Source organism: Aegilops tauschii, chromosome 5 (assembly GCF_002575655.3).
Source record: "Aegilops tauschii subsp. strangulata cultivar AL8/78 chromosome 5, Aet v6.0, whole genome shotgun sequence".
NCBI classification, from domain to species: Eukaryota; Viridiplantae; Streptophyta; class Magnoliopsida; order Poales; family Poaceae; genus Aegilops; species Aegilops tauschii.
The window spans coordinates 287,508,435-287,580,523 of NC_053039.3; the positions used below are offsets into that span (position 1 = coordinate 287,508,435).

General features: G+C 44.5%; 2 protein-coding genes and 1 long non-coding RNA gene across 4 annotated transcripts; all 3 read right to left on the reverse strand.

The window, feature by feature from the left end:
- Positions 1-3,240: 3,240 nt before the first annotated feature.
- Positions 3,241-5,340, reverse strand: LOC109732203 (uncharacterized). Of its 2 annotated transcripts, XR_002225323.3 has the most exons (3): positions 4,907-5,340; positions 4,679-4,739; positions 3,241-3,804 (listed from the first exon to the last, which is right to left on the reverse strand). It is a non-coding gene; the product is annotated as an uncharacterized lncRNA (long non-coding RNA). The 2 variants fall into 2 exon arrangements; XR_012183662.1 differs by having other exon boundaries at positions 4,679-5,340.
- A 24,373-nt stretch (positions 5,341-29,713) lies between these two features.
- LOC109732205 (serine/threonine-protein kinase D6PK) lies at positions 29,714-35,116 on the reverse strand. The gene is made up of 3 exons (XM_020291402.3): positions 34,958-35,116; positions 33,803-34,764; positions 29,714-30,826 (listed from the first exon to the last, which is right to left on the reverse strand). The coding sequence occupies exons 2-3, from the start codon at positions 34,654-34,656 to the stop codon at positions 29,959-29,961; spliced, it is 1,722 nt and encodes a 573-aa protein (XP_020146991.1). The 5' UTR covers positions 34,657-34,764; positions 34,958-35,116; the 3' UTR covers positions 29,714-29,958.
- Positions 35,117-38,793: 3,677 nt separating this feature from the next.
- LOC109732206 (small ribosomal subunit protein eS19) lies at positions 38,794-40,595 on the reverse strand. Its single transcript, XM_020291403.3, has 4 exons — positions 40,348-40,595; positions 39,463-39,553; positions 39,171-39,354; positions 38,794-39,079 (listed from the first exon to the last, which is right to left on the reverse strand). The coding sequence occupies exons 1-4, from the start codon at positions 40,465-40,467 to the stop codon at positions 39,007-39,009; spliced, it is 468 nt and encodes a 155-aa protein (XP_020146992.1). The 5' UTR covers positions 40,468-40,595; the 3' UTR covers positions 38,794-39,006.
- Between the last annotated feature and the right edge of the window lie 31,494 nt (positions 40,596-72,089).

Here is a 72,089-nt window from a genome sequence, read left to right on the forward strand (position 1 = left end):
TTATTGTCTACAAAGCTCGACTTGTTGCGAAACGTTTTTGACAAGTTCAAGGAGCTGACTATGATAAGACCATCTCACCCGTAGCGATGCTTAAGTCCGTCCGAATCATGTTAGCAATTGCTGCATTTTATGATTATGAAATTTGGCAAATGGATGTAAAAACTGCATTCCTGAATGGATTTCTGGAAGAAGAGTTGTATATGATGCAACCAGAAGGTTTTATTGATCCAAAGGATGCTAACAAAGTGTGCAAGCTCCAGCGATCCATTTATGGACTGGTGCAAGCATCTCGGAGTTGGAATAAACGTTTTGATAGTGTGACCAAAGCATATGATTTTATACAGACTTTTGGAGAAGCCTCTATTTACAAGAAAGTGAGTGGGAGCTCTGTAGCATTTCTAATATTATATGTGGATGACATATTGTTGATTGGAAATTATATAGAATTTCTGGAGAGCATAAAAGGATACTTGAACAAGAGTTTTTCAATGAAAGACCTCGGTGAAGCTGCTTATATATTGGGCATCAAGATCTATAGAGATAGATCGAGACGCTTAATTGGACTTTCACAAAGTACATACCTTGCTAAAGTTTTGAAGAAGTTCAAAATGGATCAAGCAAAGAAAGGGTTCTTGCCTATGTTACAAGGTGTGAAGTTGAGTCAGAATCAATGCCCAACCACTGCAGAAGATAAAGAGAAAATGAAAGTCATTCCCTATGCTTCAGCCATAGGTTCTATCATGTATGCAATGTTGTGTACCAGACCTGATGTGTGCCTTGCTATCAGTTTAGCAGGAAGGTACCAAAGTAATCCAGGAGTGGATCACTGGACAGCGGTCAAGAACATCCTGAAATACCTGAAAAGGACTAAGGATATGTTTCTCGTTTATGGAGGCGACAAAGAGCTCGTCGTAAATGGTTACGTCGATGCAAGCTTTGACACTGATCCGGATGACTCTAAGTCACAAACCGGATACGTATTTATATTGAACGATGGAGCTGTCAGTTGGTGCAGTTATAAGCAAAGCTTTGTGGCGGGATCTACGTGTGAAGCGGAGTACATAGCTGCTTCGGAAGCAGCAAATGAAGGAGTCTGGATTAAGGAGTTCATATCCGATCTAGGTGTCATACCTAGTGCATCGGGTCCAATGAAAATCTTTTGTGACAATACTGGTGCAATTGCCTTGGCAAAGGAATCCAGATTTCACAAGAGAACCAAGCACATCAAGAGACGCTTCAATTCCATCCGCGATCAAGTCAAGGAGGGAGACATAGAGATTTGCAAGATACATACGGATCTGAATGTTGCAGACCCGTTGACTAAGCCTCTCTCACGAGCAAAACATGATCAGCACCAAGACTCCATGGGTGTTAGAATCATTACTGTGTAATCTAGATTATTGACTCTAGTGCAAGTGGGAGACTGAAGGAAATATACCCTAGAGGCAATAATAAAGTTGTTATTTATATTTCTTTATATCATGATAAATGTTTATTATTCATGCTAGAATTGTATTAATCGGAAACTTAGTACATGTGTGAATACATAGACAAACAGAGTGTCACTAGTATGCCTCTACTTGACTAGCTCGTTGATCAAAGATGGTTAAGTTTCCTAGCCATAGACATGAGTTGTCATTTGATTAACGGGATCACATCATTAGAGAATGATGTGATTGACAAGACCCATCCGTTAGCTTAGCACGATGATCATTTAGTTATTGACAAGACCCATCCGTTAGCTTAGCACGATGATCATTTAGTTTGTTGCTATTGCTTTCTTCATGACTTAAACATGTTCCTATGACTATGAGATTATGCAACTCCCGAATACCGAAGGAACACTTAGTGTGCTATCAAACGTCACAACGTAACTGGGTGATTATAAAGATGCTCTACAGGTGTCTCTGATGGTGTTTGTTGAGTTGGCATAGATCGAGATTAGGATTTGTCACTCCGATTGTCGGAGAGGTATCTCTGGGCCCTCTCGGTAATGCACATCACTATAAGCCTTGCAAGCAATGCGACTAATGAGTTAGTTATGGTATGATGCATTACGGAACGAGTAAAGAGACTTGCCGGTAACGAGATTGAACTAGGTATTGAGATACCGACGATCGAATCTCGGGCAAGTAACATACCGATGACAAAGGGAACAACGTATGTTGTTATGCGGTTTGACCGATAAAGATCTTCGCAGAATATGTGGGAGCCAATATGAACATCGAGGTTCCGCTATTGGTTATTGACCGGAGATGAGTCTCGGTCATGTCTACATAGTTCTCGAACCCATAGGGTCCGCACGCTTAATGTTCGATGATGATCGGTATTATGAGTTTATGTGTTTTGATGTACCAAAGGTTGTTCGGAGTTCCGGATGTGATCACGGACATGACGAGGAGTCTCGAAATGGTCGAGACATAAAGATCGATATATTGGAAGGCTCTGTTTGGACACCGGAATGGTTCCGAATGAGTTCGGGCATTTTCCGGAGTACCGGGAGGTTACCGGAACCCCCCGGGGAGCCAATGGGCCTTATTGGGCCTTAGTGCAAGAGAAGAGGAGGCGGCCAGGTGGAGGGCGCCCCCCCCCCCAAGCCCAATCCGAATTGGGGTGGGGGCCGGCCCCCCTTTCCTTCTCTCCCTCTCCCTCTTCCTTCTTCTCCTACTCCAACTAGGGAAGGGGGGAAACCTACTCCTACTAGGAGTAGGAATCCCCCTTGGGGCGCGCCATAGAGAGGGCCGGCCCTCCACTCCTTTATATACGGGGGAGGGGGCTCCCCATAGACACACAAGTTAACAGTTGTCTTAGCCTTGTGAAGTCCCCCCCCCCTCCACAGATATCCACCTCGGTCATGTCGTTGTAGTGCTTAGGCGAAGCCCTGCGTCGGTTACTTCATCATCACCGTCATCACGCCGTCGTGTTGACGAAACTCTCCCTCGGCCTCAGCTGGATGAAGAGTACGAGGGACGTCACCGAGCTGAACGTGTGCAGATCGCGGAGGTGCCGTGCGTTCGGTACTTGATCGGTTGGATCGCGAAGACGTTCGACTACATCAACCGCGTTACTTAACGCTTCCGCTTTCGGTCTACGAGGGTACGTAGACACACTCTCCCCACTCGTTGCTATGCTTCTCCTAGATAGATCTTGCATGATCGTAGGCAAAATTTTGAAATACTATGTTCCCCAACAACATCTACATCCAACACAAGTGAGGGCTATCTGAACTGCATCAGCATGGGCAGTTAACCAAAAGAAACCAGTCTGGAAAGCCTTGGCAACCAGTGCCTGAGAGGACGCATGATGCCCACATATACATGAATGAACCTCGTTGAGGATCTGCATGCGTTCCTCAAGAAAGATACAACGATGAGAAACGCCAGTGGGGTTGTGCTTCTACAGTTCACCATTGAGAACTGTGTACGCCTTTGATCAGCTCACTACTTGACATGCCTCCACCCCATCCTTGGGGAGCTCCTTCCTAAAAGATATGTCATGTACAACATTGTCCAGTCGGGGTTGACCACTAACACCTCTGCAGTTGAATTGGCAATTTTAGAGCCTTTGTCCTCTACCAGATCAACTATTGAATCTTCCTTCACCTCTCAAACGGTGACTAGCTCCCCTCCAAGAGAGTGAACATCGGGGTACATCTTCGTCTTCAGGGTCTTCGGTTATCCCAACCCTGGCTTATTTACTTATGGTTTTTATACTTTGATCCCTTGACCTTGGAAGCACCATACCTTTCTTTGTATTAACTGACGTCAGAGTTTATGTTCCCGAGATCAAATGCACCCTCGTGGCCTGTAAAAACAAATTAAAAATTTATTAAGAACTTTTGGTAACAAACTTTGCTGAATGTTCCATGTACGCGTAATTTTTCGTGAAGAAAAACATTTCTAATGCTTTAGGCAAAAAGATTGACACTATTTTTTCATTTTTTAAAGCATTTTGGTGCACCGGATTATTATATTTTTGTGCACAAGATTGGGAATGATTAATCTGCATGAAAATATGAACATTCAACAATGTTGTGTCTAAAAAATCATAACTTTTTAAATTTATTTGCTATTCTTTTATGTTACCGTTTATGGCATGTGCATTTGAGGTTGAGAGCAGACGAACATTTTTTATATATAAACGACAATTTAAAGTAGGAATTGTGGAGATACATATGTTGCCCCCCGGACAGCATATATAAAAGAATATAATAAATAAATAAAAGGAACATACATTTCAGACCTTCAACCAACCACTTGGAATCAGCGCTAGTAAAATCGTGACGTTCGTGTTGAGCGTTGGGGGGTGGGTGGGGGGGGTGGGGGGGGGGGGGGGGGGGGGGGGGCTGGCATCAGTCGATTTCTCGCCATGATGTCAAGGACATGTTTCTTTGGGGACCTATAGCGACATCCTAATACGGCATATCCTCCTCCCATGTGCCAAAAAACTTACTGTAGAAGAGATGCATGAATAGGAGAACCTAGAGAATCGGATGCCATGCCGTTTTAAATGCTAGAGAAATTTAAGACATAGACAACACAAGTTTCCTTTCTTTCGAGATTCCATGCAATTCATACTCTATAAATTTTCAATCGTCTCAGTCTCTTGATCAGGAACTAACCCAAAGTGCCACTGCACATGGAGATAATCTGTGAAACCAAGAACGAAGAGACCTTACCAGATTTTATGCGTGGATGGTCCACATCCCTCCGACGTTATTCCCAGCAATCGGCCTACCACTGTGAAGCGTCAACTCAAGATTCCAAAGGGCAAACCAAACCAAATCAAATGACTAGACAATGACGAATTGGAGAACACATAGGTACTAGGACGGGGAATAACGAGCACAAGCGCGACAGTTGTTGGCTTTTGCCGCGTCACCAGCAACGGTGAAGGTTTGACGCACCTGGATCGCGACAGCCCGGCCGTCGCCTTTCTCTCCGGCCCGTTGCCGTTGCCGTCCGGCGCGTCGGACTCCATGGATGTGGCATGGCATATATACTTGTCCTTCTTTATGTGTTTTCCCTGGATGGAGATCGAATCGATCCAATCATGTGCTTGTTGCTGTTTCATGAATCATGATAACTAATCTGAGGTGCTAAATGCCGCCGTATGCATGCATGCATGTGATAATGTAAGGTGGGAGATGATAGAGGAGACTTTTGGGTCCAGCATCTACGTTTTATCCTAATCGTAGTGGGGTTCCAAAGCTCAAATGCAATAGAACCAGCCAGTTGTTACACCTTGTGTGATAGTGGCCCTCCAGTGCTTGGGATTTTCCTGGTTTCACTTTTCTGTAGATCACATATATATGTTCGAAAATGTTTTCGCTACTTTAGAGGTCACTGTATTTGCTAGGGGTCCATTACTAAGGTTCTTCAGGCTAGCATTAATTAGGTTCTGGGCTCAAACCAGATTGGACTCTGGACCTCCAAAATATGACTAACTCGATGGTGCTCCGTACAATTGATGCAGGAATTTTTCATTTTTATTGTGAGTTCGATTGATGCAGGAATTTGTTGCAATATATTTCAAATGAGATCTTGATTGTATGGAACGTGAATATTTGGATTCATAATATGAGAACTAAAACTAAAAATACATATGATTTATTGTATTTAATTATCTTACGTTGTAAAATATTTATTCAATATAAATAGCACAGTAGAGTGGAAAGTCTTTTTTCATGCATAGTTGCAAGTAGAGGTGTGCCTTTTCTATGCATAGTTGTATGTTGAAGTGACATGTTTACATGTTGAGGGAAGTATATGTTGATCGATATCACCTATTAATTATAGAATTAGGTCTCGTTTAAAACGAGGAAAAAGTGGAGGAATTTTCAAGGGTTCCAATTGGTTGGTTCTATCGGATTTGAGCCTAGATTGCAGTTTGCTGGAAAATTGTTCATACATGTCACTAGTTAACTAACTGAGTGATCCAATTAATAAGCTGAGACAAACTTTACTGTAAAAAGGGTGACTAGAACCATTATATGGGACATCTGTGCGGGTGAGAGATGATAGAGGAGACTTTTGGGTCCAGCATCTACGTTTTATCCTAAATCGTAGTGGCGTTCCAAAGCTCAAATGCGATAGAACCAACCAGTTGTTACACCTTGTGTGATAGTGGCGTCCAGTGTTTGGAGTTTTTTCAGTTTTTTTGTAAATCACATATGTATGGTTCAAAAAGGTTTTGCTACTTTATAGGTCATTGTATTTGCAAGGGGTCCATTGCTGAGGTTCTTCAGGCTAGCATTAGGTTGTGAGCTCAACTCAGATTGGACTCTGGACCTCCCAAATACGACTAACTAGATGATACTGTTGGGAATCGTAGCAGAATTTTAAAATTTCCTACGCATCACCAAGATCCATCTATGGAGTATACTAGCAACGAGGGGAAAGGAGTGCATCTACATACCCTTGTAGATCGCGAGCGGAAGCGTTCCAATGAACGGGGTTGATGGAGTCGTACTCGCCGTGATCCAAATCACCGATGACCGAGTGCCGAACGGACGGCACCTCCGCGTTCAACACACGTACGGAGCAGCGACGTCTCCTCCTTCTTGATCCAGCAAGGGGAAAGGAGAGGTTGATGGAGATCCAGCAGCACGACGGCGTGGTGGTGGAAATAGCGGGATCTCGGCAGGGCTTCGCCAAGCTTCTGCGAGAGGGAGAGGTGTTGCAGGGGAAGAGGGAGGCGCCAGGGGCTGTGGTGCTGCTACCCTCCCTCCCCCCCACTATTTATAGGCCCCCTGGAGGGGGGGCGCCGGCCCTGGAACCCATCTACATGGGGGGGCGGCGGCCAAGGGGGAAGGGGGGTGGCTTCCCCCCCAAGCCAAGTGGGGCGCCCCCCACCCCTAGGGTTTCCAACACTAGGCGCAGGGGGAGGCCCAAGGGGGGCGCCCCAGCCCACTAAGGGCTGGTTCCCTTCCAGCCCATGGGGCCCTCCGGGACAGGTGGCCCCACCCGGTGGACCCCCGGGACCCTTCCGGTGGTCCCGGTACAATACCGATAACCCCCGAAACTTTCCCGATGGCCGAAACTGGACTTCCCATATATAATTCTTCACCTCCGGACCATTCCGGAACTCCTCGTGACGTCCGGGATCTCATCCGGGACTCCGAACAACTTTCGGGTTTCCGCATACTAATATCTCTACAACCCTAGCGTCACCGAACCTTAAGTGTGTAGACCCTACGGGTTCGGGAGACATGTAGACATGACCGAGACGCCTCTCCGGTCAATAACCAACAGCGGGATCTGGATACCCATGTTGGCTTCCACATGTTCCACGATGATCTCATCGGATGAACCACGATGTCGAGGATTCGATCAATCCCGTATACAATTCCCTTTGTCAATCGGTATGTTACTTGCCCGAGATTCGATCGTCGGTATCCCAATACCTTGTTCAATCTCGTTACCGACAAGTCTCTTTACTCGTACCGTAATGCATGATCCCGTGGCTAACTCCTTAGTCACATTGAGCTCATTATGATGATGCATTACCGAGTGGGCCCAGAGATACCTCTCCGTCATACGGAGTGACAAATCCCAGTCTCGATCCGTGCCAACTCAACAGACACTTTCGGAGATACCCGTAGTGTACCTTTATAGTCACCCAATTACGTTGTGACGTTTGGCACACCCAAAGCACTCCTACGGTATCCGGGAGTTGCACGATCTCATGGTCTAAGGAAAAGATACTTGACATTGGAAAAGCTCTAGCAAACGAACTACACGATCTTTGAGCTATGCTTAGGATTGGGTCTTGTCCATCACATCATTCTCCTAATGATGTGATCCCGTTATCAATGACATCCAATGTCCATAGTTAGGAAACCATGACTATCTGTTGATCAACGAGCTAGTCAACTAGAGGCTTACTAGGGACACATTGTGGTCTATGTATTCACACATGTATTACGATTTCCGGATAACACAATTATAGCATGAACAATAGACAATTATCATGAACAAAGAAATATAATAATAACCATTTATTATTGCCTCTAGGGCATATTTCCAACAGTCTCCCACTTGCACTAGAGTCAATAATCTAGTTACATTGTGATGAATCGAACACCCATAGCGTCCTGGTGTTGATCATGTTTTGCTCTAGGGAGAGGTTTAGTCAACGGATCTGCCACATTCAGATCTGTATGTACTTTACAAATATCTATGTCTCCATTCTGAACACTTTCACGAATGGAGTTGAAGCGACGCTTGATATGCCTGGTCTTCCTGTGAAACCTGGGCTCCTTGGCAAGGGCAATAGCTCCAGTGTTGTCACAGAAGAGAGTCATCGGGCCCGACGCATTGGGAATCACCCCTAGGTCGGTAATGAACTCCTTTATCCAGACTGCTTCCTGTGCTGCCTCTGAGGCCGCCATGTACTCCGCTTCACATGTAGATCCCGCCACGACGCTTTGCTTGCAACTGCACCAGCTTACTGCTCCTCCATTCAAAATATACACGTATCCGGTTTGTGACTTCGAGCCATCCAGATATGTGTCGAAGCTAGCGTCGACGTAACCCTTTATGACGAGCTCTTCGTCACCTCCATAAACGAGAAACATATCCTTAGTCCTTTTCAGGTACTTCAGGATATTCTTGACCGCTGTCCAGTGTTCCATGCCGGGATTACTTTGGTACCTTCCTACCAAACTTACGGCAAGGTTTACATCAGGTCTGGTACACAGCATGGCATACATAATAGACCCTATGGCCGAGGCATAGGGGATGACACTCATCTTTTCTCTATCTTCTGCCGTGGTCGGGCATTGAGTCGTGCTCAATTGCACACCTTGCAATACAGGCAAGAACCCCTTCTTGGACTGATCCATATTGAACTTCTTCAATATCTTGTCAAGGTACGTACTCTGTGAAAGACCAATGAGGCGTCTTGATCTATCTCTATAGATCTTGATGCCTAATATATAAGCAGCTTCTCCAAGGTCCTTCATTGAAAAACACTTATTCAAATAGGCCTTTATACTTTCCAAGAATTCTATATCATTTCCCATCAATAGTATGTCATCCACATATAATAAGAGAAATGCTACAGAGCTCCCACTCACTTTCTTGTAAACACAGGCTTCTCCATAAGTCTGTGTAAACCCAAACGCTTTGATCATCTCATCAAAACGAATGTTCCAACTCCGAGATGCTTGCACCAGTCCATAGATGGAGCGCTGGAGCTTGCATACTTTGTTAGCATTCTTAGGATCGACAAAACCTTCCGGCTGCATCATATACAATTCTTCCTTAAGAAAGCCGTTAAGGAATGCCGTTTTGACGTCCATTTGCCATATCTCATAATCATAGAATGCGGCAATTGCTAACATGATTCGGACGGACTTTAGCTTCGCTACGGGTGAGAAAGTCTCATCGTAGTCAACCCCTTGAACTTGTCGATAACCCTTAGCAACAAGTCGAGCCTTATAGATGGTCACATTACCATCCGCGTCTGTCTTCTTCTTAAAGATCCATTTATTTTCTATGGCTCGCCGATCATCGGGCAAGTCAGTCAAAGTCCATACTTCGTTTTCATACATGGATCCTATCTCGGATTTCATGGCTTCTAGCCATTTGTCGGAATCCGGGCCCGCCATCGCTTCTTCATAGTTCGAAGGTTCACTGTTGTCTAACAACATGATTTCCAGGACAGGGTTGCCGTACCACTCTGGTGCGGAACGTGTCCTTGTGGACCTACGAAGTTCAGTAGTAACTTGATCCGAAGCTTCATGATCATCATCATTAACTTCCTCCCCAGTCGGTGTAGGCACCACAGGAACATCTTCCCGCGCTGCGCTACTTTTCGGTTCGGAAGGGGTGACTATCACCTCATCAAGTTCCACTTTCCTCCCACTCAATTCTTTCGAGAGAAACTCTTTCTCCAGAAAGGACCCGTTCTTGGCAACAAAGATTTTGCCTTCGGATCTGAGGTAGAAGGTATACCCAATGGTTTCCTTAGGGTATCCTATGAAGATGCATTTTTCCGACTTGGGTTCGAGCTTTGCAGGTTGAAGTTTCTTGACATAAGCATCGCATCCCCAAACTTTTAGAAACGACAGCTTAGGTTTCTTCCCAAACCATAATTCATATGGTGTCGTCTCAACGGATTTCGACGGAGCCCTATTTAAAGTGAATGCGGCAGTCTCTAAAGCATAGCCCCAAAATGAGAGCAGTAGATCGGTAAGAGACATCATAGATCGCACCATATCCAATAGAGTGCGATTACGACGTTCGGACACACCATTTCGCTGAGGTGTTCCAGGCGGCGTGAGTTGTGAAACGATTCCACATTTCCTTAAGTGCGTACCAAATTCGTGACTTAAATATTCTCCACCACGATCTGATCGTAAGAACTTTATTTTCCTGTCACGTTGATTCTCAACCTCACTCTGAAATTCCTTGAACTTTTCAAAGGTTTCAGACTTGTGTTTCATTAGGTAGACATACCCATATCTACTTAAGTCATCAGTGAGAGTGAGAGCATAACGATATCCTCCGCGAGCCTCAACACTCATTGGACCGCACACATCGGTATGTATGATTTCCAATAAGTTGGTTGCTCGCTCCATTGTTCCGGAGAACGGAGTCTTGGTCATCTTACCCATGAGGCATGGTTCGCACGTGTCAAATGATTCATAATCAAGAGACTCCAAAAGTCCATCTGCATGGAGCTTCTTCATGCGTTTGACACCAATGTGACCAAGGCGGCAGTGCCACAAGTATGTGGGACTATCGTTATCAACTTTACATCTTTTGGTATTCACACTATGAACATGTGTAACATCACGTTCGAGATTCATCAAGAATAAACCATTGACCAGCGGGGCATGACCATAAAACATATCTCTCATATAAATAGAACAACCATTATTCTCGGATTTAAATGAGTAGCCATCTCGAATTAAACGAGATCCAGATACAATGTTCATGCTCAAAGCTGGCACTAAATAACAATTATTGAGGTTTAAAACCAATCCCGTAGGTAAATGTAGAGGCAGCGTGCCGACGGCGATCACATCGACCTTGGAACCATTCCCGACGCGCATCGTCACCTCGTCCTTCGCCAGTCTCCGCTTATTCCGCAGTTCCTGTTTTGAGTTACAAATGAGCAACCGCACCGGTATCAAATACCCAGGAGCTACTACGAGTACTGGTAAGGTACACATCAATTACATGTATATCACATATACCTTTGGTGTTGCCGGCCTTCTTGTCCGCTAAGTATTTGGGGCAGTTCCGCTTCCAGTGACCACTTCCCTTGCAATAAAAGCACTCAGTCTCAGGCTTGGGTCCATTCCTTGACTTCTTCCCAGTAACTGGCTTACCGGGCACGGCAACTCCCTTGCCGTCCTTCTTGAAGTTCTTCTTGTAGGGGAACGTAGCAGAAATTCAAAATTTTCTACGCATCACCAAGATCAATCTATGGAGTAATCTAGCAACGAGGGGAAGGGGAGTGCATCTACATACCATTGTAGATCGCGATGCAGAAGCGTTACAAGAACGCAGATGAAGGAGTCATACTCGTAGCGATTCAGATCACGGTTGATTCCGATCTAAGCACCGAAGGACGGTGCCTCCGCGTTCAACACACGTGCAGCCCGGTGACGTCTCCCACGCCTTGATCCAGCTAGGAGAGAGGGAGAGGTTGGGGAAGACTCCATCCAGCAGCAGCACGACGGCGTGGTTGTGGTGGAGGAGCGTGGCAATCCCGCAGGGCTTCGCCAAGCACCGCGGGAGAGGAGGAGGAGGGAGAGGGGTAGGGCTGCGCCGAAAGAGAGACGTTCTCGTGTCTATGGCAGCCCCAAAACCCCAATATATATAGGGGAGGGGGAGGGCTGCGCCCCCATCTAGGGTTCCCCTCCCAAGGGGTGCGGCCAGCCCTAGATGGGGCTTGGGGGGGCGGCCAAGGGGTGGAGAGAGGGGGGCGCCCCACTAGATGGGCCTTAGGCCCATCTGAGACTAGGGTTTCCCCTTTCCCCCCTTTCCTGCGCCCTGGGCCTCTTGTGGGGGGGCGCACCAGCCCACCTGGGGCTGGTCCCCTCCCACACTTGGCCCACGCAGCCCTCTGGGGCCGTGGCCCCACCTGGTGGACCCCCGGGACCCTCCCGGTGGTCCCGGTACATTACCGATATCACCCGAAACTTTTCCGGTGACCAAAACAGGACTTCCCATATATAAATCTTTACCTCCAGACCATTCCGGAACTCCTCGTGACATCCGGGATCTCATCCGGGACTCCGAACAACATTCGGTAACCACATACATGCTTTCCCTATAACCCTAGCGTCATCGAACCTTAAGCGTGTAGACCCTACGGGTTCGGGAACCATGCAGACATGACCGAGACGTTCTCCGGTCAATAACCAACAGCGGGATCTGGATACCCATGTTGACTCCCACATGTTCCACGATGATCTCATCGGATGAACCACGATGTCGGGGATTCAATCAATCCTGTATTCAATTCCCTTTGTCTATCGATATGTTACTTGCCCGAGATTCGATCGTCGGTATCCCTATACCTTGTTCAATCTCGTTACCGGCAAGTCTCTTTACTCATTACGTAACTCACATCATCCCGTGATCAACTCCTTGGTCACATTGTGCACATTATGATGATGTCCTACCGAGTGGGCCAAGAGATACCTCTCCGTTTACACGGAGTGACAAACCCCAGTCTCGATTCGTGCCAACCCAACAGACACTTTCGGAGATACCTGTAGTGCACCTTTATAGCCACCCAGTTACGTTGTGACGTTTGGTACACCCAAAGCATTCCTACGGTATCCGGGAGTTGCACAATCTCATGGTCTAAGGAACTGATACTTGACATTAGAAAAGCTCTAAGCAAACGAACTACACGATCTTGTGCTAGGCTTAGGATTGGGTCTTGTCCATCACATCATTCTCCTAATGATGTGATCCCGTTATCAACGACATCCAATATCCATGGTCAGGAAACCGTAACCATCTATTGATCAACGAGCTAGTCAACTAGAGGCTTACTAGGGACATGGTGTTGTCTATGTATCCACACATGTATCTGAGTTTCCTATCAATACAATTCTAGCATGGATAATAAACGATTATCATGAACAAGGAAATATAATAATAACCTATTTATTATTGCCTCTAGGGCATATTTCCAACAGTCTCCCACTTGCACTAGAGTCAATAATCTAGTCCACATCACCATGTGATTAACACTCATAGGTCACATCACCATGTGACCAACATCCAAAGAGTTTACTAGAGTCAACAATCTAGTTCACATCATTATGTGATTAACACTCAATGAGTTCGGTTTGATCATGTTATGCTTGTGAGAGAGGTTATTAGTCAACGGGTCTGAACCTTTCAGATCCGTGTGTGCTTTACGAATATCTATGTCATCTTGTGGATGCTACCACGCGCTATTTGGAGCCATTTCAAATAATTGCTCTACTATACGAATCCGGTTTACTACTCAGAGTCATCCGGATTAGTGTCAAAGTTCGCATCGACGTAACCCTTTACGACGAACTCCTTTTCACCTCCATAATCGAGAAAATTCCTTAGTCCACTAGATACTAAGGATAAGTTCGACCGCTGTCATGTGATCCATTCCCGGATCACTATTGTACCCCTTGACCAACTCATGGCAAGGCACACTTCATGTGCAGTACACAGCATAGCATACTGTAGAGCCTACGTCTAAAGCATAGGGGACGACCTTCGTCCTTTCTCTCTCTTCTGCTGTGGTCAGGTCTTGAGTCTTACTCAATACTCACACCTTGTAACACAGCCAAGAACTCCTTCTTTGCTGATCTATTTTTGAACTCCTTCAAAAACTTGTCACGGTATGTATTCATTTGAAAGTATCATTAGGCGTCTTGATCTATCTCTATAGATCTTGATGCCCAATATGTAAGCAGCTTTATCCAGGTCTTCCTTTGAAAAACTTCTTTCAAACAACCCTTTATGCTTTCCAGAAATTTTACATCATTTCGGATCAACAATATGTCATTCACATATACTTTCAGAAATGTTGTAGCGCTCCCACTCACTTTATTGTAAATACAAGTTTCTAACAAACTTTGTATAAACCCAAAAACTTTGATCACTCCATCAAAGTGTATATTCTGACTCCGAGATGCTTGCTCTAGTCCATGGAAGGATCGCTGGAGCTAGCATACCTTTTAGCATCCTTAGGATCGACAAAACCTTTCTGATTGTATCACATACAACCTTTCCTTACGAGAACTGGTAAGGAAACTTGTTTTGACATCCGTCTGCCAGATTTCATAAATGCAGCTAATGCTAACATGATTCCGACGGACTTTAAGCATCGCTACGGATGAGAAAAATCTCATCGTAGTCAACTCCTTGAACTTGTGGAAATACTCTTAGCCACAAGTCGAGCTTCATAGACGGTAACATTACGTCCACGTCCGTCTTCTTCTTTAAGTTCCATTTATCTCGGATTTCATGGCTTCTAACCATTTGTCAGAATATGGGCCCACCATCGCTTTTCCATAGCTCGTAGGTTCAGTATTGTCCAACAACATGATATCTCAGACAGGATCACGTACCACTCTGAAGTAGCACGCATCCTCATCGTCCTACGAGGTTTGGTAGTGACTTGATCCGAAGTTTCATGATCACTATCATAAGCTTCCACTTCAATTGGTGTAGGTGCCATAGGTACAACTTCCTGTGCCCTGCTATACACTAGTTGAAGTGTCGGTTCAATAACCTTATCAAGTCTCCACCATCCTCCCACTCAATTCTTTCGAGAGAAACTTTTCCTCGAGAAAGGACTCGTTTCTAGAAGCAATTACTTTTGCTTCAAGATCTGAAATAGGAGGTATACCCAACTGTTTTGGGTATTCTTATGAAGATGTATTTATCCGCTTTGGGTTCGAGCTTATCAGCCTGAAACTTTTTCACATAAGCTTCGCAGCCCCAAACTTTTAATAAACGACAACTTGGGTTTCTCTAAACGGTGTCATCTCAACGGAATTGCGTGGTGCCCCTTTTTAAAGTGAATGCGGTTATCTCTAATGCCTAACCCATAAACGATAGTGGTAATTCGATAAGAGACATCATGGTATGCACCATATCCAATAGGGTGCAGTTATGATGTTCGGACACACCATCACACTATGGTGTTCCAGGCGGTATTAATTGCGAAACACTTTCCACAATGTCTTAATTGTGTGCCAAACTCGTAACTCAGATACTCATCTCTATGATCATATCACAGACATTTTATCCTCTTGTCACAACGATCTTCAACTTCACTCTGAAATTACTTGAACCTTTCAATAATTCAGACTTGTGTTTCATCAAGTAAATACACTCAGCATCTACTCAAATCATCTGTGAAGTAAGAACATAACGATACCCACTGCATGCCTCAGCACTCATTGGACTGCATACATCAAAATGTGTGACTTCCAATAAGTTGCTCTCTTGTTCCATCTTACTGAAAACGAGGACTTTCAGTCATCTTGCCCATGTGGTATGATTTGCATGTCTCAAGTGATTCAAAATCAAGTGAGTCCAAACGATCCATCTGCATGGAGTTTCTTCATGCATATATACCAATAGACATGGTTCGCATGTCTCAATCTTTTCAAAAACGAGTGAGTCCAAAGATCCATCTACATGGAGCTTCTTCATGCGTTCTATACCAATATGACTCAAATGGTAGTGCCACAAGTATGTGGAACTATCATTACTATTTTATATCTTTTGGCACGAACATGTGTATCACTACGATCGAGATTCATTTTAGGTGCAAGACCATTGAAGGTATTATTCAAATAAACAGAGTAACCATTATTCTCCTTAAATGAATAACCGTATTGCGATAAACATAATCCAATCATGCTCAACGCAAACACCAAATCTCGATAGTAGAGGGAGCATGCGATGCTTTGATCACATCAACCTTGGAAACACTTCCAACACATATCGTCATCTCACCTTTAGCTAGTCTCCGTTTATTCCGCAGCTTTTATTTCGAGTTACTAACACTTAGCAACCGAACCGGTATCTAATACCCTAGTGCTGCTAGGAGTACTAGTAAAGTACACATTCATATAACGTATATCCAATATACTTCTGTCGACCTTGCCTGCCTTCTCATCTACCAAGTATCTAGGGTAGTACTGCTTCAGTGACCGTTCCCCTCATTACAGAAGCACTTAGTCTCGGGTTTGGGTTCAACCTTGGGATTCTTCACTAGAGCAGCAAACGACTTGCTGTTTCATGAAGTATCCCTTTTACCCTTGCCCTTCTTAAACTAGTGGTTTTACTAACCATCAACAATTGATGCTCCTTCTTGATTTCTACTTTCGCGGTGTCAAACATCGCGAATAGCTCAAGGATCATCATAACTATCCATGATATGTTATAGTTCATCACGAAGCTCTACTAGCTTGGTGGCAGTGACTATGGAGAACCATCACTATCTCATTTGGAAGATTAACTCCCACTCGATTCAAGCGATTGTGGTACTCAGACAATCTGAGCACATGCTCAACGATTGAGCTTTTCTCCCTTAGTTTGCAGGCTTAAGAAACTTGTCAGAGGTCTCATACCTCTTGACGTGGGCACTAGTCTGAAATCCCTATTTCAGTCTTCGGAACATCTCATATGTTCTGCGACGTAAAAACGTCATTGGTGCCACAATTCTAAACCGTTAGCATTACGCACTGAACTATCACGTAATCATCAAAACGTGTATGTCAGATGTTCCGCAACATCTACAGACGACGCTGAGGTTCAGCACACCGAGCGGTGCATTAAGGACATAAGCCTTCTGTGCAGCAATGAGGACAATCCTCAGTTTACGGACCCAGTCCGCATAATTGCTACTACTAACTTTCAACTAAATTTTCTCTAGGAACATATCTTAAACAGTAGAACTAAAGCGTATGACATAATTTGCAAAGACCTATTGACTATGTTCATGATAATGAAGTTCATCTGATTATTGAACTCCCACTCAGATAGACATCCCTCTAGTCATCTAAGTGATGCATGATCCGAGTCAAACTAGGCCGTGTCCGATCATCACATGAGACAGACTAGTCATCATCGGTGAACATCTCCATGTTGATCGTATCTACTATACGACTCATGTTCGACCTTTCGGTCTCTTGTGTTCCGAGGCCATGTCTGTACATGCTAGGCTCGTCAAGTCAACCTAAGTGTTTCGCATGTGTTCCGAGGCCATGTCTGTACATGCTAGGCTCGTCAACACCCGTTGTATTCGAACGTTAGAATCTATCACACCCGATCATCACGTGGTGCTTCGAAACAACGAACCTTAGCAACGGTGCACAGTTAGGGGGAACACGTCTCTTGAAATTTTAGTGAGGGGTCATCTTACTTACTACCGTCGTTCTAAGCAAATAAGATGCATAACATGATAAACATCACATGCAATCAAATAGTGACATGATATGGCCAATATCATTTTGCTCCTTTGATCTCCATCTTCGGGGCACCATGATCCTCTTTGTCACCGGCATGACACCATGATCTCCATCATCATGATCTCCATCATTGTGTCTTCATGAAGTTGTCACGCCAACGATTACTTCTACTTCTATGGCTAACGCGCTTAGCAATAAAGTAAAGTAATTTACATGGCGTTATTCAATGACACGCAGGTCATACAAAAAATAAAGACAACTCCTATGGCTCCTGCCGGTTGTCATATTCATCGACATGCAAGTCGTGATTCCTATTACAAGAATATGATCAATCTCATACATCACATATATCATTCATCACATCTTCTGGCCATATCACATCACATAGCACATGCTGCAAAAACAAGTTAGACGTCCTCTAATTGTTGTTGCAAGTTTTTACGTGGCTTGTATAGGTTTCTAGCAAGAACGTTTCTTACCTACGTAAGACCACAACGTGATATGCCAATTTCTATTTACCCTTCATAAGGACCCTTTTCATCGAATCCGTTCCGACTAAAGTGGGAGAGACAGACACCCGCTAGCCACCTTATGCAACTAGTGCATGTCAGTCGGTGGAACGTGTCTCACGTAAGCGTATGTGTAAGGTCGGTCCGGGCCGCTTCATCCCACAATGCCGCCGAAACAAGATAAGACTAGTAACGGCAAGAATAATTGGCAACATCTACGCCCACAACTACTTTGTGTTCTACTCGTGCATAGAAACTACGCATAGACCTAGCTCATGATGCCACTGTAGGGGAACGTAGCAGAAATTCAAAATTTTCTACGCATCACCAAGATCAATCTATGGAGTAATCTAGCAACGAGGGGAAGGGGAGTGCATCTACATACCATTGTAGTTCACGATGCGGAAGCATTACAAGAACGCGGATGAAGGAGTCGTACTCGTAGCGATTCAGATCGCGGTTGATTCCAATCTAAGCACCGAAGGACGGTGCCTCCGCGTTCAACACACGTGCAGCCCGGTGACGTCTCCCACGCTTTGATCCAGCAAGGAGAGAGGGAGAGGTTGGGGAAGACTCCTTCCAGCAGCAGCACGACGGCGTGGTTGTGGTGGAGGAGCGTGGCAATCCCGCAGGGCTTCGCCAAGCACCGCGGGAGAGGAGGAGGAGGGAGAGGGGTAGGGCTGCGCCGAAAGAGAGACGTTCTCGTGTCTATGGCAGCCCCAAAACCCCAATATATATAGGGGAGGGGGAGGGCTGCGCCCCCATCTAGGGTTCCCCTCCCAAGGGGTGCGGCCAGCCCTAGATGGGGCTTGGGGGGGCGGCCAAGGGGTGGAGAGAGGGGGGCGCCCCACTAGATGGGCCTTAGGCCCATCTGAGACTAGGGTTTCCCCTTTCCCCCTTTCCTGCGCCCTGGGCCTCTTGTGGGGGGGCGCACCAGCCCACCTGGGGCTGGTCCCCTCCCACACTTGGCCCACGCAGCCCTCTGGGGCCGGTGGCCCCACCTGGTGGACCCCCGGGACCCTCCCGGTGGTCCCGGTACATTACCGATATCACCCGAAACTTTTCCGGTGACCAAAACAGGACTTCCCATATATAAATCTTTACCTCCGGACCATTCCGGAACTCCTCGTGACGTTCGGGATCTCATCCGGGACTCCAAACAACATTCGGTAACCACGTACATGCTTTCCCTATAACCCTAGCGTCATCGAACCTTAAGCGTGTAGACCCTACGGGTTCGGGAACCATGCAGACATGACTGAGACATTCTCCGGTCAATAACCAACAGCGGGATCTGGATACCCATGTTGACTCCCACATGTTCCACGATGATCTCATCGGATGAACCACGATGTCGGGGATTCAATCAATCCCGTATTCAATTCCCTTTGTCTATCGATATGTTACTTGCCCGAGATTCGATCGTCGGTATCCCTATACCTTGTTCAATCTCGTTACCGGCAAGTCTCTTTACTCGTTCCGTAACTCACATCATCCCGTGATCAACTCCTTGGTCACATTGTGCACATTATGATGATGTCCTACCGAGTGGGCCCAGAGATACCTCTTCGTTTACACGGAGTGACAAATCCCAGTCTCGATTCGTGCCAACCCAACAGACACTTTCGGAGATACCTGTAGTGCACCTTTATAGCCACCCAGTTACGTTGTGACGTGTGGTACACCCAAAGCATTCCTACGGTATCCGGGAGTTGCACAATCTCATGGTCTAAGGAACTGATACTTGACATTAGAAAAGCTCTAAGCAAACGAACTACACGATCTTGTGCTAGGCTTAGGATTGGGTCTTGTCCATCACATCATTCTCCTAATGATGTGATCCCGTTATCAACGACATCCAATGTCCATGGTCAGGAAAACGTAACCATCTATTGATCAACGAGCTAGTCAACTAGAGGCTTACTAGGGACATGGTGTTGTCTATGTATCCACACATGTATCTGAGTTTCCTATCAATACAATTCTAGCATGGATAATAAACGATTATCATGAACAAGGAAATATAATAATAACCTATTTATTATTGCCTCTAGGGCATATTTCCAACAGTCTCCCACTTGCACTAGAGTCAATAATCTAGTCCACATCACCATGTGATTAACACTCATAGGTCACATCACCATGTGACCAACATCCAAAGAGTTTACTAGAGTCAACAATCTAGTTCACATCATTATGTGATTAACACTCAATGAGTTCTGGTTTGATCATGTTATGCTTGTGAGAGAGGTTATTAGTCAACGGGTCTGAACCTTTCAGATCCGTGTGTGCTTTACGAATATCTATGTCATCTTGTGGATGCTACCACGCGCTATTTGGAGCCATTTCAAATAATTGCTCTACTATACGAATCCGGTTTACTACTCAGAGTCATCCGGATTAGTGTCAAAGTTTGCATCGACGTAACCCTTTACGAAGAACTCCTTTTCACCTCCATAATCGAGAAAATTCCTTAGTCCACTAGATACTAAGGATAAGTTCGACCGCTGTCATGTGATCCATTCCCGGATCACTATTGTACCCCTTGACCAACTCATGGCAAGGCACACTTCATGTGCAGTACACAGCATAGCATACTGTAGAGCCTACGTCTAAAGCATAGGGGACGACCTTCGTCCTTTCTCTCTCTTCTGATGTGGTCAGGTCTTGAGTCTTACTCAATACTCACACCTTGTAACACAGCCAAGAACTCCTTCTTTGCTGATCTATTTTTGAACTCCTTCAAAAACTTGTCACGGTATGTATTCATTTGAAAGTATCATTAGGCGTCTTGATCTATCTCTATAGATCTTGATGCCCAATATGTAAGCAGCTTTATCCAGGTCTTACTTTGAAAAACTTCTTTCAAACAACCCTTTATGCTTTCCAGAAATTTTACATCATTTCGGATCAACAATATGTCATTCACATATACTTATCAGAAATGTTGTAGCGCTCCCACTCACTTTATTGTAAATACAAGTTTCTAACAAACTTTGTATAAACCCAAAAACTTTGATCACTCCATCAAAGTGTATATTCTGACTCCGAGATGCTTGCTCTAGTCCATGGAAGGATCGCTGGAGCTAGCATACCTTTTAGCATCCTTAGGATCGACAAAACCTTTCTGATTGTGTCACATACAACCTTTCCTTACGAGAACTGGTAAGGAAACTTGTTTTGACATCCGTCTGCCAGATTTCATAAATGCAGCTAATGCTAACATGATTCCGACGGACTTTAAGCATCGCTACGGATGAGAAAAATCTCATCGTAGTCAACTCCTTGAACTTGTGGAAATACTCTTAGCCACAAGTCGAGCTTCATAGACGGTAACATTACGTCCACGTCCGTCTTCTTCTTTAAGTTCCATTTATCTCGGATTTCATGGCTTCTAACCATTTGTCGGAATATGGGCCCACCATCGCTTTTTCATAGCTCGTAGGTTCAGTATTGTCCAACAACATGATATCTCAGACAGGATCACGTACCACTCTGAAGTAGCACGCATCCTCATCGTCCTACGAGGTTTGGTAGTGACTTGATCCGAAGTTTCATGATCACTATCATAAGCTTCCACTCCAATTGGTGTAGGTGCCATAGGTACAACTTCCTATGCCCTGCTACACACTAGTTGAAGTGTCGGTTCAATAACCTTATCAAGTCTCCACCATCCTCCTACTCAATTCTTTCGAGAGAAACTTTTCCTCGAGAAAGGACTCGTTTCTAGAAGCAATTACTTTTGCTTCCAGATCTGAAATAGGAGGTATACCCAACTGTTTTCGGTATTCTTACGAAGATATATTCATCCGCTTTGGGTTCGAGCTTATCAGCCTGAAACTTTTTCACATAAGCTTCGCAGCCCCAAACTTTTAAGAAACGACAACTTGGGTTTCTCTAAACGGTGTCATCTCAACGGAATTGCGTGGTGCCCCTTTTTAAAGTGAATGCGGTTATCTCTAATGCCTAACCCATAAACGATAGTGGTAATTCGATAAGAGACATCATGGTATGCACCATATCCAATAGGGTGCAGTTATGATGTTCGGACACACCATCACACTATGGTGTTCCAGGCGGTATTAATTGCGAAACACTTTCCACAATGTCTTAATTGTGTGCCAAACTCGTAACTCAGATACTCATCTCTATGATCATATCACAGACATTTTATCCTCTCGTCACAACGATCTTCAACTTCACTCTGAAATTACTTGAACCTTTCAATAATTCAGACTTGTGTTTCATCAAGTAAATACACTCAGCATCTACTCAAATCATCTGTGAAGTAAGAACATAACGATACCCACTGCATGCCTCAGCACTCATTGGACTGCATACATCAAAATGTGTGACTTCCAATAAGTTGCTCTCTTGTTCCATCTTACTGAAAACGAGGACTTTCAGTCATCTTGCCCATGTGGTATGATTTGCATGTCTCAAGTGATTCAAAATCAAGTGAGTCCAAACGATCCATCTGCATGGAGTTTCTTCATGCATATATACCAATAGACATGGTTCGCATGTCTCAATCTTTTCAAAAACGAGTGAGTCCAAAGATCCATCTACATGGAGCTTCTTCATGCGTTCTATACCAATATGACTCAAATGGCAGTGCCACAAGTATGTGGAACTATCATTACTATTTTATATCTTTTGGCACGAACATGTGTATCACTACGATCGAGATTCATTTTAGGTGCAAGACCATTGAAGGTATTATTCAAATAAACAGAGTAACCATTATTCTCCTTAAATGAATAACCGTATTGCGATAAACATAATCCAATCATGCTCAACGCAAACACCAAATCTCGGTAGTAGAGGGAGCATGCGATGCTTTGATCACATCAACCTTGGAAACACTTCCAACACATATCGTCATCTCACCTTTAGCTAGTCTCCGTTTATTCCGCAGCTTTTATTTCGAGTTACTAACACTTAGCAACCGAACCGGTATCTAATACCCCGGTGCTGCTAGGAGTACTAGTAAAGTACACATTCATATAACGTATATCCAATATACTTCTGTCGACCTTGCCTGCCTTCTCATCTACCAAGTATCTAGGGTAGTGCTGCTTCAGTGACCGTTCCCCTCATTACAGAAGCACTTAGTCTCGGGTTTGGGTTCAACCTTGGGATTCTTCACTAGAGCAGCAAACGACTTGCTGTTTCATGAAGTATCCCTTTTGCCCTTGCCCTTCTTAAACTAGTGGTTTTACTAACCATCAACAATTGATGCTCCTTCTTGATTTCTACTTTCGCGGTGTCAAACATCGCGAATAGCTCAAGGATCATCATAACTATCCATGATATGTTATAGTTCATCACGAAGCTCTACTAGCTTGGTGGCAGTGACTATGGAGAACCATCACTATCTCATCTGGAAGATTAACTCCCACTCGATTCAAGCGATTGTGGTACTCAGACAATCTGAGCACATGCTCAACGATTGAGCTTTTCTCCCTTAGTTTGCAGGCTTAAGAAACTTGTCAGAGGTCTCATACCTCTTGACGTGGGCACTAGTCTGAAATCCCAATTTCAGTCTTCGGAACATCTCATATGTTCTGCGACGTTTCAAAAAAAACGTCATTGGTGCCACAATTCTAAACCGTTAGCATTACGCACTGAACTATCACGTAGTCATCAAAACATGTATGTCAGATGTTCCGCAACATCTACAGACGACGTTGAGGTTCAGCACACCGAGCGGTGCATTAAGGACATAAGCCTTCTGTGCAGCAATGAGGACAATCCTCAGTTTACGGACCCAGTCCGCATAATTGCTACTACCAACTTTCAACTAAATTTTCTCTAGGAACATATCTTAAACAGTAGAACTAAAGCGTATGACATAATTTGCAAAGACCTATTGACTATGTTCATGATAATGAAGTTCATCTGATTATTGAACTCCCACTCAGATAGACATCCCTCTAGTCATCTAAGTGATGCATGATCCGAGTCAAACTAGGCCGTGTCCGATCATCACGTGAGACGGACTAGTCATCATCGGTGAACATCTCCATGTTGATCGTATCTACTATACGACTCATGTTCGACCTTTCGGTCTCTTGTGTTCCGAGGCCATGTCTATACATGCTAGGCTCGTCAAGTCAACCTAAGTGTTTCGCATGTGTTCCGAGGCCATGTCTGTACATGCTAGGCTCGTCAACACCCGTTGTATTCGAGCGTTAGAATCTATCACACCCGATCATCACGTGGTGCTTCGAAACAACGAACCTTAGCAACGGTGCACAGTTAGGGGGAACACGTCTCTTGAAATTTTAGTGAGGGGTCATCTTACTTACTACCGTCGTTCTAAGCAAATAAGATGCATAACATGATAAACATCACATGCAATCAAATAGTGACATGATATGGCCAATATCATTTTGCTCCTTTGATCTCCATCTTCGGGGCACCATGATCCTCTTTGTCACCGGCATGACACCATGATCTCCATCATCATGATCTCCATCATTGTGTCTTCATGAAGTTGTCACGCCAACGATTACTTCTACTTCTATGGCTAACGCGCTTAGCAATAAAGTAAAGTAATTTACATGGCGTTATTCAATGACACGCAGGTCATACAAAAAATAAAGACAACTCCTATGGCTCCTTCCGGTTGTCATATTCATCGACATGCAAGTCGTGATTCCTATTACAAGAATATGATCAATCTCATACATCACATATATCATTCATCACATCTTCTGGCCATATCACATCACATAGCACATGCTGCAAAAACAAGTTAGACGTCCTCTAATTGTTGTTGCAAGTTTTTACGTGGCTTGTATAGGTTTCTAGCAAGAACGTTTCTTACCTACGTAAAACCACAACGTGATATGCCAATTTCTATTTACCCTTCATAAGGACCCTTTTCATCGAATCCGTTCCGACTAAAGTGGGAGAGACAGACACCCGCTAGCCACCTTATGCAACTAGTGCATGTCAGTCGGTGGAACCTGTCTCACGTAAGCGTACGTGTAAGGTCGGTCCGGGCCGCTTCATCCCACAATACCGCCGAAACAAGATAAGACTATTAGCGGCAAAAAGAATTGGCAACATCTACGCTCACAACTGCTTTGTGTTCTACTCGTGCATAGTAACTACGCATAGGCCTGGCTCATGATGCCACTGTTGGGAATCGTAGCAGAATTTTAAAATTTCCTACGCATCACCAAGATCCATCTATGGAGTATACTAGCAACGAGGGGAAAGGAGTGCATCTACATACCCTTGTAGATCGCGAGCGGAAGCGTTCCAATGAACGGGGTTGATGGAGTCGTACTCGACGTGATCCAAATCACCGACGATCGAGTGCCGAACGGACGGCACCTCCGCGTTCAACACACGTACGGAGCAGCAACGTCTCCTCCTTCTTGATCCAGCAAGGGGGAAGGAGAGGTTGATGGAGATCCAGCAGCACGACGGCGTGGTGGTGGAAGTAGCGGGATCTCGGCAGGGCTTTGCCAAGCTTCTGCGAGAGGGAGAGGTGTTGCAGGGGAAGAGGGAGGCGCCAGGGGCTGTGGTGCTGCTGCCCTCCCTCCCCCCCCCCACTATTTATAGGCCCCCTGGAGGGGGGGCGCCGGCCCTGGAACCCATCTACATGGGGGGGCGGCGGCCAAGGGGGAAGGGGGGTGGCTTCCTCCCCAAGCCAAGTGGGGCGCCCCCCACCCCTAGGGTTTCCAACCCTAGGCGCAGGGGGAGGCCCAAGGGGGGCGCCCCAGCCCACTAAGGGCTGGTTCCCTTCCAGCCCATGGGGCCCTCCGGGACAGGTGGCCCCACCCGGTGGACCCCCGGGACCCTTCCGGTGGTCCCGGTACAATACCGATAACCCCCGAAACTTTCCCGGTGGCCGAAACTGGACTTCCCATATATAATTCTTCACCTCCGGACCATTCCGGAACTCCTCATGACGTCCGGGATCTCATCCGGGACTCCGAAAAACTTTCGGGTTTCCGCATACTAATATCTCTACAACCCTAGCGTCATCGAACCTTAAGTGTGTAGACCCGACGGGTTCGGGAGACATGTAGACATGACCGAGACGCCTCTCCGGTCAATAACCAACAGCGGGATCTGGATACCCATGTTGGCTCCCACATGTTCCACGATGATCTCATCGGATGAACCACGATGTCGAGGATTCGATCAATCCCGTATACAATTCCCTTTGTCAATCGGTATGTTACTTGCCCGAGATTCGATCGTCGGTATCCCAATACCTTGTTCAATCTCGTTACCGGCAAGTCTCTTTACTCGTACCGTAATGCATGATCCCGTGGCTAACTCCTTAGTCACATTGAGCTCATTATGATGATGCATTACCGAGTGGGCCCAGAGATACCTCTCCGTCATACGGAGTGACAAATCCCAGTCTCGATCCGTTTCAACTCAACAAACACTTTCGGAGATACCCGTAGTGTACCTTTATAGTTACCCAGTTACGTTGTGACGTTTGGCACACCCAAAGCACTCCTACGGTATCCGGGAGTTGCACGATCTCATGGTCTAAGGAAAAGATACTTGACATTGGAAAAGCTCTAGCAAACGAACTACACGATCTTTGAGCTATGCTTAGGATTGGGTCTTGTCCATCAGATCATTCTCCTAATGATGTGATCCCGTTATCAATGACATCCAATGTCCATAGTCAGGAAACCATGACTATCTGTTGATCAACGAGCTAGTCAACTAGAGGCTTACTAGGGACACATTGTGGTCTATGTATTCACACATGTATTACGATTTCCGGATAACACAATTATAGCATGAACAATAGACAATTATCATGAACAAAGAAATATAATAATAACCATTTATTATTGCTTCTAGGGCATATTTCCAATAGATACTCCGCAGTGGCGGAGCTAGACAGAATCAGCTGGGGGGCGAAACATAAAATACAAGTGTTTGGGGGGGGCAACAGCTAAAGAAGTTCTCATCTAAGCTCTCACAATTTTTGTTTCCTCACAAGTTGGTTCCATGTTCGGGGGGACCTACAAGCTTCGCCGTTGATACTCCGTACAGTTGATGCAGGAATTTTCATTTTTATTTTGAGTTCAATTGATGCAGGAATTGGTTGCAATATAACCCAATGAGATCTTGGTTCTATGGGATATGAATATTTGAATTCATAATATTTATTTAATATAAGTAGAGTGGAAAGTTTTTTTTTATGCATAGTTGCAGGGTTTTTTTTTCGGAATGCATAGTTGCGACTTGAGGTGTGCTTTTTTCTATGCATAGTTGTATGTTGAGGAGACATGTTTACATGTTGGGGGAAATATATGTTGATCGGTATCAGCTATTAATTACATATTAGGTCTCGTTTGAAACGATGAAGAAGTGGAGGAATTTTTAAGGGTTCCAATTGGTTGGTTTCATCGGATTTGAGCTTAGATTGCAGTTCATTGGAAAATTGTTCATACATGTCACCAGCAACTAATTTAGTGGTCCAACTAATAAGCTGAGACAAACTTTACTGGAAAAAGGGTGACTGCAATCTTTATATGGGACATCTGTGCGGGTGAGGTTTGTGCCTCTGTTATGCTATGTTGTGTTCCTGACAGATAGATGCAACAATCGCGAATGAAAAGAAAATTTAGAATGCAAAGTAGATCTGATTCCAGAGATGACAGAAAACAAAGAGCTAGCCCTTCTATATATACATACATGGAGTATCTATCAATTGAAGGCCACTAATCGTCTAACTTTTATCTCAAAAATAGAACACTCCCTCTGTAAAAAAATATTTCTTTACAGAGAGCATGGACGGAAAAGCTAGGCAGGGTACAGGAAAAGGGTTTCCTAGTCCTAAACTAGCCGATGCCCACTAGCAAGTTTAAGTGAGTGACAAATTTCGTACTGTCAAACTGGGTTAACTGTAAAGGAACCAATGCTAAGCATCCCTGATGCATCCATCATCCTCCACGCCGAAAGGCTTCATTCTGCTTGCCGGAGAATAAATATGTGTGACGCTAATCACCAGATGTGTAGCATCTAGTAATGCATTCAGGAACCTAATGCTAGAGTGTCTCTCTTTTCTTTTCTTTTCTTTTTTAGCAAGGGATAAGAGTTTACTTTTGTGAGAGGTTTTGAGAATATGTACATATTTTTACTGCAGATGAAATATATGTAAATTGCACCCGGCTTGTTACCTTTTAAATTTCAGGGATTCTGGGTTGTGCTCCTTGATTACTAAGCAAACAAAATATGGTCCCTACGAATGAATGAATCCACCCAAGTGATGTTTCTCCGAGACCCACATGAGAGTACATATGACCGCGTACCTAGATCCAATTGGGCGTGATGTTTCTATCTAGTCTAGAGGCGCGAGTTTGAGCTGACAGTCATATATCAGCAGCCGGCAGCCACCTAGTTTTGTTGACATATGACCCTGTTTGTATCAGATTAAGGTGGAGTTACAGACCCCACTGGGCACTACCGGGCCACGTCAAGGCATGTACAATGGTTCTATCTTAGTAGTGCACGTAGGATAAATGATGAGGTGCAGGAAAAAGAAACCAGAAAAAAGGCTTTGCCTCCTCTTATTTAAGAAATGATTTCTTAGCACCAAATCTCTCACCACTTTTTTAGGAATAACTTGTTACTAGAGATAAGATAGAAAGAACCCATTGCACACCATATTTTTCTGTCATCTCTAGATTACGTGGCTGGATTAAAATAGGACTATCTTATCAACCATTGTACATGCTCACCGGAGGCAGAAATAAACAGAACGCCAATGTTGGGAGTCATTTTGAGGCAATGTGTATAAAAGCTATTCAAGGATAAATAACAGTGTAAACGTCGAACATAACCCATGTGTGTGGGGAACCCTAGTACTTTGGGATCTAACCCATGTGTGTGGGGAACCCTAGTACTTTGGGATCAAGTAGATCGAATACGGTACCAAAATCTAGATTGGTTAAGAGCGCGCAAAAGCCTGTTCTAGAAAGCAGGATGACAGCATTATGTATATGAACGAATACATAGAATGCAGGTGAAAGGGGGCAAATTGTAAGGCGGTTCTATAGAAACCAAGACATGATCCGGAATGTGAACAAAGTTCAACAGGGGGTTAATCTCACAAGCCATTGAACACTGTTATTTTATTGCTGATTAGTGAGTGGTTGGCGAAGACATGTCAGAACTAGTGCAAAAAAAGGCACATCTCAGAACTGTAATTCATCGTGCCGACTCGGAAACTATCTTTCCCGTGATGCAGAGGCAAATCCACTACGGTATCATCAGTAGCAACAATTCAGCAAGCAGCAACCCATAGCAATGCAGCATAAACAACATTTATGCATAGCAGGCATGCTGGTCGTCTACTGCACCACCCAGTCTGAAGATTAGTCCTCTACTGAGCATTAGCATTGTAACATCTTATGTTTCCCCCTGTTTTTCAGACGGTAGGACGAGTTCCTTGCCTGGCACAATTCAGTTAGGCTGCGTTCGGTTGACAGGGAATTGAAAGGGGTTTGACAGGGATTGAAGTGGATTGATTCCCCTGTAAGTCAAATCCCCCCCCCCCCCCCCCCCCCCAAATCCCCTCCAGGCATGGTGTAACCGAACAAAGCCTTATAGGTATTACTGAACTCAGGGACGGCAACCTGAAGAAATACATACCGATTTGAAGGGCATAAATGCAGCTGCTCCAGCTGACATTTATTTACCACATCGAAGGTGTGATCAGCTTCCGGTACACCACCAAATATAGCTTTCAAAACAGCAGTTGCGGACGGAACGAAAACATTTATTTGTTATTGAAGAGACCCTACTTCTCAATAATTGATGAGGGATTACAGCTTACACCTGATAGAGGCTCCCATCCAATGTGATCAATGGAGGTGAAATGAACTGCAAACGGAGCTTACCAACAACACTAGGAACATATGCCATCTACATATCAAGTTATTAGAATGCAGAAAATGTCTAGGAAAAAAAGAACTTTACAGCTTGCACATGAAATGGTCTTGGAAGAATCCACTAAAAGAAATCAAATTCAAGATAATTGTCTGGACCTTTCTCGGCTGACGGTGTTGCCTTCTGACTTGTCGAGGCTCCTGGCCGAGGGATTTCAACTGGCTTGGGGATATCTGGAGGAGTAGCGCACCTTATCAATGCCCAGTTAACACCTTCAAAGAATGGGTGCTGCTTTATTTCTGTGGCTCCACGTTTGTACGCCAATCGATGCTGCGGCTCCTTGATCAGCAACCCCCTTATGAGATCCCTTGCAGCAAAACCCACAACGGGTGATTCTGGGAACCTGAGGGGCTGGCCAACAACATTGAATAGTGTTGCCCTGTTCCCCGAACCTTTGAATGGAGTCTTGCCGAAAAGAAGTTCATACAAGAATATGCCAAAAGTCCACCAGTCCACAGCACTCCCATGCCCCTCACCCTTTATGATCTCAGGTGCCAAGTATTCATGGGTGCCTACGAATGACATAGACCTTGCATCTGTGGGCTCTGCAACAAGCTCAGGGAGCGGTCTGACCTGGGTTGCCATGTCTGCCTTTGCCTTCTTTTCCTTCTTCTCCCTCTTGGACTTGGAGGAGAAAAAGCGAGGAGAGAAACATGTGGTTGTCGTAACGCAAGCAGGCTGGATACAGGCTGGCTCAATGCACACGGGTTGTACACAATAAGCTTGATTACCCTTTTGGTTAGGATCTACACCAGGGTTGGAAGATTTGAGAAGTGTAGGGCTCACATCACAACGAAGGGACAAATCAAAATCTGACAGCATGATGTGGCCATCTTCTCTCACAAGAACATTCTCTGGCTTGAGGTCCCGATATATGATACCGAGCATGTGCAGGTATTCTAGAGCAAGAAGCACCTCTGCTACATAAAATCTGTACAAATATTTGAAAGATAAACATGAGTTTGTACACTTAACACTGTTTGTTAGTACCTAAAACCATCACATGATAAAGAATGCTATGTAATTGCCGAACATGTAGCGCACCAAGCCTGTGCGCCAGGAAATGTACCATAGGCTTGGTTGAGCTAGAGATATGCCTTTTATCTCTACTTTAGTTGCCACCTTTCAATTAGCTATTCGGTTGGTTAGTTCCATATTGTTAGTATTTTTGGGGATCTTTGATCAGCTTCTCCCTATATCTAATGGACTTGCCCATGAGGAATAGATCAACCAATCAAGAGCACTACAATGAATCATCCCAGTCTTAATATCTCCTATTCCTAGCAGCCACACTGTCCCTAACCTACTGGAAGTAGTTAATCCAGCATGAAAACAAGGCAACTTATGTTAAGTATCAAGAATAGCACGAAATGCTAAATACTCCCTCCGTCCGCGAATAAGTGTACATCTAGCTTTTGTCCTAAGTCAAAATTTAAAATTTTGACCAACTTTCTTGGAAAAGGTAGCAGCATTTATGGCACTAAATTACTTTCACTAGATCCGTTTTGAAATGTACTTTCATAATACATCAAGTTGATGTCATATATGTTACTACTATTTCCTATAAAGTTGGTCAAAATTTTAAAAGTTTGACTTCGAACAAAAGCTAGATGTACACTTATTCACGGACGGAGGGAGTAACTGTTTTCGTAGACAAACGGTCGGATAAAATAAATCCAGCTATATCAAGAAAAATGAGGAGATAAACTGTCAAAAGAGCCATTTCAAGAAAGAGAAACAAGTTCCTTTTAAACCATCCATCTGTCTAAACAGCAGATAATGGTGAAAAATAGAGAGGAAATGCATTAATCGTAAGAAACTCAACACTAACCACAAACAATATTAATAAAAAACACTGCATACAGAAGTGGGGGAAAGGGAAACTCGCAGAAGACACGAGTACATGTGCAGTTGTAGTTCAAAAATTGTTGTTACATCTCAGACATGATAAGGAACAACAACGACAAAGCATGATGTCAATAGGGCAGAAGGACAGCTTGTAACTTTGCATAAATCCTAAAATACAATTAAGATTTGTAATTGAGCATGCTATGTTGCCCTAGACCCTAGTAGCTTGAAAAATGAATAGTGTAACTGAATTAGGCATCAGATACACATATACATAAGCGAGGAACGTACAAAATACAATGGGTATTACTACGCTGCAACATTTTATGTGGGAAAAATGAAAACAAACAATATAAAATGTTACAGACATGCTGAAGGTATTTTTCATATGCCTTTATTAAGACAGTTGATGCGGCTTAACCATTTAAAATATGCAGTTATGTCTACTCCAAAGCAAGCTTCATTAAATAGACTGATAAAAGAAACAAAAAGTATATTCCACAGTACAGAAAACACTAGTCTCTCATGAACAAAGCACCCAACTGAAGAACGTTTCATTTCAAGACTTCAAGTACATTGCCATAAACAAAGAAAATCTATATCACATTACCTTATCACATTATATGTACCTTAAGGCCTATGTTACCACATACTCCATCAGTTCCTGAGAACAAGGTGTACATATTTTTGCCAACAAATTCCTAGCCTATAATACCCTCATTTAATCACTACTATTGCTGAACAGATCCCTTAGATTACGGCTACATTAATTGCATGCAGTTACAGCTCCTTTCAAGATTGGCTCCACTGTTACCTCGCTCCTCGTGTCCAAAGAATCGTTCCCGAACCCACAAGAGAGTAATTTTCCAGGGGTAAGTTGGGAAGCTAATTTTGACTGTGGGCTCTCCTTGGGGTGGGCGCTGAGAAATTTACGCCTAACTCATAGGAACGTAGGGAGTATTGGACATGGATGTGTGGTCAGATTATTTATATAGATTAGGGATTCCAGATCAATGAGAGAGGTAGCTACAAAGCATTTACTTTAGTGTTACAACTTGTAATGTTCGAGAGCAAATATACCCACTTCAGAAGACAAAAGCCTAGTGTTAATCGTAGTTTGGTTGACTACTCAGATAACGCAAGCACGGGATAGGAGCTGATAAAGGAGAAATCACTACACAGTAATCAATGTTGTATTTAAGAGGTAAGATCCCAGGAGTCTAAGTACCTCAAGTAAAATAAGTGGCATTTACAGAAGCTCGTCCATTAGAGGCGCTCCAGATAATTTGGAGCATTACTGCCACTTCTAGTGCTAACAAGCCTACTACCAACGACAAATAATATGTGACTACAGATTTTGTGATCCCTGAGATTTTACATACTCCCTCCATTCCCTTATACAAGGCCACTTCGCATTTTTATGTCTAACTTTGACCATTAATTTTACCAACAAAAAATGAGTTATATGCCACAAAAAGTATTTCATTGGATGCACATTCCAAAGAACTTTCCAATGATATATTTTGGTGGCATATAATCCATATTTTGTTGGCTAAAATTATAAGTCAAAGTTTGACATGGAAAATAAAGTGGCCTTGTATAAGGTAATGGAGGGAGTATATGAAATCACTCTGAAATTATGTTCTCCTAAATCCAAAATGAATCCAGCAACAGCAGCAATTCAAATTTCCAACATTCCTTGCTGACAGTAACAGAAAAGTTCCCCAGGAAAAGAAATTTAAAGATAGTTGTTAACCATAGAGGCCAAACCAAAAATACACAATACTGTTAAACCTAATAAAATACAAGGGGGGCATACGTTCCATGAAATTGAAAAGCATTTCTTTAACAATTGAACAATAAGATAAAAGATATAATTTGTCACTACATCTTGAAAATTAAAAGAGCTTCAATTTATAGTACTGAACCAGATGTATTAGTCCACAACTGGATGATTTATAAGAACAGAAAAGGATTGGTCGATCATGAGTGTGATAACATTTGCATATCTATCAGTAAAATAAATAAATAAATAGACAAAGAGAAAGAAGACTCTTACTTGGCAGCTTGTTCGGGGAAATACTTCCCAGGCTGCTTCTGCCTTAGGGTATGCAGGTCTCCTCCAGGGCAAAACTCCATCACCAAGCATGAGAATTTATCAGTCTCAAAGTGGGTGTACAAAGTCGGAAGAAAAGGATGGTCTAAGCACTGCAATATCTCCCTTTCAGTCTGGGCCCTGAGAAGCTTTTTGCGGCCAGCTAGAGATGCCTTGTCCATGATCTTCATAGCAAAGTAGCATTTCGTGCCACTAAGCTCTGATAAGTAAACACTGCCAATGTCACCACAGCCAAGCCTCTTAAGCAGCCTGAAGTGACTCAATCCTAGCGAACCTTCTTTGGTCCGGATCACCTGAATCGCCTCCCACCTTGAATCATTGGACTTGTGAGGCTTGCTAGCGCTGCTGCATATACTGCTACAGGTGCTATCATCACTGACATCACTGCCAGCGCTGGCCCGGTAAACGCTGCTCTTCCCGCTCTGGACCAAATCGGCGTGGCCGCTGACCTTGGTGCTGCCGCTCGCCTTTGTCAGGCTGCTTGCTCCGTCGCTGAACTTGGCAGAAACCGAGCTATCCTTGACGCTCCCACGCAGGGAGCTCTTCTCGGGGTCTTCATCTTCGTCCAGTTTCACAGAGCCATCAACAGAACTGCAGTCTTTATCTTGTTCTTTCACTCCGCTGGACGTAGCCACATCACCAGGCGGGACTGCTCTCGGTGAGGCAGGCCCCGATTTGCTTGCTCCCCCGATTTGCTCCTCAGACTGCCTCCGAGAAGGCGCGGCCTCAGAGGACTCGGTGGCGCTTTTACTGCATTGCTTGTCATCGACTATCTCAGCAACGGCCTTGGACGCCATCGCAACAGGGAGTCAACCAAGAAGCCCCTAACGGCGCCGCCATGACCCTCCTCCCATCGCCACCACGGTCGACCGATCAATCAGCGGCCGGAGCGGTGAAATCGAGACCTATCACAAGGGTTCGCCCCGAATTAGATTCAGCGAAAGCGATGCGAGTCAGCCGTCTAGCGGAACCGACGAATCGGGAACCAATAATTGCCGAATTATTAGCCGGATGGATCTGGCTGAGATTGAGAGGATCCCCTCCTCGCGGGGGGGAGTCAGGCGGGGGGTGGGAGTGGGGAGGGTAGAGTCTGCTTACTGGTCAGCCGTCGCGCCGTGGGAGCTCGCCGCCAGCGGGGCTGGGGAGGGGATCGAGGGGGGGCGCTTCCTTCGGCTTCGGGGGAGGTGGCTGGCAGCGGAGGGGGGAGGACGAAATGAAAATCAATGAGAGAAACCTAATAAGGAGAAAAAACGAAATGAAGAAGAGAATCGGAAAGAAAATGGAATGAGGGAACGGATTGAGTGTGTGCCTGGCCCACTTGCCGGGCTTGAGTGAAAGTGGCAGAGCCCGTTTACTGGATCCTGACACTTTTACACTTCCCTGCCTCGTAAATATTTTTTCACTCTTTCGAAGATGCTCATGAGACACACGTACACTCACCCACTATAAAAACACATCTGCACATTATATCTTCCGTAAGCACCTCTAAGATACTGAGCCGTCACATGATGTTAAAATTAACAAAGTCATCGTGTAGCCGACGAAAATGTCTCCTTCCACCGAACGAATATTGTCGGTGAAACAGCATTTTCCTCCCTGACAACTCAATTGACGGTCTAATCGTATGCTTGAGCAATACATGTAAATTGAAAAGTGGCATAAAACAGTTACATACCCCTCTAAAAGGAAAAGAGCAAAGACAGTGTTCCCGTAATTTCGTTTCACCGAGACAACACCAACATTAGAACGAGTGGAGCAATCAGCACCACCACAAAGAGCCCCCCTCCCCAATCGAATATCACTCCAAGACGATGCCTTCAAGAGGGGAGCGCGACATTGAGTGTCATCCTAAAAGACTTGAATTGAGGGTTTGCTCTGGAGCAAAATGGGAGGGACCACGAAAATAGACCTCCAGGATGCATTTAGGAAAGCAGCGGCACCCAAGGGCATCACCGTCATTGACATCGACCAAAGTCGAGTCAGACTTCAGCCGACAGCCTCAACATCCCACACCTGAGACCGGCTGGTACACCTAGAGGACCTCCGCCATTGACCACCTGTCATGTACAGACCTACCCAGCCCACCACGCCAGATCTACACAAGAGCCACACTAGTTCGACCACCGCCAACCCAGGCCAGATAAGCCACCTGATATAGGGCCAAGCCAGAGCACGAGGAGGGGCGAAGGGCAGTAACAAACACTCCCAAGGAGTCGTGTCGCGCAGCCTCGCACAAATCCGGCGCCGTCGAGGGCCGAAGCCGCACCAAACAGAAGAGTGAGAGCAAGGTGACCGCATGACAACACCCACGGTGCAAGGCGCGTCGGCGTTGCCGACGAATTCTGCGCCGCCAAGTAGCACATCTCAGGAAGGTGACCAAGACGAGGGCTCGAGCCGTTCAAATCTTCAGGAAAAGACTTGATGGGCACCGCCACCGCCCTCCTCTGTACGAGAGTTGCTCGGCTATGTCACTCGACGGTAACGAGGAAGGAGGGACAGTGTGGCTGGCGGTTTGCTGCCAGAGCCGCCGTGGAGGCGGCGCAAGAGTTGAAGTGGGGAGCATGGAGGAGTTGTACATGTAAGGATATGATCTATACATGTCTTTTTCGATTCCAAGATTCTAGCGGTGGAGACGGCGCGAGAGTTGAAGTGGGGAGCATGGAGGAGTTGTACATGTAAGGATATGATCTATACATATCTATACATGTCTTTTTCGATTTCAAGATTCTAGCACGGGAGGGGTGGCTCAATCTCACTATAGACTATAGTAATAATTATGTTAGATTATGTACTAGTATTAGAAGTTACTCGAAGTTCTATTTTTCTTGTGGGGGTAAAGTTACTCGAAGCTACAAACATAAATACTTAACATCGTTTTATCCGATGAAGATATCAAAGTAGTTAGCTAGGAAACATCCACGGCCGAGAAAGATGGGTGATAAAACATATTGTTACTCAAATAGTATATTTATTAAATTATTATTTTGTCACTGGTGCAGCAACAGCGCATCACAATCAACCATGACTTGCAACTTACAAGGTCACAAGTTGCATGCTTAGACTCCCGAATTATTTGTGCCAGCATTCATTCAGCAGTGTTTGCTGCATGCCCAAGCAGCCGCCCTCTTTGATTGACGGCCATCCATTCACACGTTGAAAGCAATGTATATCCTACTCCCTGTGCACTCGAAAGTGAGCATTGGCAAGCCCCCTGAAGAACAAATCTTACACGGTTGTTGAGTTCTTTATATTGGATATGAATTCCCTGTTAGTGCTCATGGACAAATGCAATGGATGCAAGGTGTACCATTTATTAGGATCACCCTTGCACATCCAAATATCTCAACTGTCAAATCAGCATCCAAAATGTTCAACGAAAAATAACATCGGTTACGGACTTATGATGAGTGGACTTGCTTGTAAATCAAACCTCGGATTTGATATTTTGTGTCTTACTAAAGGCCTGTTTGGACTCCCTCCTGCTCTCCAACTCCGCTCCGGAGCGGAGCAACATGCAGTGTTAATTTGAGGAGCTGCTAATACGGTGCTCCATCCGCTCCGCTCCCGAGTGGTGGAGTGGAGGGCTACCGAACACAACCTAAGTGGGGGATTACGTTCCAATCGATAACGAGTTGTACGTGATGATTTTGTCGATCTTGAAATTTGGTGACTCTGGTATTCTCACTCGGTACACTTACTGTCCCTTTCGATGCTTTTAGAAAAGAGAAGTCCAGTGTTCAACATAGCAACACATAAGATCAGGTGACGCTGGGAAGAAAGCGTTACACCATGATGAGATCCAAACCCGTGGATTTTACAAGGAATGCAATGCGGGGAAGATCTGTAACAACTCCCAGTTGAAAAGTGGGCTCTTTTGGTCTTCCTATGATGAATTTTACAATCAAGCCAACTTGACCTTCAATTCTGCTTGGTCTCACACTCATTCACAATCGACGTCATGTAACGCAATTAATTTTTACATCAGGAAATGACATGTTTTACATTCAACCATGCTAGAGTTTGGAAATTACCCAACAAAAGCTCATTTGTTTTGCTGACTTCAGTTTAGAAGCTATTACGTTCAGTTTTGGCTTTAGCTCATTGGTTTCAGTGACTTTAGGTTCATGTAGAGTAATTAAATTTTACATCAGGAAATGACCGAGCATGTTGTATGCCCAAAGTTGGAAATTACCAAACAGAAGATCATTGGTTTTGGCGGCTACGGGTTAGGACATAGGAGCATTCTAGTTCTAGCTAAACACAAATTGCCTGATTTTTAAATGAGTAAATTTGATTCATGGGAGGAGGCCTCGGCCAGGAACAAGACATAGCCAGCAAAGGCGAGTTAAATCGCCGGGAAAATCTGATGCTGCCCCGAGGGTGGGAGAGCAGGTGGCGGCAGAACTTATTTCAACCATTTCATAGACGTTTTATATATATTACTACTGGGAGTAGGAGACTGTGTCTAATTCCTAGATGTTTTTTAAGAATGTCACATCTAAGCTCCCACAAATATATAATGCAGCAACAAGAAAAAAAAACTAGGACAGAAAAAGTAGACCACAAACAGACCCATGCTTATGCTTATTGGGTATTTTGGTTTGAGCTAAACTTGGATATGGAAGTCTTCTTTCGTTTAGGGTGAAGTAATTAGGGTGAAGTAAGACCAAGCTCATGAGCTTATTATCCTAGGTCATAACAAATTAGTTGATAGTGATAGGATCCCTTTTTCACCAAGCGTAACTCTCAGCGCTTACCCATGCCGAGGGAAAGATGCAACAGCACCAACTTCGGAAATCAACAACCTAGGGGAGTAACTCCGGGCAAGCTCTAATTTTGGTTCAAAAGATTCTAAACATATTCATGTTTCTCTTCAAACATGCAACTCAAATATGAGAAATGATACAATACGCAGTACTAACATCACATTCACGTCAGGAGAAAAATCCAACTTTATCACAAGAACAAGCATAAGATTCTCCCAGGCGGGCAGATAATTTAAAAGCTCAGACAATTAACCATTGTACCATAATAGCATTCGATCTACTTCGAAGTCTTGCATAACAAACACAGGGAGGGTATCATAATTCAAAACTGTAGCCAAATTCTACTACCGAACACGATTGCATAGAGGGGACTTCATCTGATCAGAATTCGGCAGGAACAGTTCCGGCAACCTGGTCCAGATCGCGCCTTCCCTGGGAGGTGATGAGCCTTCCACTGCAGCAGAGTCAAAACAAAGGATAAGTAACCAACGCCCAAATAGTATTTGAAGCTACCAACACAGGAACAGAGAAGCCACAAGACTTACCCCTTGGGGTCGACATCAATGATGCCCATCTTCTGCAACTCCTGGAGGATGTTGCGGGAAACAGCACCACTGCTCTTGCAAAAGTGCGGTGGGCGTGAACCGTTCCTCTGACGGCCACCGTAGATCTTCTGGAAGCCGCCGATCCCGATTCCCTGCCTCAGGTAGATCTTCCTTGCCATCGAGGCTGTCACGATTTGAAATGGCAGATCAAAATTAGAGAGTGGCAAGGACATCAGTACTACATGTGAATAAATAGAGTATGCAACCAGGAAGGCAGAAAATATTTACTCACCAGCCCTGATGTAGTACCAGTCAGCATCAGAAGGTGGCAGCTCCTTGAACCTTGCAGTCTTGACAATGTCAACCCACTCTGGAAGCTCCATCTGCATAACCATATATTACAATTTTAGTGCTCAGAATACAAGCAGGCAATGCAAGAAGGTAAACTGAACAAGCAATAAATGATGTGCCATTCTTATAAATCATCTAGGAAGTTAGTATCTGTAGAGCATTGCACGTAGAATCAAATCAATACTGTGGTGTGTGCATCTGTACTGGCATTGCACGTAGTAACACAAATCGCCAATGCAAGCACACTTGCTATAATAAAGTACTGCTAATTGCATGACAAGAAATTTCCAATGCTCCCTGAACAAACATATTTATTTAGGATACCGAAGAAAGTTAAACTGTCTAGACCACACTCAATTAAATCACATCAGATAAGTAACACTTGCTAAGAGGTGAACGCTAAATAACATTCGCATATGGGAGTGCACAGGCAACAACCATAATACCGTGTCTAGAGTACAAAGCAAATCCACCAGCTGCAATAACGAAATCAACATATTAATGTCCTCGTCGGGTCACTCGATCTTGGATACTAGCACGACATACGAAACAGAGATAAGACTGCAAAAACGAATCGTGATCCACGAAAATTGGAATAGCTACAACTAACCCTACGATGTAAGAAATTTCCACCGAGGCGGGCGTCCTGCACCTAACGAAGCAGGACTATTCAGGATTCATTTGGAAACGACCAGATTACACGCTCGACCCCATGCGAAATAGAAAGGCATGGCGCTAAGATCCTGACGGGAGGAGGCCTCCCGCTACAAATCCACAACAGGATGCTACCCTAGCGACGGATCTAACGAGAACTGGCTTGCGTTACCTTGCCGGAGCGCTTGAGGTGCGCGGAGTAGGCCTTGACGAACTCGTGGGGGTTGACATCCTTCACCGTGCGCGCGGTGGAGGCCGCGGTCTCGGCTGCGGGAGCGGGGACGGTCGCCATCCTGTGCTCTGGCCGACGGCGGCGCTGTCTTCAGGAAGGAGGGAGAGGGGTGCGCGCCGCTGCGGCTGCGAGGGCTAGGGTTGTTTTGGAGGCGGGGTGCGTGAGAGCAGGCGGACGGGAATTTATACTGCACCGGAGCTAGGTTATGGGCCGTGTGATGGAATGGTGGGCTAGTTGGGCCATCAGGGTATTAGGGTTAGTGATGCTACGTGGGCCAAGCTGAGGTCACCTCGAGATATAATTCACATTCCATTCGAACCATTCATGACCACTCAAAAAACAAAAGAATTTTCATGATTGCTCTAGAAGGGTAGAAACTGTCCCCAAAAAATAACTCAAGAAAATATTGCATATTTTAGAGGTAAATTACATATCATGCGATTCCTATGAATAAATTGTCAACAGATACACTTAAGCCGTTACCCCGCAAAAAAAAAGATACACGTAAGCCGTTTCATTAAAGCATTTTTATTTGTAAAATTACATTCAACAAAGCCCATTGCGCTTCACTCTTTTTTTTTGCAAATGTCCAGGCTAAAATGGACTACTAATCATCAAGACACTTCTTTGTCTAAAAAAAAAGCAAGACACTTCTTAGCGGAACAAATTGCTTTAGCATACTTTTTCATAGAAAAAAAGATGTTTTAGTGTCCTTGTTTGTCAAATATATTATCAAATTGCCACTGCCTCCTCTCCAAGAAAAAGGCTTTGGGTTTCTCCGTTTCCCGACGGCGTAGCCATTAGACCGTCACCGGTGGCTTTAGCGCCATGGAGGCGTGATGAATAATACGTCTCCAACGTATCTAAAATTTGTTATTGTTCCATATGCTATTATAGTATCAATTTTGGATGTTCTATATGCAATTATACACAATTTTATATCATTTTTTGGGACTAACCTATTAACCTGGTGTCCAGTGTCAGTTGTGTTGGAAATATGCCCTAGAGGCAATAATAAAATGGTTATTATCATATTTCCCGTTCATGATAAATGTTTATTATTCATGCTAGAATTGTATTGATCGGAAATTTAAATACATGTGTGAATACATAAACTACACCGTGTCCCTAGTAAGTCTCTACTAGACTAGCTCGTTGATCAAAGATGGTTAAGGTTTCCTAACCATGAACATGAGTTGTCATTTGATAATGGGATCACGTCATTAGGAGAATGATGTGATGGACAGACCCAACCATAAGCTTAGCATCAAATCGTTTAGTTATTTGCTATAGCTTTCTTCATGTCAAGTATCTGTTCCTTTGACCATGAGATCATGCCACTCCTGGATACCGGAGGAATGCCTTGTGTGCTATCAAACGTCACTTCCTAACTGGGTGATCATAAAGATGCTCTACAGGTATCTCCGAAGGTGTCCGTTGGGTCGCATGGATCGAGACTGGGATTTGTCGCTCCGTGTGGCGGAGAGATATCTCTGGGCCCTCTCGGTAATACAACATCATAAGAAGCTTCATGTGACTAATGAGTTTAGTCACAAGATCTTGTATTACGGAATGAGTAAAGAGACTTGTCAGTAACGAGATTGAACTAGGTATGGAGATACCGACGATCGAATCTCGGACAAGTAACATATCACCGGACAAAGGGAATTGCATACTGGATTGTCTGAATCCTTGACATCGTGGTTCAACCAATAAAGATCTTCGTTGAATATGTAGGAACCAATATGGGCATCCGGGTTCCGCTATTGGTTATTGACCGGAGAGGAGTCCCGGCCATGTCTGCATGATTCTCGAACCCGTAGGGTCGCACGCTTAACGTTCGGGAGCGCTAGGGTAGTATTGAGATATTAATAGTGGAAAATTCGAAGGTTGTTCGGAGTCCCGGATGGGATCCGGGACGTCACGAGGAGCTCCAGAATGGTCCGGAGGTAAAGATTTATATATGGAAAGTTGTTGTCGGGGTTCCGGGAAAAAGTCTGGTTTTTTCGGTATTGTACTGGGAAGCCACCGGAAGGTTCCAGAGGGTTCCGGAGGGGTCCGAAAGTCCTCGGAGGGTTCCACCACGTCCAAAGTCGACAAGGATCTACCACGAGTGAAATCAACCTGAGTCTGTTCAACTCTGTGTTGAAGGAGAATAGGGTGAAGAGAGTTTATCTTCCGTGTTAAGTCACAACCCCTCCAACCAGACGTAGCCCTTTGGCAGAAGGGTGAACTGGTCTACCAAATCTTTTTGTCGCCATCGAGCACCACTGGTTCTATTTTCTTCACTGCATTACTTTCGGCAGCCATTATGTGTGCTCTGTGATGATAGATATCTGATCTGTTACCCTCTGCTACTTTTCGTTCAACTTATCTCTCGCAGAGTTCATTGTCATTCGTAGGCTGAGTTATTGTTCTTCATAATTATCATTCACAGCTCTGCTCTAGTTCTTCGTTATGCTCTTAGTTCTGCTGGCATGTTGTATTACCATTGTCATCATTAAGCCTGTTGTAGCCTATGCTCGAATCATTATTACATCTTACCTTGAAGGTTTTGTTCCTCAGTAGCGAGCTTGATTGCACCCTTATCTACCGATCTTTAGTTCCGCTACCGTGTTTGGGATCAGTTCAGAAAATTCGAAAGAATTTTTGAATCTCCCATTCACCCCCCTTTGGTCGATATACTCTCAGTCCTAACACTTATGTCCTTGATGCACCGCTCGGTGTGCCAACCCCTCTAGCATCGTCTGTGGATGTTGTGAACGTCTGGCAGGCACGTTCTAATGACTACTTGATAGTTCAGTGTGCCATGCTTTACGGCTTAGAAATCAGGGCCCCAAAGACGTTTTGAACGCCACGGATCATATGAGATGTTCCAAGAGTTGAAATTGGTATTTCAGGCTCATGCCCGTGTTGAGAGGTATAAGACCTCTGACAAGTTCTTTGCCTACAAGATGGAGGAGAACAACTCAGTTAGTGAGCATGTGCTCAGAGTGTCTGGGTGCTACAATCGCTTGAATCAAGTGGGAGTTAATCTTCCAGATAAGACAACGGTTGACAAAGTTTTCCATTCACTGCCACCAAGCCATAAGGGTTTTGTGATGAACTATAATATGCAAGGGATGAGAAAATGATCCCCGAGCTATTCGCGATGCTTAAGGCCGCGGAGTAGAAATCAAGAAAGAGTATCAAGTGTTGATGGTTAATAAGACCACCAGTTTCAAGAAGAAAGGCAAGGGAAAGAAAGGGAACTTCAAGAAGAACAGCAAGCAAGTTGTCGCTCCGTAAACCCAAGGCTGGACCCAAACCTGAGACTGAGTGCTTCTACAGTAAGGGAAATTGTAAGGGCATTTTTATCCCTAAGATGTTTTGGTGATTGATGACAATGCTTTTGCGGACTAATCATGTGCATTGAGTTTTTAAGAGATTCATCCTTTGGCACGAGACGATTCCCTCCCCTCGGAGTTTGAAGCGAAGACGGTGTAGTCCTTTCGAATTAGTTTGGTGGACTAGTTTCGTAGGGATCACCGTACTATCAAGAGGAGGTCCGCTTTGGAAAGGCTAGGGTGGAATCATCACGTACACTTCCTTTGCACACCCTCCGAGCCTTTCTGCTTCGATGATGAGCTCGTTCCCCTCTCTCAGTATGCCCTCTCTGGTCCCAGCGGTAGTACCGCGGGCCAGAGCGGTAGTACCGCTTGGGTGCTACAAGCGGCAGTACCGCTCCACAGTGGTAGTACCGCTTGTAGCCCCCAGCCGTAGTACCGCTGCGGCTTCGTGCTAGTACCGCCTCGATTCGAGGGGTCTTTTTCCGTGTCGGGTTTTACGGTACTAGCCGCGGCAGTGGGGGCGGTAGTACCGCTCGTGTGCGGTAGTACCGCCCTGACCACCGCGGTAGTACCGCTCTGGGCCCAGCGGCAGTACCGCGAGGGGGAGCGGTAGTACCGCTTCTGGGGCCAAGCGGTAGTACCGCTGGCCAAGCGGTAGTACCGCTCTCTGCGGGGCTGAAGTGGGGGGTAACGGTTGGATTGCTCCCCCCACTATAAAAGGGGGTCTTCTTCCCCAAAGTTGACCTACCTCTTCCCCCAAAAGCTCCATTGTTGCTCCAAGCTCCATTTTCGCCCGATCTCTCTCCCTAGCCAATCAAACTTGTTGATTTGCTTGGGATTGGTTGAGAAGGCCCCGATCTACACTTCCACCAAGAGAAATTTGATTCCCCCCCCTAATCCCTAGCGGATCTTGTTACTCTTGGGTGTGTGAGCACCCTAGACGGTTGAGGTCACTGCGGAGCCATAGTCCATTGTGGTGAAGCTTCGTGGTGTTGTTGGGAGCCTCCAATTAAGTTGTGGAGATTGCCCCAACCTTGTTTGTAAAGGTTCGGTCGCCGCCTTTAAGGGCACCAATAGTGGAATCACGGCATCTCGCATTGTGTGAGGGCGTGAGGAGAATACGGTGGCCCTAGTGGCTTCTTGGGGAGCATTGTGCCTCCACAGCGCTTTAACGGAGACGTACTTCCCCTCAAAAGGAAGGAACTTCGGTAACACATCCTTGTCTCCACCGGCTCCACTCTTGGTTATCTCTTACCTTTACTTGTGCACGCTTATATTGTGTTGTATCCCTTTCTTGCTTGTGCGCTTGTTGTTGTTGCATCATATAGGTTGCTCACCTAGTTGCATATCTAGACAACCTACTTTGATGCGAAGTTTGAATTGGTAAAGAAAAGCTAAAAATTGTTAGTTGCCTATTCACCCCCCTCTAGTCAACTATATCGATCCTTTCAATTGGTATCAGAGCCTCGTCTCTTTATTAAGGACTTTACCGTCCGAAGAGTATGGTTGACGTCGTAGACGGTGTGGAGGAGCACTCCGGTGTGAATCCGGGATCGTCTACGGGAGATGGGGGAACCGCGGTCTCTCGTGAGGAATTCAATGTGGCGTTGGACACATTGAAAACCTCCATGACGACCGAGGTCGAAAGCATGTTTAATAAATTCTTAGAAGGGCTTAAACTTTCCACCGCACCGTTGAAAGTGGGTGATCCCGCTAACAAGGTGACGGATGCTACCTCCGACAAGGGGGAAGCTACTAGCGAGAAAGCTCCTTCTTCTAGTGGTAAAAATGGGACCGGCATCTTTGCCCATGTGGAACCTCCACCGGTCTATGGTGGACCGCTCCCTTCCACTCATTTGAATCATGCCGGCCCGGCCCCTAATATTGAGAAGAATGTAGATTTTGATTCTTGGGTCTATCGTTTTAAGCGTCATTTAAATCATGTGAACACTAACCTTTGGAGAATCGTTGAAGAAGGTTTTTATCCGCATGATCGAAGTAACTTCACTCCTAGAGAAGTTGTGGATCATCAATTCAATGAGAATGATCTCTTCATCATCCAAGAAGCAATCCCACCCGAAGATCTTCCTCATCTCCGGCCCTACACCGTGGCCAAAGATGCTTGGCTCCAAGTTGTTTCCCTCTATCGGGGAAGCGCAAGCATTCGACGCTCCAACTATGAAGTGGTGCAAGATGAAGCCGATGAGTTTGCAATGAAAGAAGATGAAGAACCTCGTGAGCTTTTTCGGAGAGTAACCAAACTCGCGGTCTCTCTCCGAGATCATGGAAGTAAAGACACGGATGACAATTGGATCAAGCGCAAATTCCTCAAGGCAATGATGCCCTACCACAAAGCCATGTCCTCCGTCATTCGTCAAAGGCCGGACTTCCACACCTTGTCCTCAAGTGAAGTGTTGGATGAGTTCGTTGCTATGAGCATCTTGGACAAGACCGCCGACAATGCGGTTCTTCGCTCTCAAAGAGTAAAGAAGCCCAACCTTGCTCTAAAGGCCAAGGTTAGTATGGAGGAAGAGGAAGAAGAGGAGGGCAACCTCGAAGATACGAAGTATGCCTATCATGAACACATGGCTCTTGCTTCAAGGCAATTTTGGAGCAAGAAGAACTCAAGGCCAAACTTCAACAAGAACAATTCAAGTGGCGCAAAGGGCAAGCAACGGGTGAGGACTTGCTTCAATTGTGGCAATGTGAGCCACTTTGTTGCGGAGTGCCCTTACGAGAAGAGGGAAGACAATGGTGGCAAGCTCATTTGAAAGGACAAGGCCAAGTCGTTCCCCAACAAGAGCAACTTCACCAAGAAGACTCCTCCCAAGGCATTAGTCGTACAAGAAGAGTACAACGAGGATGATGACGATGATGAAGACGGTGAGTTGGTTGCCATGGCCTCTGTGGCCATTGCGATGACTCCACGGATGTCTCTCTTCGACTCACCCAATGAGAACATCGCCGCCAAGTGCCTCATGGCTAAAGCCACCAACAAGGTAACCCCCAACATCAAAACTACCATCATTAATCATCCTTCTTCGACAGGTAGCATTGATGAACATGAGGGGACAAATGTGGAGGAAAATGAGTTTGAGACCTTTATGGGTAAACTCAAGGGTAAATCCAAGAAGCATTTCGTTGCTCTCTTGGAACAACTTGGTGAAGCCAATGACATGATCGAGGCTCATGAAGACACCATCTCTAAGATGGAGGGGCATAGTCGTGACTATGCCGATGAGATTCGGATCTTTCCAATGCTCTTGACGAAGAACGTGGTCTTCGTTTGGCTCTTGAGGAGTCATACAACGATGATCATGCTAAGTTAAAGAAAGATCTCGATCATGCTCTTGTTGTGTCTCGTGTGCTAAACTCCGAGAAGGCAAAGCTTGGGGTTGATCTTGCTAGACTCAAAGAGGAGTTTGACATTCTTGACAAGGCTCACAAAGTCTTGAAGGGTGTTCATGCTAGCCTCAAGGAGTCTCATGATCAACTCCAAGTGAAGCTAACTAAGGAGAAAGCCACCTTTCCTCATATGGTGTTAGTTGATAATGCAAGTGCTACTAATCCTTGTTGTGAGCATGTGCATCTTGTTGAGGAGAATTCTAAGTTGAAGGAGCAACTTGAGAAAGGCCTTGTGTCATGCATACAAGGTGAGAAGAACCTCAATGACCTTTTGAGCAATCAAAAGGAAGTTGTGGCCAAGGAGGGGATTGGGTTTGCACCCAAGCCCAAGAACAAGAAGAAGAATGACAAGGCCAAACGACCTCCTCCTCTCAAGCAAACTTTTGTGAAGGAGGGAGAGGGTGCTTCCAAGGAGAAGAAGAACAATGCGAAGGGTGGCGGTGTCAAGAAGGGCAATGCCACCCCTTCCAACAAAGCCGGCGACTTTAATCCTTCTTATGTGCTATGCCGGGCTAGTGATGGGCATGTTTATGCCAAATTTGTTGGTTCTCGTCATGAGTATATTGAATGGTCTATTTGGGTTCCTAAGACCCTTGTTACTAACATCAAAGGACCCATTACAAAATGGGTACCTAAAACCAAGCATTGATCTCTTGTAGGTGTTTGCTTCCGGTGGGGGATCATGGTTGCTCGATAGTGGAGCTACAAATCATATGACCGGAAGCAAGGACTTGGTGGTGGACGTGCACAAGATTCCATCTATGCCCACCAATGTCGAGTGGGGTGATGCCTCGTCTTCTAAGGTATTGAGACTCGGCAAAGTTGTCATTTCTCATGATCTCACGATCGAGAAGGTCATGCTAGTTGAGTCCCTTGCATACAATTTACTTTCCGTTCGTCAACTTGCTATCATGGGCTTTGCCACTTTCTTTGATATTGATACCGTGGCCCTCTTGTGGAGCAAGACTCTTAAAGTAGCCTTTGTTGGGCATGTCGAAAACGGTCTCTATGTGATTAACTTTTCGGAGCGACCCACTAGGACCGCGACATGCCTAATGGCTAAAGTTGACGTGGGATGGCTTTGGCATCGCCGGTTAGCCCATGTCAATATGAGATCTTTGCAAAGTCTTCTCAAGGGGGACCATGTCCATGGACTAACGAATGTTAGTTTTGCTAAAGATCGTGCTTGCAGTGCTTGTATCGAAGGAAAGCTACATGAGACGGCTCACCCTCCCACAACTATCATTTACTCGAAAAGGCCTTTGGAGCTCCTTCATTTGGATCTCTTTGGGCCTCCATCCTTTGATAGTCTTGGGGGTAGGAAGTATTGCTTGGTGATTGTGGATGACTATTCAAGATACACTTGGGTGTACTTCTTCAAGAGGAAGAGCGAGACCCAACAAACCGTCATTGACTTTGCGAATGAAGCCCAACGTCAACACAATACAAAGATCTTGACAATAAGGAGTGACAACGACACCGAGTTCAAGAACTACACCTTGGATGAGTTCCTTAGTGATGAAGGGATCAAGCATCAATATTCCGCACCTTACACCCCTCAACAAAATGGTGTTGCGGAGAGGAAGAACCGGACGTTGATGGATGCGGCAAGGACCATGATGGCGGAGTTCAAGTCTCCATACAACTTTTGGGCCGAAGCCATCAACACCGCGTGTCATGCTTCAAATCGGCTCTATCTTCGCAAAGGCTTGAACAAGACTCCATATGAGATACTCACCGGTAACAAGCCCAACCTCAAGTACTTTCGGGTGTTCGGGTGTAAGTGTTTCATTCTCAAGAAAGGTGCTCGTTTGTCTAAATTTGAGGCTAGAGCTCATGAGGGCATATTTGTTGGTTATGCTACAAACTCCCATGCTTACCGTGTTCTCAATAAGTCCACGGGACTTATTGAGGAGACATGTAACGTGGAGTTTGATGAGAATAACGGCTCCCAAGTGGAGCAAAGTGGTACTTGTGATGTAGGTGATGAAATTCCTCCCCAAGCTATAAGAAGAATGGGTGTTGGCTATATCCTACCCATTGAGGAACCCCTTGTGGCCGAAGGAGAAGGACAATGCTCCACTCAAGTGGAGCCATCACCAATCCAAGACCCACACGCTTCCGAAGAACAAAGTGAAGGCCCTCAACCCCATGAACAAGATCAAGGGCAAGATCAACCTCAAGATGGTGGTGATCCACCAAATGATGCCCAAGGTCGAGTTCTCCCCCTCGAGCATGTTCAAGATCACGAGCAAGCTCTAGATCAAGAACAAGCTCAAGACGACGCTCAAGATGATCAAGTAACCCCTCCTTGTTTCACTTCCGAGGAGGAATTGGAGCGTCGTGCAACTAAGATCGCTTCCAAGCTCTCCACCAAAGGTCATCTCATGGAGAATGTGGTTGGAAGCCTAAGAAAGGGGGTAAGCACTCGTAGACAATTAGCAAACTATTGTGAACATCATGCGTTTGTTTCTTGTGTCGAACCCCAAAAGGTGTATGAAGCGCTCGAGGACCCGGATTGGCTCAATGCCATGCATGAAGAACTCAACAACTTCGAGCATAACCAAGTGTGGAAATTAGTGCCAAGGCCAACCGGGAACCATAATGTCATTGGAACCAAGTGGATATTCAAGAACAAGCAAGATGCTCATGGGATCATTGTTCGCAACAAGGCTCGTTTAGTGGCACAAGGCTACTCCCAAGTCGAGGGTATCGACTACGGTGAAACCTTTGCTCCTGTCGCTTGCCTTGAATCTATTCGTTTGTTGATTGCTTATGCTTCTCATCATAATTTCACGTTGCAACAAATGGATGTGAAGAGTGCTTTTCTTAATGGTCCCATAAATGAGTTGGTGTATGTCAAACAACCCCCCGGGTTCGAAGATCCCTATTTCCCCGATCATGTGTATCAACTCCATAAGGCGCTCTATGGCCTTAAACAAGCCCCACGTGCGTGGTATGAGCATCTTACGGAGTTGTTACAAGATCGTGGATTCGAAATCGGGGAAATCGACCCCACTCTTTTTACTAAGAAGGTCAAAGGGGAGTTGTTTGTATGCCAACTATATGTTGATGATATTATTTTTGGTTCCCCTAACAAAGCTTTCAATGAAGAATTTGCCGCTCTCATGACCTCAAAGTTCAAGATGTCTATGATGGGAGAGTTGAAGTTCTTTCTCGGGTTCGAAATCAAACAAAGAAGAGAAGGAATCTTCATCAACCAAGCCAAATACACTCAAGACATGCTAAAGAGATTCAAGCTAAGTGATGTCAAGCCAGCTTCCACTCCAATGCCCACCAAGTGCCAACTTGACATCGATCCCAATGGTAAAGCGGTGGATCTAAAGGTATATCGCTCCATGATTGGATCCTTGCTTTACCTTTGTGCATCTAGACCGGATATCATGTTGAATGTGGGAATTTGTGCACGGTTTCAAGCCGCACCTAAGGAAAGCCACTTTGTGGTGGTCAAGTGAATCTTTCGATATTTGGCTCATACCCCAAACTTTGGCTTATGGTACCCAAGAGGAGCAAACTTCAAGCTTGTAGGTTATTCGGCCTCTGATTGGGCGGGAGACAAAGTGAATAGGAAGTCCACTTCCGGAGGGTGCCAATTTCTTGGTTGCTCTTTGGTAAGTTGGTCTTCTAAAAAGCAAAGTTGTGTGTCTCTCTCATCCACCGAAGCAGAGTATGTGGCGGCCGGGAGTTGTTGTGCACAACTCTTATGGATGAGGCAAATCATTTGTGACAAAGTGCCTCTTTGGTGTGACAATGAAAGTGCCATCAAGATTTCTCTCAACCCGGTGCAACACTTCAAGACGAAGCATATTGAGATTCGGTATCACTTCATCCGGGATCATATTAGGCGAGGGGAGATCGAGCTCAACTATGTCAACACTCATGATAACCTTGCAGATATTTTCACGAAGCCACTGGATGAAGCAAGATTTCGCGAGTTAAGGCATGAGCTAAATATCATTGATTCGAGCAATGTGGTTTGAACCTTTGCACACCCCTCACATTCATCATGCATTCTTGTCTAGGTGTAGGCATGGACATAGGGGGAGTGTTGTTCTCTAAATGAACTCTTCCTCCCCCCATAATGCATAAACTAATCTCACTCTTTCACATTAGCCATTTTGGATGGTACTTGTGCTTCAAAGACGAGTTTTGGTCATGGGCCCAAGGATAATTCTTCGCAGTGCCATACCAATTGACTCAAACATAGGTGGCCTCGACCACCGCCCCTTTCTTGAAGGGGTGTGTCTTCTGACCTCTTGCTAGTGTTCTTTGGGTGTCTCTTGGTTTTTCTCTTCTTGCCGTCGTTTTCTTTTCTTTTCTTTTGTGCCGTGCTTGTTGAGTCTAGTTTTGAGTTGCGCTGGGCGGTACTACCGCTGTTGCTGCGCGGTACTACCGCTTAGGTGCATAAGCGGTACTACCGCCCATCACCGCGATACTACCGCTGAGGGGCGGGACCAGGGGGTTAAGTTGTGGGCAGGGGTGGTTTCCTCCCCCCATACCCATTTGCTTCGTCCCCTCGTTCCTCTTTGTCTCTCCAGCGCCATCTCGCCGCGGGAGGGCTCCGGCGGCCCTCCGTCTCTGGACCGTTTCTCTCCTTTTCCCATGGTGGAGTCGATCCCCACCTCGTCCTCTTGCCATGGATGCCGGTATTGCCCCCGTTCCTCTTCTCTTCTTGTCTAGTTTTCAGATCTCGTGTTTTAGGGGCAATAGTGGTTGCATCTCTAGATTTTTGGCCAAATCTAGGCTTGAGTAGGTTGGAGAAGGCAACTAGACTCTTTGGATTGATGTTTGGTAGGTTTATTTTTGAATTTGGCATCCCCGGTAGTGCCGGATCTGTCCACGGCAGTAGGGATCCTCCGTGCCCCGTCTCGGGCGGTACTACCGCCCCTCCTGCGCGGTACTACCGCGCGAGCGGCACTAAGCGGTACTACCGCCCATATGGCGTGGTACTACCGCTGGAGCGGTACTGCCGCTGTGCAGGCGCGGTACTACCGCCGGATGCCCAGTTCCATCATTCCCTACCACATGTTGATCCATGTTTGTTGTGTTTATTTGGTTTTGATCGTTCCTTCTGGTTGTTTCGTGTGTCCGTGTGTTTGGTTCCAGGTGATGAACATCCTGAGCAGCAAGTCCGCCGTGTCAACCCCGGGCGTTCAACGTCAAAGCGGTACCGCTCGTCTGAGTCTGCAGGTGGTTCTTCCAGTGCTCCCCCGCCGCCAGTGGGTGCTTCCTCAAGTGCTAATCCTCATCTCAAGAAGAAGACTGCCAACAGGCTGAAGTCAAGTGGCAAGAAGGTGACTGAGATGACTGCCAAGGAATTCTGGGACAGGCGTCGCCGCAACCCATACGAGGAAGACCAAGAATCCACCCTTGTCAATCGCCCGTTCTGGAACCGGTTTCAGTATGCCACCTACTTTGAGGTGATAAAGGCTAAGAAGAACCTCTTTGTCAATGTTCATTCCATCAACACGGATGCTATGGAGAAGGACCCGGAGTACTTTGGTGATGCCCTTCAGATGTGCTCTCAGTTGAACATTCTCAGGATCATGCAGTTCAACAAGGACTTTGATGCAGATTTGGTGGCTCAATTCTATGCCACTGTCCACCTAGGAACTGATGAAGACAGGACTCTGACTTGGATGACTAATGGGAAGTTGCTAGTTGTCAAGTGGAAGGCCTTCATGGAGTTGCTTGAGGTGGAAGATCAAGGGCTCGAGACTCCAGTCGGGTTCCATCCTCACCGCAATGTTACCTCCACTCACCAGCAAGCCCTCTGGCCCTACTATACTCTGAAGATCAACCCTGAGACCAAGAAGGAAACCTATGAGCTGTCTGCCTTTCTGGACATCCTTCACCGTATCTTCCGCGAGACTCTCTTCCCTCGTATCGGGAATCTGGACATGGTTCACTCCTATCTTGTGGACATGCTTCTCTTCTGCCAGCGTGAGAAGGAAGCAAACACTGGCGAGTCCCGGGACATCTCTCATGTTATGTGGTCTGAACTTTTGTCTGCTGTTTCTGAGCGCAAGTGCCCGATTTATGCTCCGTTTATCATGTTGCTCAATGAGAAGGCCTGGAGACGTACCTATCCCGAGGAATTGCTGGAAACTGGAGAGTTGGTTTCTCAAGAGATCAAGCGTCTGAGGAAGAAGGACAATTGGGGCACCTCCGTTCCTAAATCTGGGGTTCCTTCTTCTGCTGCTGCCATGGAGACCGAGGGCGAGGCTGATACTGGTGTTGACCATGACTATGTGCCTTCTGAGGCAGAGCCCTCTTGGGCAAAGAAGCTCAAGCTCAAGATGAAGAAGTTGTTCTGCATGGAGTCTCACGGTTAGTACATGACACATGTGGCTGAGAAGAATGCCAGGGGACGCCACAAGGAGCTTATGTGTCAGTTAGGTGCGAAAGTAACCAGCGGCTCTGAGGGTCACATCACTGAGGAGGAGGAGTGGATCCAGCAGCACTGTCCGTGGACCGATTCAGATGCCGAGCAGTTTTCGACCGAGGACGGCGGTGCAGACGATCACGCGGAGTACTGATGTTCGAGATCCTCAGCATGCTCTCACCTGGAGCCGTAGGAGCGCTCTTTGCCCCTTTTGGTGTCTCGATGCCAAAGGGGGAGAGAGTTTAGGGATTTGCGTCGTTGTGTTGCGAGTGTGTCTTTGTGCTTTCGTTGTGTTTGCTTCCATTTGCTTTGTTTGGTTTTGTGTTCCGTGAGACCTAAGTTCCAGACATATGGTGTGAGACATATGCTACCTTATCCTTATCATATCTTTATCTATGTCTCTTGTCATTTAGTATCTCATGAGTAGCATGCTTACTATGTCATATATCCTGCTCTCATGTATCACGCTTAGGTTGTTGATCTCTAAAATACAGGGGGAGTGTTGATCCTAGTATGTGTGTCGTGCAGTCCAAAGCACTTATCTTGATGGCACACATCTAGGGGGATCCCGTCTATATTTTAGAGATTTGGGGTCTGCTTATGTCCTTTGTCTTTTCCCGTTTGTGCAAATCCCGTATTGTCATCAATCCACCAAAAAGGGGGAGATTGTAAGGGCATTTTTATCCCTAAGATGTTTTGGTGATTGATGACAATGCTTTTGTGGACTAATCGTGTGCATTGAGTTTTTCAGAGATTCATCCTTTGGCACGAGACGATTCCCTCCCCTCGGAGTTTGAAGCGAAGAAGGTGTAGTCCTTTCGAATTAGTTTGGTGGACTAGTTTCGTAGGGATCACCATACTATCAAGAGGAGGTCCGCTTTGGAAAGGCTAGGGTGGAATCATCACGTACACTTCCTTTGCACACCCTCCGAGCCTTTCCGCTTCGATGATGAGCTCGTTCCCCTCTCTCAGTATGCCCTCTCTGGTCCCAGCGGCAGTACCGCTTGGGTGCTACAAGCGGCAGTACCGCTCCACAGCGGTAGTACCGCTTGTAGCCCCCAGCCGTAGTACCGCTGCGGCTTCGTGCTAGTACCGCCTTGATTCGAGGGGTCTTTTTCCGTGTCGGGTTTTACGATACTAGCCACGGCAGTGGGGGCGGTAGTACCGCTCTGGGCCCAGCGGCAGTACCGCGAGGGGGAGCGGTAGTACTGATTCTAGGGCCAAGCGGTAGTACCGCTCTCTGCGGGGCTGAAGTGGGGGGTAACGGTTGGATTGCTCCCCCCACTATAAAAGGGGGTCTTCTTCCCCAAAGTTGACCTACCTCTTCCCCCAAAAGCTCCATTGTTGCTCCAAGCTCCATTTTCGCCCGATCTCTCTCCCTAGCCAATCAAACTTGTTGATTTGCTCGGGATTGGTTGAGAAGGCCCCGATCTACACTTCCACCAAGAGAAATTTGATTCCCCCCACTAATCCCTAGCGGATCTTGTTACTCTTGGGTGTGTGAGCACCCTAGATGGTTGAGGTCACCGCGGAGCCATAGTCCATTGTGGTGAAGCTTCGTGGTGTTGTTGGGAGCCTCCAATTAAGTTGTGGAGATTGCCCCAACCTTGTTTGTAAAGGTTCGGTCGCCGCCTTCAAGGGCACCAATAGTGGAATCACGGCATCTCGCATTGTGTGAGGGCATGAGGAGAATACGGTGGCCCTAGTGGCTTCTTGGGGAGCATTGTGCCTCCACACCGCTCTAACGGAGACGTACTTGCCCTCAAAAGGAAGGAACTTCGGTAACACATCCTTGTCTCCACCGGCTCCACTCTTGGTTATCTCTTACCTTTACTTGTGCACGCTTATATTGTGTTGTATCCCTTTCTTGCTTGTGCGCTTGTTGTTGTTGCATCATATAGGTTGCTCACCTAGTTGCATATCTAGACAACCTACTTTGATGCAAAGTTTAAATTGGTAAAGAAAAGCTAAAAATTGTTAGTTGCCTATTCACCCCCCTCTAGTCAACTATATTGATCCTTTCAGAAATGGTCACTGGAAGCGGAATTGCCCCAAATACTTGGCAGATAAGAAGGATGGTAACGTCAATGTAGGTATATTTGATATACATGTTATTGATGTGTACCTCACTAGTGCTCGTAGTAGCGTCTAGGTATTTGATACCGATTCAGTTGCTAATATTAGTAACTCGAAGCAGGAGTTGTGGAGTAACGGAGACTAGGTGAGGGCGAGGTGATGATGAGTGTTGAATGTGTCTCCAAGGTTGATATGATCACCATCTGCACGCTCGTAATACCTTCGGAATAGTATTAAACCTAAATAATGGTTATTTGTGCGCTGAGCATAAAACATTATATCTGGATATTGTTTATTGCAAGAAGATTATTTATTTAAGTCAGAGAATAATGATTATTCTGTTTATATGAGTAATGTCTTTTATGGTGATGCACCCCTTGTAAATGGTTTATTCTTGTTGAATCTCGATCGTGGTGATACACATATTCATAATATTGATGCCAAATGATGCAAAGTTAATGATGATAGTACCACATATTTGTCGCATTGTCGCTTAGGTCATATTGGTGTAAAGTGCATGAAGAAACTCTGTGCTGATGGGTTTTTGGAATATCATGATTATGAATCACTTGAGACATGTGAACCATGCCTTATGGGCAAGATGACTAAAACTCCGTTCTCCGGAACAATGGAGTGGGCTAGTGACTTATTGGAAATAATACATACCGATGTATGCGGTTCGATGAGTGTTGAAGAACGCGGTGGATAACATTATTTTCTTACCTTCACAGATGATTTGAGTAGATATGAGTATATTTACTTAATGAAACACAAGTCTAAAACATTTTAAAAGTTCAAGGAATTTCAGAGTCAAGTGGAGAATTATCGTAACAAGAAAAATAAAGTTTCTACGATCTGATCGTGGAGGTGAATATTTGAGTTACGAGTTTGGTATGCATAAGACAATGTGGAATTGTTTCACAACTCACGCCACCTGGAACACCACAGCGTAATGGTGTACCTGAACATCGTAATCGTACTCTGCTGGATATGGTGCGTTCTATGATGTCTCTTGCCCATGTGCCACTGATACGTCTCCAACGTATCTATAATTTGTTCCATGCTGATATATTATCATTCTTGGATGTTTTACAATCATTTTATAGCAACTTTATATCATTTTTGGGACTAACCTATTGACATAGTGCCCAGTGCGAGTTGCTGTTTTTTGCTTGTTTTTTAGTTCACAGAAAATTGATACGTCTCCAACGTATCTATAATTTTTTATTGTTCCATGCTATTATATTATCCATCTTGGATGTTTTATACGCATTTATATGCTATTTTATATTATTTTTTGGGACTAACCTATTAACCTAGAGCCCAGTGTCAGTTTCTATTTTTTCCTTGTTTTTGAGTTTTACACAAAAGGAATACCAAAGGAGTCCAATTGACCTGAAATTTTACGGTGATTTTTTATGGACCAGAAGAAGCCCCCAAAGCGAAAGAGTTGGGCCAGAAGAGCCACAAGGCCTCCACAAGGGTGGAGGGTGCGCCCCCTGTCTTGCCGTCGCCTCGTGGACCCCCCTGACTTGTTCTCGACGCCAAAAATTCCTATAAATATAGAAACCCCAGAAATAAATCTAGATCGGGAGTTCCGTCGCCGCAAGCCTTTGTAGCCACGAAAAACCAATCAGGAGCCGTTCCGGCACCCTGCCGGAGGGTGAAACCATCACCGGTGGCCATCTTCATCATCCCGGCACTCTCCATGACGAGGAGGGAGTAGTTCACCCTTGGGGCTGAGGGTATGTACCAGTAGCTATGTGTTTGATCTCTCTCTCTCTCTCTCTCTCGTGTTCTTGATATGGCACGATCTTGATGTACCGCGAGCTTTGTTACTATAGTCAGATCATATGGTATTTCTCCCCCTCTATCTCCTTGTGATGAATTGAGTCTTTTTCTTTGAGGTTTTGTTATGTCGGATTGAATCTTTGGATGTGTGAGCACTTGATGTATGTCTTGTGATGGGATATCCATGGTGACAATGGGATGTTCTGTTGATCCACTTGATGTATGTTTTGGTTATCAACTTGCGGATTCCCATGGTGACATTGGGTAATCTGTGCATAGGGGTTGATGCACGTTTTCATATTCCTTTCTCCGATAGAAATCTTGGGGCACTCTTTGAAGTCTTTGTGTTGGATTGAATATTATGAATCTGAAGTTGTTTAATGCATATCGTATAATTGACCCACAGATACTTGTGGTGACATTGGAGTATCCAGGTGACATTAGGGTTGATTGATGTGTGTCATATGGTGTTATTTTACTACAAACTCTAGGGCTGTTTGTGACACTTATAGGAATAGCTCAATGGATTGATCGGAAAGAATAACTTTGAGGCGGTTTCGTACCCTACAAGCAATTTCATCTTATGTTCTCCACGGTAGGAACTTGGAGTGATTCTTCATTGCATGTTGAGGGATTGTTATATGATCCAATTATGTTATCATTGTTGAGAGAACTTGCACTAGTGGAAGTATGAACCCTAGGCCTTGTCTCCAAGCATTGCAGTACCATTTTCACTCACTTTTGTTACTTGTTACCTTGCTGTTTTTATATTTTTAGATTACAAAAACCTATATCTACCATCCATATTACGCTTGTATCATCATCTATTCGCCGAACTAGTGCACCTATACAATTTACCATTGTATTGGGTGTGTTGGGGACACAAGAGACTCTTTGTTATTTGGTTGCAGGGTTGTTTGAGAGAGACCATCTTCATCCTACGCCTCCCACAGATTGATAAACCTTATGTCATCCACTTGAGGGAAATTTGCTACTGTCCTACAAAACTCTGCGCTTGGAGGCCCAACATGAGTCTACAATAATAAGGTTGCGTAGTAGACATCAAGCTCTTTTCTGGCACCGTTGCCGGGGAGGTGAGTGCTTGAAGGTATATCTTTAGATCTTGCACTCGAATCTTTTAGTTTCTTGTTTTATCACTAGTTTAGTCTATAAAAGAAAACTACAAAAAATGGAATTGAAGTTGCCTCATATGCTTCATCTTTTTAATGTCTTTCGTGAAAATGATGGAAAGGAAAATTGTGCTCAAGTGTTAGAAGAAGAATTCTATAAAATGTTTGGCATAAAATCTTCGCATGATGAGCATGATTGCAATGTTGTTAGTATGAATTCCTTGAATATCCATGATGCTAATGATATGCAAATCCATAAGCTTGGGGATGCTATGTTTGATGAAGATGATATTTTTAGTTCCCCAAGTTTTGATGAGAAAATTTATTTTGATGATAGCATGCCTCCTATTTATGATGATTATATTGATGAAAGTGAGTTTGGAAGAGTGTCAATTTTAGGAAGTAATGATCCCACTTTTTTGGAGGGTGTTGAATCTTATTGTGATAATGATAAAAGTGGATTTGGAGAGGTCATGACTTTATTTAGTGATGAATCCACTATTTCGGAAGAGGTTCCAATTGATTATGAGAACGAAGTTGCTACTATGATGATTATTGTGATGACATGTATGCTATAAAGAAAAATGATAACCATGAAACTTGTCATCTTGATTTTAATTTTCAATTGGATTATGCCTCACATGATAGTTATTTTGTTGAATTTGATACTCCCACTATTATGAATGAGAATAATTTTGCTTATGTGGAGAGTAATAAAATTTCTATGCGTGTGCATCATGAATATAATGCTTTATGTGATGGTTATATTGTCGAATTCATTCAAGATGCTACTGAAAATTATTATGAGGGAGGAATATATGCTTGTAGGAGTTGCAATAATATCAAGTTTCCTCTCTATGTGTTGAAAGTTTCGAAGTTATGCTTGTTTTGTCTTCCTATGCTAGTTGATTCTTGTTCCTATATATTGTTTGCTCACAAAATCCCTATGCATAGGAAGTGGGTTAGACTTAAATGTGTTAGTCATATGCTTCATGATGCTCCCATTATGTTTCAATTCTTATCTTTTATATGAGCATCATTGACATCATCATGCCTAGCTAAAAAGGCATTAAAGAAAAGCGCTTGTTGGGAGACAACCCAACACCGTTACCTACTGTTTTTGTGTGTTCACATGATTATTCTACTATATTAATCATGTTTTATAGCTTTTGTTTCAATAAGGTGCCAAGTAAAGCCTTTGGGATAGCGTGGATGATAGTTGACTTGATTCCATGCAAAAACATAAACTTTTGCTCTCAGTCCATGAATTTTGAAATTCACTGGAAACGTGCTTTTGAACTGAATTTTTAACACATTATATATATACAAATTGCCTAGATTGTCCTAATTTTTCAGAATTTTTGGAGTTACAGAAGTATACGAAGTTTCCATATTACTACAAACTGTTCTGTTTGTGACAGATCCTGTTTTCATTGTGTTGTTTGCTTATTTTGATGAATCTATGAGTATTATCGGAGGGTATGAACCATGGAGAAGTTGGAATACAATAGATATAACACCAATATAAAATTGGATTGAGTTCACAATAGTACCTAAGTGGTGATTTGCTTTATTATACTAACGGAGCTTACGAGTTTTCTGTTGAGTTTTGTGTTGTGAAGTTTTCAAGTTTTGGGTAAAGATTCGATGGACTATGGAATAAGGAGTGGCAAGAGCCTAAACTTGGGGATGCCCAAGGCACCCCAAGGTAATATTCAAGGACAACCAAGAGCCTAAGCTTGGGGATGCCCCGGTTGGCATCCCCTCTTTCGTCTACGTTCATCGGTAACTTTACTTGGAGCTATATTTTTATTCACCACATGATATGTGTTTTGCTTGGAGCGTCATTTTATTTTATTAGGATTTGCTTGCTATTTGAATAAAATATTAAGATCTGGAATTTTTAAATGTTAGAGAGTCTTCACATAGTCACATAATTATTTGACTACTCATTGATCCTCACTTTATCTTTTGGAGTAGTTTATCATTTGCTCTAGTGCTTCACTTATATCTTTTTAGAGCACGGCGGTGGTTTTATTTTGAAGAAATTGATGAACTCTCATGCTTCACTTATATTATTTTGAGAGTCTTTAAACAACATGGTAATTTGCTTTGGTTATGAATTTAGTCCTAATATGATGGGCATCCAAGAGGTATATAGTAAAAACTTTCATATAAAGAGCATTGAATACTATGAGAAGTTTGATTTCTTGCATATTGTTTTGAGATGTAAAGGTGGTGATATTAGAGTCATGCTAGTGAGTAATCGTGGATTGTAGAAATACTTGTGTTGAGGTTTGTGATTCCCGTAGCATGCACGTATGGTGAACCGTTATGTGACGAAGTCGGAGCATGATTTATTTATTGATTGTCTTCCTTATGAGTGGCGGTCGGGGACGAGCGATGGTATTTTCCTACCAATCTATCCCCCTAGGAGCATGCGCGTAGTGCTTTGTTTCGATGACTAATAGACTTTTGCAATAAGTATGTGATTTCTTATGACTAATGTTGAGTCCATGGATTATACGCACTCTCACCCTTCCACCATTGCTAGCCTCTCTAGTACCGCACAACTTTCGCCGGTACCTTACACCAACCATATACCTTCCTCAAAATAGCCACCATACCTACCTATTACGACATTTCCATAGCCATTCCGATATATATTTCCAAGCAACTTTCCACCGTTCCATTTATTATGACATGCTTCATCATTGTCATATTGCTTTGCATGATCATGTAGGACATCGTATTTGTGGCAAAGCCACCATTTGTAATTCTTTCATACATGTCACTCTTGATTCATTGCACATCCCGGTACACCGCCGGAGGCATTCATATAGAGTCATATTTTGTTCTAAGTATCGAGTTGTAATTCTTGAGTTGTAAGTAAATAAAAGTGTGATGATCTTCATTATTAGAGCATTGTCCCAGTGAGGAAAGGATGATGGAGACTATGATTCCCACACAAGTCGGGATGAGACTCTGGATGAAAAATAAAAATAAAATAAAATAAAAAAGAGGCCAAAAGAGAGAGAGAGAGAGCCCAAAAAAGAGAGAGAAAAGAGAGAAGGGGCAATGTTACGATCCTTTTACCACACTTGTGCTTCAAAGTAGCACCATGATCTTCATGATAGAGAGTCTCCTATGTTGTCACTTTCATATACTAGTGGGAATTTTTCATTATAGAACTTGGCTTGTATATTCCAATGATGGGCTTCCTCAAATTGCCCTAGGTCTTCGTGAGCAAGCGAGTTTGATGCACACCCACTTAGTTTCTTTTTGAGCTTTCATAAACTTATAGCTCTAGTGCATCCGTTGCATTGCAATCCCCACTCACTCACATTGATATCTATTGATGGGCATCTCCATATCCCGTTGATACGCCTAGGTGATGTGAGACTATCTACTTCTTTTTGTCTTCTCCACAACCACCATATTCTATTCCACCTATAGTGCTATGTCCATGGCTCACGCTCATGTATTGCGTGAAAGTTGAAAAAGTTTGAGAACATCAAAAGTATGAAACAATTGCTTGGCTTGTCATCGGGGTTGTGCATGATTTAAATATTTTGTGTGATGAGGATGGAGCATAGCCAGACTATATGATTTTGTAGGGATAAGCTTTCTTTGGCCATGTTATTTTGAGAAGACATAATTGCCTTGTTAGTATGCTTGAAGTATTATTGTTTTTATGTCAATATTAAACTTTTGTTTTGAATCTTACGGATCTGAACATTCATGCCACAATAAAGAAAATACACGGATAAATATGTTGGGTAGCATTCCACATCAAAAATTCTGTTTTTATCATTTACCTACTCGAGGACGAGCAGGAATTAAGCTTGGGGATGCTTGATACGTCTCCAACTTATCTATAATTTTTATTGTTCCATGCTATTATATTATTTGTTTTGGATGTTTTATGTGCATTAATATGCTATTTTATATTATTTTTGCGACTAACCTATTAACCTAGAGCCCAGTGCCAGTTTCTGTTTTTTTCTTGTTTTTGATCTTCATAGAGAAGGAATACCAAACGGAGTCCAAACAGAATAAAACATTCGTGATTATTTTTCTTGGACCAGAAGACACCCAAGAGACTTGGAGATGAAGTCGGAGGAGCCACGAGGCGGCCACAAGGACGGAGGGCGCGCCCGCCACCCTTGTGGGCCCCCCGTGACCCTCCTGACCTAATTCTTTCGCCTATATATTCCCAAATACCCCCAAACCACCAGAAGCATCCATGAAAACACTTTTCCACTGCAGCAACCTTCCGTACCCGTGAGATCCCATCTTGGGGCCTTTTCCGGCATCCTGCCGGAGGGGGATTCGATCACAGAACTCTATTGCCTTCCCATGAAGCGTGAGTAGTTTGCCACAGACCTACGGGTCCATAGCTAGTAGCTAGATGGCTTCTTCTCTCTCTTTGATTCTCAATACCATGTTCTCCTCGATGTTCTTGGAGATCTATTCGATGTAATACTTTTTTGCGGTGTGTTTGCCGAGATCCGATGAATTGTGGATTTATGATCAACTTATCTATGAATATTATTTGAATCTTCTCTGAATTATTTTATGCATGATTTGATATCTTTGTAATTCTCTTCGAACTATAGATCAAGATTAGGATTTGTCACTTCGAGTATTGGAGAGGTATCTCTGGGCCCTCTCGGTAATACACATCATAAGCTTGCAAGCAAATGACTAAGGAGTTAGTCACGGGATGATGTATTACAGAATGAGTAAAGAGACTTGCCGGTAACGAGATTGAACTAGGTATGAAGATACCGACGATCGAATCTCGGGCAAGTAACATACCGATGGACAAAGGGAATTACCTATATTGTCATAACGGTTCGACCGATAAAGATCTTCGCAGAATATGTAGGAGCCAATATGAGCATCCAGGTTTCGCTATTGGTTATTGACCGGAGAGGTGTCTCGGTCATGTCTACATAGTTCTCGAACCCGTAGGGTCCGCACGCTTAATGTTCGATGACGATATAGTATTATACTCCCTCTGTTCCAAATTACTCGTCGTGGTTTTAGTTCAAATTTGAACTAAAACCACGACGAGTAATTTGGAACGGAGGGAGTATGAGTTATGTGATTTGGTGACCGAATGTTGTTTGAAGTCTCGGATGAGATCACAGACATGACGAGTAGTCTCGAAATGGTCGATTGATAAAGATTGATGTATAGGACTATAGTATTCGGACACCGGAAGTGTTCCGGAGTGTATGGGTATTTACCGGAGTACCGGAGGGGTTACCGGAACCCCCGGGGGAATATATGGGCCATATGGGCCATGAGAGGGGAGCACACCAGCCCACAAGGGGTGGCGCGCCCCCCCTATGGCAGGTGTCCGAATAGGAGAAGGAGAAGAGGGGGTACGCCCCCCTTCCTTCTCTTCTTCCCCCTTCCTTTCTTCTCCGATGGAAAAAGGAAAGGGGGGCGCCACTTGGGGAAACCCCAAGTAGGATTCAGATCCTACTTGGGGCACCCCCTGGCTGCTTCTCCTCCCCTCCCACCTATATATATGTGGGGAGGGGGCGCCTAGAACACACAACATCAATTGTTAGTCATGTGCGGCGCCCCCCTCCACAGTTTACACCCCCGGTCATATTCTCGCGGTGCTTAGGCGAAGCCCTGCGCGGATCGCTTCACCATCACCGTCACCATGCCGTGATGCTGATGGAACTCATCTACTTCCTCGACATCTTGCTGGATCAAGAGGATGAGGGACGTCATCGAGCTGAACGTGTGCAGAACTCGGAGGTGCCATACGTTCGGTACTTGATCGGTCGGAGCTAGAAGAAGTTCGACTACATCAACCGCGTTGTCAAACGCTTCCGCTTTCGGTCTATGAGGGTACATAGACATACTCTCCCCCTCGTTGCTATGCATCTCAATGGATAGATCATTGCGTGTGCGTAGAATTTTTTTGTTTTCCATGCAATGATTCCCATCAGTATCACCCGCCCCAAGTCAGCGGCGGCGGAGGCGAGGTGTTCCTCCGGAGCGAAGCGTGGATCAGTGCCGCTAACATGTGTACCTACAAGAAGCAAGTAAATGTTACAACTAACATATAATTACAGAAATGATTTACAATACTGTAAGACATGAGATGCAGCTAACCTCGATGGCAAACAATAGCATCACCCTTTATGGCCCTGCGTAAGTACATGGAGAGGCATGTTAACTACAACAGGGTTAGCATCCCAAAAATAGCAAATGGAAATAAAATGACAGCATCTCTAGTGATATCTTCATTGCGGAGAGTAGCACGGCAACAAAGGGACAGATTAAAATGGATACAACTGTTAATTACAACAGGCTTAACAGTATCCTAAGTCATGTATTGTAAGTTTGTAGCTGGTATTGGTGAAATTGATATGGACAGTTCATACTTGAACATCACACAGTGTGCAGTAATGAAATAAACAAGGCACGTTTAACTACAGACAACCTAGTATATCCATTGAAATTGGTACTAATAAAAATGTAATTGACAGGGTTAAACATCGCAAGGCAAGTGTTGCTAGAGCAGTGAATGGCCCAGTTGCCTATAAAAAGGTAGGGAGAATAGCTAAGACGGGTTAGGCCTGTTTACTACAACATGCTTAATACATCAACCGTACAAAACATAGCCATTTGAAAGTGCAACTAATCCCAGGGTGGGTTTGGTAATTCATAACAACATATATCTCACTGAACTAATGTCCATTCAAGATAAATATTTTAGGATGTTCAATGATTGGCATGGCATGGATTAGATATGTGGACCCCTCAAAATGCTAAGGACAAGGATTGGAAAAATCTCAAGACTCTACATTTTTGTTTAAGTGATCGAAGATCACATTGAGTCCACAAGAAAGCCAATGCTATTAAAAGGGGATGAGGTGTTGCCTAATGATCTTGTTGCGCAAATGCTTAGTTATATTGCTCCAAAACCCTTAGCCACTTTCTCTATCCAAATATGTCCAGAACCTAAACTCCAACTCGGCACCACCGATATTTCCCATCCGGAGCCACAGAGTTTATCTAGACTTAGCCACTGCCAAACACCTTAACAATTCGGTCTTACCGATACGGATCTCGGTCCCACCGAGATGGCCTTGCCAGCGCTGTGTGACTTGTTGCATTAACTTCGGTCTCACGGAGATGTTGCAATTAGTCCCACCAAGTTGGCTTGACGATTCTCTGTTGCTTGTTGCTTCACTTCGGTCCCACCGAGATGATGCAATCGGCACCACCGAGATGATGTTTGCCCTAAGCCCTAGCACATCAGTCCCACCGAGTTGTTCCAGTCGGTCCCACCGAGATTCCTAATGTTCAAATTTCTGTACATATCGGTGCCACCGGGTTTTCTAGGTGCCACCGAGATGGGTCAAAAGTGTGTAACGGTTGGATTTTGTGTGGAGGCTATATATACCCCTCCACCCCTTCTTCTCATTAGAGAGAGCCATCATAACATGCCTACACTTCCACCATTCATTTTCTGAGAGAGAACCACACCTACTCATGTGTTGAGGTCAAGAGATTCCATTCCTACCATTTGAATCTTGATTTCTAGGCTCCCCCAAGTTGCTTTCCACTCAAATCCTTCTTCCACCATAGCCAAATATGTGAGAGAGAGTTGAGTGTTGGGGAGACTATCATTTGAAGCACAAGAGCAACGAGTTCATCATCAACACACCGTCTATTACCTTTTAGAGAGTGGTGTCTCCTAGATTGGTTAGGTGTCGCTTGGGAGCCTCCGACATGATGTGGAGTTGAACCAAGAAGTTTGTAAGGGCAAGGGTATCGCCTACTTCGTGAAGATCTACCTGAGTGAGGCAAGTCCTTCGTGGGCGATGTCCATGGTGGGATAGACAAGGTTGCTTCTTCTTGGACCCTTCATGGGTGGAGTCCTCCGTGGACTCGCGCAACCATTCCCCTTCGTGCGTTGAAGTCTCCATCAACGTGGACATACGATAGCACCACCTATCGGAACCACGCCAAAAATCTTTGTGTCTCCATTGCATTTGCCTTCTCCAAACCCTTCCCTTTACCTTCATATGCAATGTTTTACATTCTGTTGCTATACTCTTAGAATTGCATGTGTAGGTTGATTGCTTGACTTGTCATAATTGCTAAAATTTGCCCACAACTATAATTGGGAAAAGGAAAGATTTTTATTTGGTCAAGTAGTCTAATCACCCCCTCTAGAGATACTTTCGATCCTACAAGTGGTATCAAAGCTTTGGTTTCCATAAGCCTTAATTTCCATTGCTTTGGTGATCATAGCCTTGGTTTCACAACCTAGGAGAGTATGGCATCTAGTGAGGGTTGTCATCATCGTAGAGGTCCTTATTTTGATGGTACTAATTTTGCTAGTTGGAATCATAAGATGAAAATGCATATTCTTGGTCATAACCACTCCACCGTTTCGGTTGTTATTCGTATTGGCTTGCAAGGTGAATTCTTTGAGGACGGTAGAGAACCGGATCGAGAATCAACCGCGGAAGAATTGAAGATGTTGCAATACAATGCTCAAGCCTGTGATATTCTCTTCAATGGATTGTGCCCCGAAGAATTCAACAAAGTCAGCCGCCTTGAAAATGCAAAGGAAATTTGGGATAATTTAGTTGATATGCACGTAGGTACCGAATCCGTCAAGGAATCCAATTGGATGTACTTGAAAGTCAACTTAACAAGTTCAAGATGAAGGATGGTGAAGGAGTCGCCGAAATGTACTCTAGGCTTGCTCTCATCACTAATGAGATTGTCGGCTTAGGAAGTGAAGAGATGACCGACAGATTCATCATCAAGAAAATCCTTAGAGCTTTGGATGGCAAATCTGATATCGTGTGCACATTGATCCAAATGATGCCCAACTACAAAGATCTCAAGCCAACGGAATTCATTGGTAGAATTGTTGCTCATGAGATGTCACTCAAGGTTAAGGAAGAGCTCCACAACAAGTCAAGTGGTGTATACAAAGCTTCAAGTGATGCTCCCACAACATCAACTGACAAGCAAGTTTCCAGTGAAGAATTGAGCTTAATGGTGAAGAACTTCAACAAATTCTACAAGAGTAGAACAAAGAGAGAAGCTCCAAGTCAAGGTCCTACAGTGACAAAAGATCTTCTAGTCGTGATCGCAATTGCTACAATTGTGGAAGACCCGGACACTATTCCAATGAGTGTACAGCTCCCTACAAGAAAAGTGAAGACTCACCAAAAAGGAGGAGTAGAAGAGATGAATCACCTCCAAGAGAGAGAAGGAGTAGAGATGATCGTTATGAACGAAGACCCTCTCGAAGAAGCAAAGATTCAGAAAGAAAGGACAAGTCATCAAAGAGCTACACAAGACGAAGACATCAAGGTCATGTTGGTGAATGGGTTTCCGGTTCCGACTCCGACAACTACTTCGAGAGAAGCTATCACTCCGACTTCGAATATACTCAAGATGAAGGTGTTGCCGGACTTGCTCTAGTATCATCCAACTCACATGACATATTTGGTTCACCAAATGAAGGAATTGGAAGATGCTTCATGGCTAAAGGCCCCAAGGTATCACACCCCGAGTATCTTGATTTCAATAGTGATGAAGATGATTTGCTAGATGATTTACTTGTTGACAATACTAGTGTTGAAAACTATAATGAACTTGCTAGTGATCATGCTAATCAAGATGAAACGAATGACAATGCTAAGAAGGACATTAAGCATCTAACTAAAGAACTAAACACTCTTAAGTTAGCTCATGAAACAACTCAAGAGGATCATAGAGAGCTCCTAAGAACTCATGAGATGCTACGCTTGGAGAAGCTAAATTTAGAGCAAGAGCATGAGTTTCTAAACGCTATCAATGATGATCTTCGAAATAAGCACTACAAAAAAAATACACTTCTGTGATGTTACGTGTTTGTCATAGTAGGTTACGTTTTCTGTCATGCATGTACATCCATGACGATTTTATGATAGAATCTAGATAGTCATACCTGTGCTGTCGTAGAAGTGTTCCATGACATTACCAAAATTATCATCACGGAAGTGTCCACTTCCATGACGATAAATGGCGCGTCGTGGAAGTGCTTTCGTCAAGGGTAACCGACACGTGGCATCCACCGTAATGGGTCGCCGTTAAGCTATCGGGTCCGGTTTTGGATCCGATAACCCGTTAATAGCTCGGACCAATGGGGATTTTCCACGTGTAAAATTCTCAATGGCCAGAGGAACCACGTGACGGCTCACCGTTGGGACAGATGTCATCCACTCATTGGACAGGAGGCGCCTATGATACGTCTACACATGGCACGGCCCAACAGAGGCCCATTCCGGTGAAAAGGCCGGCCTGTTTGACTTGGTCAAAAGGTAGCGGGCCGGCCCACGGAAAGCCTGTTAACGGCCTATTCGTATATAGCCCATTTACGGCCCGCTAACTCACGGCCCGTTACGGCCTATCCGAATTAAGCCCAGTAGCTTCATCTAGGCCGTCCAATATGATTCCAGCCCATTGTAACTTCCGGCCCATGTATGGCCCAATGACGTCTTTCGGCCCATATGAGGCCCTTTGTAACTCTTGGCCCATTAACGGCCCATGGTGAAACTGGCCCGTAATGAATAGTGTACCGCTTTATACCCATTAACGGCCCATTATTCCATTGGGCCATTTCCAACCCGTGTTATCTTTCGGCCTTCTCAGGGCCCATTTATTCTTGGGCTCATTTCCAGCATTCGGTTACTTACGGCCCGTTACTGGCCTTTTCTGCTTGTGGGCAAAATTCAGCTCATGGTTACAGTCGGCCCGCTTGTGGCTCGTTAATCCGTTGGGCCGTTTTCATAGCGTCATCAAATACGGCCGATTAACGACGGCCCGTTACGGTCGGCCCATGAATGGACGATTCCAACTCTAGCCCGTTTAAGGCCCATAATGCGGTCTGTTATTAGCCCATGTTTGGCCAATTGATCATACGACCCGTAGAAGGCCCATTGATGCTACGGCCCGTAGAAGGCCCATTGTTTCTACGGCCCGTAGAAGGCCCATTGTTTCTACGCCCCGTAGAAGGCCCATTGTTTCTACGACCCGTAGGAGGCCCATGGTCACTACAGTAAATATGTAACCCATGGTTATTGTGGCCTAGTTTTAAAAAATAGGTTATTGTGGCCATTAGCAAACTGCGGAAAAAGAACTGCACTGATTACAAGCAAACAAATAAACAAGACAACAAGGAAATAAATAAGCAAGCAACTTACGCTAGGCTATTACACATATTACATCCACTGGGCATCAAAGTTCGCCACCAGTGCAAATATAGGGAACAAAGCAGCATATCACATACACTAGTTGCCAAAGTTGGCGACCAGTGCAAATAAATGCCACTGCAAAACAAGTCCATAACTGAAACCACTTCAAAAGAGCTCAAGAAACAATATCCTGGGTACCCATAATGCTGGCAAGATGGTTAGCAAGCTTATTAACTTTCTCTTGTTTGGCGCTTAAATCCTTGAGCGCTTGCGGTTGCACCAGAAAGTATGGATCTGAATTCTGTAGGGACTTCCTCAGTCCTTCGGCTTCGTGTCGCAGCACATCTGATCGATGTCTTTCAACTTGAAGTTGAGACTCAAGAAGACGAACTGATTCAGGCAGCGAGTTCGAAGAGCTTGTGCCAGCAGTAGTGGCCAGTAACTCGAACACTACATGAAGACATCACTTTTGGGTTGTCTCACTGCCGTCAAGATAGTTTTTATCAGCTTTGTTGGAGACCAACAGGGATGTCTCACTATCTTGAACCTTATCTGCCTTACTTCCTTTACCATTGCATAACGGGGTACTCTTCTCCAATATTTTGTCCACATTCTAAAAGAGAAACAAGCAGACACATCACATGTTTACCATGTTGTATATGAAACTCATTTTGGTAAATCAGTTCAGTAGTAAAGTGGACAGGATAACAACATGAAACAAACATATATCTATGTACCATGGTCACTGTATGGTCTATATCATTCTAGTTTTTGTTGCCAAATCAAGATAGAGACACAGTTCAAATAATATCTGTTTAAGACAAACCAGAATAAACAGAATATAAGTGTGGGAAACTACAGAGCAATAACAACACTTGTAATGTGCATGACATGAGAACATAACGGTTTATTCAATTGAAACTGAAATCAACATAGAGCAAGTTACAACAGCAAACCAATTAAACAGGTTTAAAACATACCTGTTGTGCCATTGGAGTTTCAATTCTATCCTTCAAATTTGAAAATAGTTGGTATGAGAAAATACAGTGATGCAAGAGCAAAGGAGTATGGACCATAGCTACAGAACCTGACCTGAGAACAATTCTTCTTCTGCTTTAAGCGTTGAGTTGGGATTCGGAGTGGTGCTCCTCGTGCTTTGGGCACTGTAGTTCCCTTACTAACTGCTCGTGTTTGGGTGCTCTGTGGTGGAGACAATGCTGTGTCAACTGGAACTGGGTTACTATCTGCTTGGGTTGGGGTTAGAAGGGGTGTAGCTGGTTCTCTGTCCAACTAGGTAGGGGTACCATCTGCGAGAGTCTGGGTTATGTGTGGTGGGGCTGGTTCTTGGGCAAGTACAACCGTGGTTCTATCTGCATCGACTGTTAGCACTATCTTTTTTGAAGACCGTGTTGTTACTCCCTTAGATACTGCCATCACCCTCTCCAATTCAAATGGCTGATAAACAAGAAAAGTAATTGAATGTACAGACATTGTATGATAGACATGTGCAACAGATAGTGAGGAATAAAAGAGGGCATGAAATAATTCATGTTTATGTTGTCTAACCAAACAGGATAGCATGACACAATTTCACATATATGATGGCTAACTAAACAGGATAGCATGACACAATTTCACATATATGATGGCTAACTAAAAAGGATGGAAAGACATAGTTAAAAATATGATGACTATGTAAACAGGATGACATGATATAACTATATGATGTCTTTATTAAATGGGTTGGCATGCCATAATTCAGATAGATGCTGTCTATGTAAACATGATGGCACGATATAATTCAAATATATGATTTATATACTAAGCAAGTAAGCAGGTGGCAATCGCATATATGATGTAAAAACTAAACAATGCAAGACAGCATGCATGACATGAGTAATATAACCCTGCCAAGTTTGAGCATAGACCTCAGGGGGGAAATAGGACTGGTTATTTGTCTCTGAATCCTTCTATGAGGAGCTATCTGTAACCAGCAAGATGTCTGCTTCAGGAGGTAGCATTGTCTGCTATGAATACCTTGTTTTCACTCCAGATACTTCCATCACCGCTTCAAATGGCTGATGCACAAGAAGAGTAGTTGAATATACAAACGTTGTCGACAAATGGAACACGTAATACAAAAAAGGGATAGCATGATATAATTCACATATATGATGATTGGCTAAACAGCATGGCATTGCATAATTCACATATATAATGCCTTGCAGCAAGATAGCATTGCATAATTCACATATATAATGTGTTGCAACAAGATGGCATTGCATAATTCACATATATGGTAATTAGA

Bases quoted from the DNA above. Each gene is read 5' to 3' on its own strand.
- LOC109732205 (XM_020291402.3), bottom strand. From the start codon at position 34,656: ATGGCGTCCAAGGCCGTTGCTGAGATAGTCGATGACAAGCAATGCAGT. The intron at 30,827-33,802 runs GTAAGAGTCTTC...ATATTTGTACAG, and splicing joins TTCCCCGAACAAGCTGCCAA to ATTTTATGTAGCAGAGGTGC.
- LOC109732206 (XM_020291403.3), bottom strand. From the start codon at position 40,467: ATGGCGACCGTCCCCGCTCCCGCAGCCGAGACCGCGGCCTCCACCGCG. The intron at 39,355-39,462 runs GTGAGTAAATAT...AAATCGTGACAG, and splicing joins CTGGTACTACATCAGGGCTG to CCTCGATGGCAAGGAAGATC. The intron at 39,080-39,170 runs GTAAGTCTTGTG...ACTCTGCTGCAG, and splicing joins ATTGATGTCGACCCCAAGGG to TGGAAGGCTCATCACCTCCC.